We start from the raw sequence: 72,089 nt of genomic DNA, 5'->3' as shown, positions 1-72,089 counted from the left end.
CACACAGCTCAATATTCACACAGTACAATATTCACTCAGTACAATATCCACACAGCTCAATATTCACACAGTTCAATATTCACACAGTACAATATCCACACAGCTCAATATCCACACAGCTCAATATCCACACAGTACAATATCCACACAGCACAATATTCACACAGCACAATACCCACACAGCTCAATATTCACACAGCTCAATATTCACACAGCTCAATATCCACACAGTACAATATCCACACAGCTCAATATTCACACAGCACAATACCCACACAGCTCAATATTCACACAGCTCAATATTCACACAGTTCAATATCCACACAGCTCAATATCCACACAGCTCAATATCCACACAGCTCAATATTCACACAGTACAATATCCACCCAGCTCAATATCCACACAGCTCAATATTCACACAGTACTATATCCACACAGCCCAATATCCACACAGTTCAATATCCACACAGCTCAATATTCACACAGCACAATTTCCACACAGCTCAATATCCACACAGCTCAATATTCACACAGTACAATATCCACACAGCTCAATATCCACACAGCTCAATATCCACACAGCTCAATATTCATAAAGTAGAATATCCACACAGCTCAATATCCACACAGCTCAATATCCACACAGCTCAATATTCACAGAGTACAATATCCACACAGCTCAATATCCACACAGCTCAATATTCACACAGTACAATATCCACACAGCCCAATATCCACACAGCTCAATATCCACACAGCTCAATATTCACACAGCACAATATCCACACAGCTCAATATTCACACACCTCAATATCCACACAACTCAATATCCACACAGCTCAATATCCACGCAGCTCAATATTCACAGAGCTCAATATTCACACACCTCAATATCCACACAACTCAATATCCACACAGCTCAATATCCACACAGCTCAATATCTACACAGCTCAATATCCACGCAGCTCAATATTCACACAGTACAATATTCACACAGCTCAATATTCACACAGCACAATATCCACACAGCTCAATATCCACACAGCACAATATACATACAGCTCAATATTCACACAGCTCAATATTCACACATCTCAATATCCACACAACTCAATATCCACACAGCTCAATATCCGCACAGCACAATATCCGCACAGCTCAATATTCACACAGCACAATATCCGCACAGCTCAATATTCACACAGCTCAATATTCACACAGCTCAATATCCACACAGCTCAATATTCACACAGTACAATATCCACACAGCTCAATATTCACACAGCTCAATATCCACACAGCACAATATCCACATAGCTCAATATCCACACAGCTCAATATCCACATAGCTCAATATCCACACAGCTCAATATTCACACAGTACAATATCCACACAGCTCAATATTCACACAGCTCAATATGCACACAGTACAACATCCACACAGCTCAATATTCACACAGCTCAATATTCACACAGTACAATATCCACACAGCTCAATATCCACACAGCTCAATATCCACACAGCTCAATATCCACACAGCTCAATATTCACACAGTACAATATCCACACAGCTCAATATCCACACAGCTCAATATCCACACAGATCAATATTCACACAGTACAATATCCACACAGCTCAACATTCACACAGCTCAATATTCACACAGATCAATATTCACACAGTACAATATCCACACAGCTCAATATCCACACAGCTCAATATTCACACAGCTCAATATTCACACAGCACAATATTCACACAGCTCAATATTCACACAGCTCAATATCCACACAGCCCAATATCCACACAGCTCAATATTCACACAACACAATATCCACACAGCCAAATATGCACACAGTACAATATCCACACAGCTCAATATTCACACAGTACAATATTCACACAGCTCAATATTCACACAGCTCAATATCCACAGAGCACAATATTCACACAACACAATATCCACAGAGCCAAATATCCACACAGTGCAATATCCACACAGCACAATACCCACACAGCTCAATATTCACACAGTACAATATCCGCACAGCTCAATATTCAGACAGCACAATATCCACACACCTCAACATTCACACAGCACAATATTCACACAGCCCAATATTCACACAGCACAATATTCACACGGCTCAATATCCACACAGCTCAATATTCACACAGCTCAATATCCACACAGCACAATATCCACACAGCTCAATATTCACACAGTACAATATCCACACAGCTCAATATTCACACAGCTTGATATTCACACAGTACAATATCCACACAGCCCAATATCCACACAGTACAATATTCACACAGTTCAATATTCACACAGTACAATATTCACACAGCTCAATATCTACACAGCTCAATATCCTCACAGCTCAATATTCACACATTACAATATCCACACAGCACAATATTCACACAGCACAATACCCACACAGCTCTATATTCACACAGCTCAATATCCACACGGTACAATATCCACACAGCTCAATATTCACACATGCAATATCCACACAGCACAATATCCACACAGCTGAATATTCACGCAGTAAAATATCCGCACAGCTCAATATCCACACAGCTCAATATCCACACAGCTCAAAGTCCACACAGCTCAATATCCACACAGCTCAATATCCACACAGCTCAATATTCACACAGTACAATATCCACACAGCTCAATATCCACATATCTCAATATCCAGACAGCTCAATATTCACACAGTACAATATCCACACAGCTCAATATCCACACAGCTCAATATTCACACAGTACAATATCCACACAGCTCAATATCCACACAGCTCAATATTCACACAGTACAATATCCACACAGCTCAATATCCACACAGCTCAATATCCACACAGCTCAATATTCACACAGTACAATATCCACACAGCTCAATATTCACACAGTACAATATTCACTCAGTACAATATCCACACAGCACAATATTCACACAGCACAATACCCACACAGCTCAATATCCACACAGCTCAATATCCACACAGCTCAATATCCACACAGATCAATATCCACACAGTACAATATCCACACAGCTCAATATTCACACAGTTCAATATTCACACAGTACAATATCCACACAGCACAATATCCACACAGCTCAATATCCACACAGTACAATATCCACACAGCACAATATTCACACAGCACAATACCCACACAGCTCAATATTCACACAGCTCAATATTCACACAGCTCAATATCCACACAGTACAATATCCACACAGCTCAATATTCACACAGCACAATACCCACACAGCTCAATATTCACACAGCTCAATATTCACACAGTTCAATATCCACACAGCTCAATATCCACACAGCTCAATATCCACACAGCTCAATATTCACACAGTACAATATCCACCCAGCTCAATATCCACACAGCTCAATATTCACACAGTACTATATCCACACAGCCCAATATCCACACAGTTCAATATCCACACAGCTCAATATTCACACAGCACAATTTCCACACAGCTCAATATCCACACAGCTCAATATTCACACAGTACAATATCCACACAGCTCAATATCCACACAGCTCAATATCCACACAGCTCAATATTCATACAGTAGAATATCCACACAGCTCAATATCCACACAGCTCAATATCCACACAGTTCAATATTCACACAGTACAATATCCACACAGCTCAATATCCACACAGCTCAATATTCACACAGTACAATATCCACACAGCCCAATATCCACACAGCTCAATATCCACACAGCTCAATATTCACACAGCACAATATCCACACAGCTCAATATCCACACAGCTCAATATTCACACAGTACAATATCCACACAGCTCAATATCCACACAGCTCAATATCCACACAGCACAATATCCACACAGCTCAATATCCACACAGCTCAATATCCACACAGTACAATATCCGCACAGTACAATATCCGCACAGCTCAATATCCATACAGCTCAATATTCACACAGTACAATATCCACACAGTACAATATCCGCACAGCTCAATATTCACACAGTACAATATCCACACAGCTCAATATTCACACAGCTCAATATTCACACAGCACAATTCTCACACAGCACAATATTCACACAGCTCAATATTCACACAGCTCAATATTCACACAGCACAATATTCACACAGCTCAATATTCACACAGCTCAATATTCACACAGCTCAATATCCACACAGCTCAATATTCACACAGCACAATATTCACACAGCTCAGTATTCACACAGCTCAATATTCACACAGCACAATATCAACACAGCTCAATATTCACACAGCTCAATATCCACACAGCACAATATTCACACAGTGCAATATCCACACAGCTCAATATTCACACAGCTTAATATTCACACAGCTCAATATTCACACAGCTCAATATTCACACAGTACAATATCCACACAGCTCAATATTCACACAGTGCAATATCCACACAGCTCAATATCCACACAGCTCAATATCCACACAGCTCAATATTCACACAGCTCAATATTCACACAGCTCAATATCCACACAGCTCAATATCCACACAGCTCAATATTCACACAGTACAATATCCGCACAGCTCAATATTCACACAGCACAATATCCACACAGCTCAATATTCACACAGCACAATATTCACACAGCACAATATCTGCACAGTACAATATCCACACAGCTCAATATTCACACAGCACAATATCCACACAGCTCAATATCCATGCAGCTCAATACTAACACAGCTCAATATGCACACAGCACAATATCCACACAGCTCAATATTCACACAGTACAATATCCACACAGCTCAATATTCACAAAGCTCAATATGCACACAGCTCAATATTCACACAGTACAATATCCACACAGCTCAATATTCACACAGCTTGATATTCACACAGTACAATATCCACACAGCTCAATATCCACACAGTACAATATTCACACAGCTCAATATTCACACAGTACAATATTCACACAGCTCAATATCTACACAGCTCAATATCCACACAGCTCAATATTCACACATTACAATATCCACACAGCACAATATTCACACAGCACAATACCCACACAGCTCTATATTCACACAGATCAATATCCACACAGTACAATATCCACACAGCTCAATATTCACACATGCAATATCCACACAGCACAATATCCACACAGCTCAATAGTCACGCAGTAAAATATCCACACATCTCAATATCCACACAGCTCAATATCCACACAGCTCAATATTCACACAGTACAATATCCACACAGCTCAATATCCACATATCTCAATATCCACACAGCTCAATATTCACACAGTACAATATCCACACAGCTCAATATCCACACAGCTCAATATTCACACAGTACAATATCCACACAGCTCAATATCCACACAGCTCAATATTCACACAGTACAATATCCACACGGCTCAATATCCACACAGCTCAATATCCACACAGCTCAAAGTCCACACAGCTCAATATCCACACAGCTCAATATCCACACAGCTCAATATTCACACATTACAATATCCACACAGCTCAATATCCACATATCTCAATATCTACACAGCTCAATATTCACACAGTACAATATCCACACAGCTCAATATCCACACAGCTCAATATTCACACAGTACAATATCCACACAGCTCAATATCCTCACAGCTCAATATTCACACAGTACAATATCCACACAGCTCAATATCTACACAGCTCAATATCCACACAGCTCAATATTCACACAGTACAATATCCACACAGCTCAATATCCACACAGCTCAATATCCACACAGTACAATATCCACACAGCACAATATTCACACAGCACAATACCCACACAGCTCAATATTCACACAGCTCAATATTCACACAGCTCAATATTCACACAGCTCAATGTCCACACAGTACAATATCCACACAGCTCAATATCCACACAGCTCAATATCCACACAGTACAATATCCACACAGCTCAATATTCACACAGCACAATACCCACACAGCTCAATATTCACACAGCTCAATATTCACACAGTTCAATATCCACACAGCTCAATATCCACACAGCTCAATATTCACACAGTACAATATCCACACAGCTCAATATCCACATATCTCAATATCCACACAGCTCAATATTCACACAGTACAATATCCACACAGCTCAATATCCACACAGCTCAATATTCACACAGTACACTATCCACACAGCTCAATATCCACACAGCTCAATATTCACACAGTACAATATCCACACAGCTCAATATTCACACAGCTCAATATCCACACAGCTCAATATTCACACAGTACAATATCCACACAGCTCAATATTCACACAGTACAATATTCACTCAGTACAATATCCACACAGCTCAATATTCACACAGTTCAATATTCACACAGTACAATATCCACACAGCTCAATATCCACACAGCTCAATATCCACACAGTACAATATCCACACAGCACAATATTCACACAGCACAATACCCACACAGCTCAATATTCACACAGCTCAATATTCACACAGCTCAATATCCACACAGTACAATATCCACACAGCTCAATATTCACACAGCACAATACCCACACAGCTCAATATTCACACAGCTCAACATTCACACAGTTCAATATCCACACAGCTCAATATCCACACAGCTCAATATCCACACAGCTCAATATTCACACAGTACAATATCCACCCAGCTCAATATCCACACAGCTCAATATTCACACAGTACGATATCCACACAGCCCAATATCCACACAGTTCAATATCCACACAGCTCAATATTCACACAGCACAATTTCCACACAGCTCAATATCCACACAGCTCAATATTCACACAGTACAATATCCACACAGCTCAATATCCACACAGCTCAATATCCACACAGCTCAATATTCATAAAGTAGAATATCCACACAGCTCAATATCCACACAGCTCAATATCCACACAGCTCAATATTCACAGAGTACAATATCCACACAGCTCAATATCCACACAGCTCAATATTCACACAGTACAATATCCACACAGCCCAATATCCACACAGCTCAATATCCACACAGCTCAATATTCACACAGCACAATATCCACACAGCTCAATATCCACACAGCTCAATATTCACACAGTACAATATCCACACAGCTCAATATCCACACAGCTCAATATCCACACAGCACAATATCCACACAGCTCAATATCCACACAGCTCAATATCCACACAGTACAATATCCGCACAGTACAATATCCGCACAGCTCAATATCCATACAGCTCAATATTCACACAGTACAATATCCACACAGTACAATATCCGCACAGCTCAATATTCACACAGTACAATATCCACACAGCTCAATATTCACACAGCTCAATATTCACACAGCACAATTCTCACACAGCACAATATTCACACAGCTCAATATTCACACAGCTCAATATTCACACAGCACAATATTCACACAGCTCAATATTCACACAGCTCAATATTCACACAGCTCAATATCCACACAGCTCAATATTCACACAGCACAATATTCACACAGCTCAGTATTCACACAGCTCAATATTCACACAGCACAATATCCACACAGCTCAATATTCACACAGCTCAATATCCACACAGCACAATATTCACACAGTGCAATATCCACACAGCTCAATATTCACACAGCTTAATATTCACACAGCTCAATATTCACACAGCTCAATATTCACACAGTACAATATCCACACAGCTCAATATTCACACAGTGCAATATCCACACAGCTCAATATCCACACAGCTCAATATCCACACAGCTCAATATTCACACAGCTCAATATTCACACAGCTCAATATCCACACAGCTCAATATCCACACAGCTCAATATTCACACAGTACAATATCCGCACAGCTCAATATTCACACAGCACAATATCCACACAGCTCAATATTCACACAGCACAATATTCACACAGCACAATATCTGCACAGTACAATATCCACACAGCTCAATATTCACACAGCACAATATCCACACAGCTCAATATCCATGCAGCTCAATACTCACACAGCTCAATATGCACACAGCACAATATCCACACAGCTCAATATTCACACAGTACAATATCCACACAGCTCAATATTCACATAGCTCAATATGCACACAGCTCAATATTCACACAGTACAATATCCACACAGCTCAATATTCACACAGCTTGATATTCACACAGTACAATATCCACACAGCTCAATATCCACACAGTACAATATTCACACAGCTCAATATTCACACAGTACAATATTCACACAGCTCAATATCTACACAGCTCAATATCCACACAGCTCAATATTCACACATTACAATATCCACACAGCACAATATTCACACAGCACAATACCCACACAGCTCTATATTCACACAGATCAATATCCACACAGTACAATATCCACACAGCTCAATATTCACACATGCAATATCCACACAGCACAATATCCACACAGCTCAATAGTCACGCAGTAAAATATCCACACATCTCAATATCCACACAGCTCAATATCCACACAGCTCAATATTCACACAGTACAATATCCACACAGCTCAATATCCACATATCTCAATATCCACACAGCTCAATATTCACACAGTACAATATCCACACAGCTCAATATCCACACAGCTCAATATTCACACAGTACAATATCCACACAGCTCAATATCCACACAGCTCAATATTCACACAGTACAATATCCACACAGCTCAATATCCACACAGCTCAATATCCACACAGCTCAAAGTCCACACAGCTCAATATCCACACAGCTCAATATCCACACAGCTCAATATTCACACAGTACAATATCCACACAGCTCAATATCCACATATCTCAATATCTACACAGCTCAATATTCACACAGTACAATATCCACACAGCTCAATATCCACACAGCTCAATATTCACACAGTACAATATCCACACAGCTCAATATCCTCACAGCTCAATATTCACACAGTACAATATCCACACAGCTCAATATCTACACAGCTCAATATCCACACAGCTCAATATTCACACAGTACAATATCCACACAGCTCAATATCCACACAGCTCAATATCCACACAGTACAATATCCACACAGCACAATATTCACACAGCACAATACCCACACAGCTCAATATTCACACAGCTCAATATTCACACAGCTCAATATTCACACAGCTCAATGTCCACACAGTACAATATCCACACAGCTCAATATCCACACAGCTCAATATCCACACAGTACAATATCCACACAGCTCAATATTCACACAGCACAATACCCACACAGCTCAATATTCACACAGCTCAATATTCACACAGTTCAATATCCACACAGCTCAATATCCACACAGCTCAATATCCACACAGCTCAATATTCACACAGTACAATATCCACCCAGCTCAATATCCACACAGCTCAATATTCACACAGTACTATATCCACACAGCCCAATATCCACACAGCTCAATATCCACACAGGCTCAATATTCACACAGCACAATATCCACACAGCTCAATATCCACACAGCTCAATATTCACACAGCTCAATATCCACACAGCTCAATATCCACACAGCTCAATATTCATACAGTAGAATATCCACACAGCTCAATATCCACACAGCTCAATATCCACACAGCTCAATATTCACACAGTACAATATCCCCACAATATCCACACAGCTCAATATTCACACAGTACAATATCCCCACAATATCCACACAGCACAATATCCACACAGCTCAATATTCACACAGCTCAATATCCACACAACTCAATATTCACACAGCACAATATCCACACAGCTCAATATTCACACAGTACAATATCCCCACAATATCCACACAGCTCAATATTCACACAGTACAATATCCCCACAATATCCACACAGCACAATATCCACACAGCTCAATATCCACACAGTTCAATATTCACACAGCTCAATATTCACACAGCACAATATCCACACAGCACAATATCCACACAGTACAATATTCACACAGCACAATATCCACACAGCACAATATTCACACAGCACAATATCAACACAGCTCGATATTCACACAGCTCAATATTCACACAGCACAATATCCACACAGCTCAATATTCACACAGTACAATATCCCCACAATATCCACACAGCACAATATCCACACAGCACAATACCCACACAGCACAATATTCACACAGCACAATACCCACACAGCTCTATATTCACACAGCTCAATATCCACACAGTACAATATCCACACAGCTCAATATTCACACATGCAATATCCACACAGCACAATATCCACACAGCTCAATATTCACGCAGTAAAATATCCACACAGCTCAATATCCACACAGCTCAATATCCACACAGCTCAAAGTCCACACAGCTCAATATCCACACAGCTCAATATCCACACAGCTCAATATCCACACAGCTCAATATTCACACAGTACAATATCCACACAGCTCAATATCCACATATCTCAATATCCACACAGCTCAATATTCACACAGTACAATATCCACACAGCTCAATATCCACACAGCTCAATATTCACACAGTACAATATCCACACAGCTCAATATCCACACAGCTCAATATTCACACAGTACAATATCCACACAGCTCAATATCCACACAGCTCAATATCCACACAGCTCAATATTCACACAGTACAATATCCACACAGCTCAATATTCACACATGCAATATCCACACAGCACAATATCCACACAGCTCAATATTCACGCAGTAAAATATCCACACAGCTCAATATCCACACAGCTCAATATCCACACAGCTCAAAGTCCACACAGCTCAATATCCACACAGTACAATATCCACCCAGCTCAATATCCACACAGCTCAATATTCACACAGTACTATATCCACACAGCCCAATATCCACACAGCTCAATATCCACACAGGCTCAATATTCACACAGCACAATATCCACACAGCTCAATATCCACACAGCTCAATATTCACACAGCTCAATATCCACACAGCTCAATATCCACACAGCTCAATATTCATACAGTAGAATATCCACACAGCTCAATATCCACACAGCTCAATATCCACACAGCTCAATATTCACACAGTACAATATCCCCACAATATCCACACAGCTCAATATTCACACAGTACAATATCCCCACAATATCCACACAGCACAATATCCACACAGCTCAATATTCACACAGCTCAATATCCACACAACTCAATATTCACACAGCACAATATCCACACAGCTCAATATTCACACAGTACAATATCCCCACAATATCCACACAGCTCAATATTCACACAGTACAATATCCCCACAATATCCACACAGCACAATATCCACACAGCTCAATATCCACACAGTTCAATATTCACACAGCTCAATATTCACACAGCACAATATCCACACAGCACAATATCCACACAGTACAATATTCACACAGCACAATATCCACACAGCACAATATTCACACAGCACAATATCAACACAGCTCGATATTCACACAGCTCAATATTCACACAGCACAATATCCACACAGCTCAATATTCACACAGTACAATATCCCCACAATATCCACACAGCACAATATCCACACAGCACAATACCCACACAGCACAATATTCACACAGCACAATACCCACACAGCTCTATATTCACACAGCTCAATATCCACACAGTACAATATCCACACAGCTCAATATTCACACATGCAATATCCACACAGCACAATATCCACACAGCTCAATATTCACGCAGTAAAATATCCACACAGCTCAATATCCACACAGCTCAATATCCACACAGCTCAAAGTCCACACAGCTCAATATCCACACAGCTCAATATCCACACAGCTCAATATCCACACAGCTCAATATTCACACAGTACAATATCCACACAGCTCAATATCCACATATCTCAATATCCACACAGCTCAATATTCACACAGTACAATATCCACACAGCTCAATATCCACACAGCTCAATATTCACACAGTACAATATCCACACAGCTCAATATCCACACAGCTCAATATTCACACAGTACAATATCCACACAGCTCAATATCCACACAGCTCAATATCCACACAGCTCAATATTCACACAGTACAATATCCACACAGCTCAATATTCACACATGCAATATCCACACAGCACAATATCCACACAGCTCAATATTCACGCAGTAAAATATCCACACAGCTCAATATCCACACAGCTCAATATCCACACAGCTCAAAGTCCACACAGCTCAATATCCACACAGCTCAATATCCACACAGCTCAATATTCACACAGTACAATATCCACACAGCTCAATATCCACATATCTCAATATCCACACAGCTCAATATTCACACAGTACAATATCCACACAGCTCAATATCCACACAGCTCAGTATTCACACAGTACAATATCCACACAGCTCAATATCCTCACAGCTCAATATTCACACAGTACAATATCCACACAGCTCAATATCTACACAGCTCAATATCCACACAGCTCAATATTCACACAGTACAATATCCACACAGCTCAATATCCACACAGCTCAATATCCACACAGTACAATATCCACACAGCACAATATTCACACAGCACAATACCCACACAGCTCAATATTCACACAGCTCAATATTCACACAGCCCAATATTCACACAGCTCAATATCCACACAGTACAATATCCACACAGCTCAATATCCACACAGCTCAATATCCACACAGTACAATATCCACACAGCTCAATATTCACACAGCACAATACCCACACAGCTCAATATTCACACAGCTCAATATTCACACAGTTCAGTATCCACACAGCTCAATATCCACACAGCTCAATATCCACACAGCTCAATATTCACACAGTACAATATCCACCCAGCTCAATATCCACACAGCTCAATATTCACACAGTACTATATCCACACAGCCCAATATCCACAAAGCTCAATATCCACACAGGCTCAATATTCACACAGCACAATATCCACACAGCTCAATATCCACACAGCTCAATGTTCACACAGCTCAATATCCACACAGCTCAATATTCATACAGTAGAATATCCACACAGCTCAATATCCACACAGCTCAATATCCACACAGCTCAATATTCACACAGTACAATATCCCCACAATATCCACACAGCTCAATATTCACACAGTACAATATCCCCACAATATCCACATAGCACAATATCCACACAGCTCAATATTCACACAGCTCAATATCCACACAGCTCAATATTCATACAGCACAATATCCACACAGCTCAATATTCACACAGTACAATATCCCCACAATATCCACACAGCTCAATATTCACACAGTACAATATCCCCACAATATCCACACAGCACAATATCCACACAGCTCAATATCCACACAGTTCAATATTCACACAGCTCAATATTCACACAGCACAATATCCACACAGCACAATATCCACACAGTACAATATTCACACAGCACAATATCCACACAGCACAATATTCACACAGCACAATATCCACACAGCTCGATATTCACACAGCTCAATATTCACCGCACAATATTCACACAGTTCAATATTCACACAGTACAATATCCACACAGCTCAATATCCGCACAGCTCAATATCCACACAGTACAATATCCACACAGCACAATATTCACACAGCACAATACCCACACAGCTCAATATTCACACAGCTCAATATTCACACAGCCCAATATTCACACAGCTCAATATCCACACAGTACAATATCCACACAGCTCAATATCCACACAGCTCAATATCCACACAGTACAATATCCACACAGCTCAATATTCACACAGCACAATACCCACACAGCTCAATATTCACACAGCTCAATATTCACACAGTTCAGTATCCACACAGCTCAATATCCACACAGCTCAATATCCACACAGCTCAATATTCACACAGTACAATATCCACCCAGCTCAATATCCACACAGCTCAATATTCACACAGTAATATATCCACACAGCCCAATATCCACAAAGCTCAATATCCACACAGGCTCAATATTCACACAGCACAATATCCACACAGCTCAATATCCACACAGCTCAATATTCACACAGCTCAATATCCACACAGCTCAATATCCACACAGCTCAATATTCACACAGCTCAATATCCACACAGCTCAATATTCATACAGTAGAATATCCACACAGCTCAATATCCACACAGCTCAATATCCACACAGCTCAATATTCACACAGTACAATATCCCCACAATATCCACACAGCTCAATATTCACACAGTACAATATCCCCACAATATCCACATAGCACAATATCCACACAGCTCAATATTCACACAGCTCAATATCCACACAGCTCAATATTCATACAGCACAATATCCACACAGCTCAATATTCACACAGTACAATATCCCCACAATATCCACACAGCTCAATATTCACACAGTACAATATCCCCACAATATCCACACAGCACAATATCCACACAGCTCAATATCCACACAGTTCAATATTCACACAGCTCAATATTCACACAGCACAATATCCACACAGCACAATATCCACACAGTACAATATTCACACAGCACAATATCCACACAGCACAATATTCACACAGCACAATATCCACACAGCTCGATATTCACACAGCTCAATATTCACCGCACAATATCCACACAGCTCAATATTCACACAGTACAATATCCCCACAATATCCACACAGCACAATATCCACACAGTACAATATTCACACAGCACAATATCCACACAGCTCAATATCCACACAGCTCAATATTCACACAGCTCAATATTCACACAGCACAATATCTACACAGCTCAATATCCACACAGTACAATATTCACACAGTACAATATCCACACAGCTCAATATTCACACAGCACAATATCCACACAGCACAATATCCACACAGCACAATATCCACACAGCTCAATATTCACACAGCACAATTTCCGCACAGCACAATATCCACACAGCACAATATCCACACAGTTCAATATTCACACAGCACAATATCCACACAGCTCGATATTCACACAGCTCAACATTCACACAGCACAATATCCACACAGCACAATATCCACACAGTTCAATATTCACATAGCACAATATCCACACAGCTCAATATTCACACAGTACAATATCCCCACAATATCCACACCGCTCAATATTCACACAGTACAATATCCCCACAATATCCACACCGCTCAATATTCACACAGTATAATATCCCCACAATATCCACACAGCACAATATCCACACAGCTCAATATTCACACAGTACAATATCCACACAGCTCAATATTCACACAGTACAATATTCACACAGCTCAATATTCACACAGCACAATATCCACACAGCACAATATTCATACAATCAACATTCACACAGCACAATATTCACTCAGTACAATATCCACATTGCACAATATTCACACAGCACAATGCCCACACAGCCCAACATTCACACAGCATAATATTCACACAGATCAATATTCATACAGCACAATATTCACACAGCACAATATTCACACAGCTCAATACCCACACAGCACAATATCCACACAGCATAATATCCACACAGCTCAATATGCGCACAGCACAATATTCATACAGTTCAATACTCGCACAGAATAATATTCACATAACTCAATATCCATAAAGCATCTAATTCCACAGAGCTCAATACCTGCACAGTTCAACATCCACACAGCACAACGTAGTGATTTTAATGTGGTTAGTCTTGTGGACCTCATAGAATATAAATTCCCTGATTGGGACTGTTAACCTGGTCCAAACAGGGAGCCCTGGCTGACAGATATAAACAGGAGTGTCTGAGATACTGCTCACTCTGAGAGTTGGCTCTGAGAAAACCAAACTAGTGTTAATTACTATGAACACGTAAATAAAGGATGACTTGGTGACAGGAGACCAGCCTCTGTGGAGTTATTTTAATAGAAACAAGAGAAAAAAATACACTCCTGAATAAATTTGCTTCAATGGTTGTCTTCAAGTTGGGGTAAGCATTTCTGGCGACATGCCATTATTTAGAAAACTTGACTCATTCAATCCTGCTGACAAAGACTGCACCCAGTATGTGGAAATAACATGTTATTGTTTCAAGGCAAATGTCATTGGGATTCGATGAAAAGCAACAAGTAATTCTCCTGACTGTTTGTGAAGCTGCAGCTTTTGCAGTTATTAGAAGCCTAATGTTTCCTCAGGACCAGGTACTAAAACCTTTCAAAGCTTGACAGATTAGGTTAAGGAATATTATGACCCCAAGCATCCTCTAACTCTGAGACACTATCGGATTTACTCAGCAGATCAAGAGCCAGGGGAATCTATGTCCGGATTTTTGATCAATTTAAGGTGATTGTCAGAGGGAAATTACTTTTCTTTAACCCTTAATGAGATGCTGCTAGACCATTTGGTGCGTGGGATTAATTATGTGACTTACTACCTGAAGCCCAAATGGACTCCAAGCAGGCAGTACTACTGGCTCTGTCATAAGAGAATGCAGCAAGGAGATCATATGAGTTATAGAATATCCTTTACCAGGCTGACTAAGTTGGGGGGACACTGCTTGAGTGAAGGAAATTGTGTAGAGTCAGTCAGGACATAACTTGAACAGAGGGACCCGAGGTCAGCCCACAGCAAAAGCCAGCCTCTGCCAAACTGTTGATGTTTTCTTCAGGATCTGAGCTAACAAAATACCAGGAAGCAATTCCATGATTGCTGTTATTATGTGGACTTGAGACAGCAAAAGATTCCTACGAGGTCTGAATTGAGTAAATAACTCGTAGAGTGCACACCCTGGAAAGTCCACCTACATCTGGTTTGGAATGTTAAATTGCTTAGCAACATCCAAATCAGAACCAATCAAAATAAACGTCTGGTTAAATGGTCACCCGATTATAACAGGGGTTAATATTGGCACAGCGGTATCAGTGATTGTAGAACCAGCCTTTAACAAAATTCACTCTGAACTCCAACACTTACGTTTGCACAAGCCCTGATTAGACTGAAACCTATACCGGAGAACTTTCACAGATTAAGGATACAGCTTTGGTTCTGGTTTCATATGAGATGTTGCTGGTTCAGTTCCCACTGATGGTAGTAAATGGCTTGGGCCCAAGCCTGATTGGGGTGAAGTTGGTTTCGAAAGGTTCACCTTGATTGGCTCAACATTTTTTTGATGCCTGAGTGGAGTCTTAATTAAATGCTGAGGTGTTTTTCAGGAAGGCCTAGGGACCATCAAACGAGACAAGGCCACCTTTTGCAATGTTGACCGGGAAAGCATTCCACGATTCTGCAAAGCCTGCCCAATGCCATTTGCCTTGTGGGCAAAATTAGAGGCAGAAATCAGGAGGCTGGAAAACGAAGGAATCATCAAACCCTGTCCAGTTTGCGAAGTGACCAGTACCGGTCATACCAATTGTGATTCGACGTTTCGGGCCAGAGCCCTTCATCCTGATGGTTTGGTTCACCCTTGTGGGGATTTTAAACAAGTGGTAATCAACTTCTTGAGGCTGGGTAAATACACAATCCCTCACATAGAAAGTCTATACACAAAGGTGGTGGAGGTATTGTCCTTGATAGAGCTGGACATGAGCCATGTGCACCTAAAATTGCAGTTCAGGTGAGGATCCCCAGAGGTATACCATAATTAATACTCATAAGGGTTTGTTCCAACGTCCAAGACTGCCATTTGGAGTATCATCAGCCTGCGCCATTTTTCAAAGTCTACCACAGGTGGCCATTTATGATGATGTGCTCATAACATGGGAACACCAACAATGAGCCCTTAGAGAAATTGGACATAGCCCTTAGATATTTCTCCAAAGTGAACCTGAGAAGGGAAAGAAGCTCCAGCCACCCTACATGACCTAGTTGGGCGACAGAGTCGACCAGGACAGGTTACACCCGTTAGAAGATAAAGTGAGGGCGAGCAAAGGTGATCCAGCTCCGACGTCTGCACCAAAGTTTAGGATTTTCCTTGGATTAATGAGTTATAAATGGAAAGTTCATAAGTAACCTGGCCTCCATCCTAGTTCCCTCACACCTACTATTAAAAATGGGTCAGCCTTGGAAATGGTTCATAGCCAAGACAGAGCCTTTAGGGGTGTGAGGAAGCACCTCTCATCAACGAAGGTGTTGGCACATTGTAATCCCAACCGAGATCTTGCGCTGACATGCAATGTCTCCCTGAACAGTATCAGGGATAGTGCTGGCTGACAGATGGCTTGATGGGGAGGAATGCCTGATAGCCGTATGCTTCCTGGGATTCTGCTGATACAGCATGTATAAGCACTGAGATAGAGAAGGAAGGTTTGGCGGTCATCTTTGATGCGAGAAAGTTCCCCCAATACCTTGTATAGATGTAGATTTGTCATAGTAACAGACCACAAACCCTGCAAGGGCTAATCGAAGAGGACCACACTGTGCTACCCATACCTACAGGTCATGCCTCATTTAGCAACAGAGAATTCATGTATTTCTGATGGTCAAATGGCATTCAGCATATCAGAACAGCTCTATTCCATCCATTGGAGGAAAGACCAGTCCTAAGTTTGAAGGTTAGGTTAAAGAAATAACATACAGCCTCACTCGATACCAAACTGTCCCGGTTGCTGTTTGATTATAGGACCACCTCTTGTGCAACTGCAGGGATAGCTCCAGCAGAGTTGCTAATGGGGAGAAGACTCCACACCCCCCAGGTCAAATCTGATCTTCCTGGACCTGTGGGTCAGGGTCAAACAGCAGCAGGAACACCAATGTCCAACACAGGACTCCTTTAAGTGAGAGACACAGTTTACGTCAAGGGACAACATTTGGTGCCAAACCCATGGGAATGGCCCTGTGTGGACTGTGCAAGGACATGGCCTGTGGTCTGTGTCAGTGAAGGGATCCTGAACAAGCATGTGGACCACGTAAAAGCTGCAAACTTGCAAATATAGCAAGAGCAAACACACCCAGACCCTCATAACACCTGGAAAGTTGTCGGAACACATAGGCTCTCCCAATCCGTCTCGCATTGAAGACACCTTGGAGCCAGAGATGGATAATGTAGCTGAGTGGCACAGTGGCTCAGTGGTTAGCACTGCTGCCTCACAGCGCCAGGAACACAGGTTCGATTCCAGCCTCAAGTGACTGTCTGTGCAGAATTTGCACATTCTCCCCGTGTCTGCGTGGGTGTCCTCAGGGTGCTCCAGTTTCCTCTCACAATCCAAAGATTTGCGGGTCAGGTGGATTGGCCATGCAAATATTGCCCATAGTGTTTAGGAATATGCAGACTAGGTGGATTAGCCACAGGAAATGCAGGGTCGACATGGGATGTTGTTCAGAGTGTTGGTACAAACTCGATGGACTGAATGACCTGCTTCCCCTGTGTGGAGGATTCTACAATCCTGTGTCTCAGCCTTGACACCTTTACCATCTGAAGAAAATGATGAGCTTCCTCTGAGACGTTCCAAGTGCAAGAGATGGACACACTGCGAGTGTCTGAGGTTGAGTCAGAGGAACTGGACATGTGTGAAAATTCCACAGGAGAAGCTACAAGAAAAAGAACAAGCCTATGTCCCTGGACTTGAGCAATGAAGGTAAGCGTGCCAAATGACTTCTTCACCACCCTGTCTACCTGTGACAGCACTTTCAAGGAACTAGGCACCTGAACGCCTCAGTGTCTCCGTTCAACAACTGCGACAGACTCTCACAGAGTGCAGTGAATCTGTCGATCTCTTTACAGCAGAGGGCTATGGAGGGCAGGCTCATTCAGTAAATTTAAAGTCAAGCCAGACAGATTTTTTAATCAGTAGGAGAATTGGGATGTGGGGTAAAAAAGTGTAGTTGAGGATTATTAGATCAGCCAGGATGTCATTGTGTTGCAATGACTTACTTCTGTTCTTATATCTTATAGTACAGCACTGTCAGCCTAGATTATCTGTGCAAGTCTCTCAGTCCCTGAGTCTCAGTCTGCAGACTTCTGTTTCCTGCCTTGCCCTCTGAGTCAGGGCCACACAGAGTCAAAGTTATATTTTTGCTGTGATGGATCGTTTCTATTTGAATGACTGTGGGTGTCCGTATCTTGTGTTTAAATTCCAAAAGCATTATCGCTGTTCCCCCAAACACTGTCAACTTGAGTGAGTGCCTTCAGCAGGAGTTTGTACTCAGTCTACTGAGGACAGTGGACCCTTCTGTTCCCTTTGTGACATTGTTGCGGCCCATACTGTTAGCTGGAGCCTCAGACACTTAGACAGAACTGATTTGGGGCATTGGTTTTGAAAAGTAATGACCTCACGTTAGCAACAGAAAGACAACTGTACTTCAGCGTGCCATCCTGCTAGATTAAACCATCAGGTTGGCTGGCAATGATTCACTGCTAAATACCTGGGCTGGAAGTTGCTTGTCTTCATTGCTGAAACCATTGAGTACAGGAGTTGGGATGTCATGTTGCGGCTGCAGAAGACATTGGTGAGGCCACCTTATGAGTACCGTGTACCGCTCCGGCCACCCTGCTAGAGAGAGGACGTTGTTAAATTAGAAAGAATGCAAAAAAGATTGACAAGGATATCAACGAGACCGAAGGGTTTGATTTATGAGGAGAAGCTGGATAGGCTGGGACTTGTTTCGCTCTGGAGTGTAGGAGGCTGAGGGGCGACCTAAGAGAGGTTTCAAAATCACGAGGGGCATAGATAGGGTGAATAGCAAAGCTCTTTTCTCTAGGGTGTGGCAGTTCAAAAGTACGGGGCATAGGTTTAAGGTGAGAGGAGAAAGATTTAAAAGGGAACTGAGGGATGGTTCATGTATGGAACAAGCTGCCAGAGGAAGTGGTAGATGTGGGTACATTTACAACAGTTAAAAAGACAGGTACAGGGATAGGAAAGGTTTAGAGAGATATGGGCCAATTGTGACGAGTTTAGTTTCGGAAACTTGGTCAACATGGAAAGTTGGTGCAAAAGCTCTGCTTCTGTGCTATATGACTCTTTGAATCTATGACTCTTTGAATCTATGACTCTATGGCTCTAGATGTTTGCAAGGGCTGGACCTCCACTGAAGGACCGGGTTCTGTCCCCAGACACTACCTGAAGAGACTACCATAGAGATTGACCAGAATGAGGAAGCTTTACTCTGCTGAGAGACTGCCGTTTTTCCTCTTGGGCCAGCTGGGAAGGCAGAGGGGAGGTTTGACAAAGGTGCTCTCTATTCTTGGGGAAGATGTTAATCAGAAAGAATCAGAGGGGGGGGGGGATGTGAACGTTATTTTTAAAACTTTGCTCTGATGTTTCCGCCAGTAGGACCCGGGAGAACAGCCTCAGAGTGAAGGGCCAACTGAGATGAGCAGGCATTGCTTTAGCCAGAGGATGGTGAATCTGTAGAACTCATTGCTGTGGTGGGCTAAGGAGGCCAAGTCATTGTGTGTATTTAAGACTGAAATAGATGGGTTCTTGATTGGTAAGGTGGGGGGGGGGGGGTCAAGTGTTAGGGGGAGAAGGCAGGAGAATGAGATTGAGAAACCCATCAGCCACCATTGAACGGTGGAGGAGACTCGATGTGCCGAATGGCCTGATTCTGATCCTTATGGCCTCGAATTGCTGTTTTAGATTCCAGGGGGAATCTGGTGGAAGATCCAGCGTGATGCTGGATGAGGTGCACAGACGGACAAGTATGGTAGGATGGGTTCGCACCTCACGCTGCTTCACAGAAGCCGCATCTCGATACTGGGCCCCTCATTCAGGCATCATGTGAATTTGAAACCGCACCCAGGACCAAGCCCCCACTTCCTGCAACCCCTCCATCCCATTTGGGGCTGGGATCTGAGACCTTCATAGGCGCCTAGCATTTGGTCACTTCACTCCTTTAGTTGGCAATAGGGTTGGCACCCTCCCACCCACTCAACAAATGGCCCACCCTACCCCTGTCACCAACCCTGTCGTGAGAAGTGAGTTCAATTCCACCCCCTGAAGGATTAGGGAAAGCAGCTTCAACAGTAACTTCATAGATTGCAGGAAAGGAGCAAGATAGTGGGACTAAGGAGACTACTCTTCCAGAGGATATGACGGACCAGATAGCCATATTCCATCTCAAATGTGAATTCAGGCAGCATGGTCATGCCATCAGAGGCAAAACTAATTGATACGGTTCACTAATGAACAGTCAGAGTTCCCATACTCTGCCCCTTACCCAGCTGATCGGCTGCTGAAGCCCTCACTTGAACCTTTGCTCATTTTATCCCAGTGCACCAATGGCGTGGTCTTGCATACCATACCCTCTGTCAACCCAAGGCCATCCAAAACACAGCTGACCATGTCTTAGCCTCCACGCTCCAGAACCACCCTCCTGCCCCGGCTTCTGTATGTTCACATTGGATCCTGTTCAGACAAGTGCCTCCACTTTAAAACTCTCCACTCTGTTTCTCTTCCTTTAAGATGCTCCTTTAAACTGACCTCTTTGGCCAAGCTCTCTGGAGCCCCAGCTAATGTCTCCTACTTTGGCACCTTGTCACACTTTGATGGATAATTCTCCATGGGGTGCCTTGGGACTTGTTCCTATGTAAAGGCGTTAGCTGAATGAAGTTACTATGAGGTTGTTGTTGTTTTGGTTTTGCCCAAGATTGACCAATGCTCCACTGAGATGTAACAACAGCACCCCCTTGTGGTCTGGATCAGATATCCTCCACTTTTGATTTCATCGATTCCCTGGGCAGTGGGGCTGGTGAGGTTTCTTGTGTGAAATTGTTAAGCTCTTTTATTTCCCAGTTGTGAATGGATTCACTCGACGCAATCCATATGCTGTTGGTTTCTGTAATGGTATCAAATTCAGATCACAAATTCATCCCACATCAATCACCAAGAGCACTTCTCCCCCACCCACTGTTTGTAGGTAGCAATGGCCACCTCCAGACCTCCACCCCACCTTCCACTCTGTCTCATCTCAGAGCCACCCCATTGAAGGAGGTAATAAGTCCCTGCAAAACTGTGGGACGGAGTCCAGTGTAGGAGGATGAAGAAAGAAGGAAGAATTTATACTGACCCAACTCCTGTCAAGGTCAAAAGCACCCTCAACGTTGGAAAACTTTGGAAGGGTAACTCTTGTTTGGGAAATTCAACAGCCAAGTCGTGCACAGCAAGATCCCACAATCGGTGATCCAGTCCTCGAGGTGTCTTTGCTGGCCAAGTGCTTGGGGTCATCCATCCATCCATCCATCCATCCATCCATCCATCCATCCATCCATCCACATTCTAAGGTATAGGAACAGAAGTAGCTCATTCAGCCCATCACATCTGCTCTGCCATTGAATGATATCATGGCTGACCTGATCATTCACAACTCCGTGGGGTGGCACTGTAGCTTCTACTGGTGCCCCTTAGCACCAAGGACCCAGGTTCGATTCCAGCCTCGGGTAACTGACTGTGTAGAGTTTGCACATTCTCCCCGTGTCTGCGTGGGTTTCCTCCGGGTGCTCCGGTTTCCTCTCACAATCCAAAAATGTGCAGCTCAGGTGAATTGGCCATGCTAAATTACCCATAATGATCAGAGATGTCTAGGTTGGGTGTGTTAGCAAAGGGTAAATATAGGGTAGGGGAATGGGTCTGGGTGGGTTACTCTTTGGAGGGTCAGTGTGGACTTGTTGGACCGAAGGGCCTGTTTCCACACTGTAGGGATTTTATTCTATTCCACTTTCCTGCGGTTTCTCCCATAACCCGTGATTCTCTTAACTGATTGAGAATCAGTCTCGTGCTTGAATGTACTTGACAACCCAGCCTCGGGGGAAGGAATTCAACAGATTCACTACCCTTGGGAGAAGAAATCCCTCCTTGTCTCTGCCTTACTCTGGAATGATGCTGTCTGCTACTAGATTCTCCCAAAATGGGGAGCAAATTTTCCACTTCAACCCTGCCAAGCCCCTCAAGAATCTTGTATATTTTAATAAAGTCAACTCTCATTCTTCTCAACTCTATCGAGTACAGGCCCAATCTCTCACACAAAAATCGCTCCATAGCCAGGATCAGCCCAGTGTACCTCCAATGCTAATTTCTCTTTCCTTAAATATAGGAACAGAAACCGCTCACTGTATTCCAGCTGCATGTCTGACTAGTGCCCTGTATAGTTTTAGTAAGGACCTCCCTGCTTTTATATTCCATTCCTTTTGAAATAAAGGTCAGTTTTCCATTTGGCATCCCTACAATTCCCAACTGAATTGAATGTGAGCTTTTTGGGATTCCTGGATGAGCAGTCCTGAAATCCTCTGCCTGATGCCAAAGAGTCCAGAGGGTAAATACTGTGTGGGGGCAGGGGGGGGTGGGCAACTTTGGGACTTGGCTCCCACACATCAAAGGAAGACACACATCAAAGATCAAACACATTTCACAACACAATCTATTTATTCGACTGAAGGACCACTTTTAAGTTTTCTTTTCCTTATTGCATTCAAATTTTCCCATCTCCTGTAGTGGGAATGCAAACCCATAGCCTTCCAGAACATTCTCTTTACCAGCGCAGTGACATTAATACTACGCCACCACCTCTCCTGAATTGTGCCTCATATTGTGGGGCGTTTTAAACTTTGAAGGTGTTACATAAATACAAAGTTGTTGCTGTTATCATTCTAATCGCAATCGCTCACAGGAGAGAACATAAGAGCTAAGGGCAGGAAAAGGCCACTCAGCCCCTCGGCCATTCAACATAGGTCATGGCTGATCCCATCTTGGCCTCAACTCTGCCTGCCTGCTCCCCAAAACCCTTCAATCTTCCAGTAATTAAAAAGATGTTTATTTCCTCCTCAAGTTTATTTAGTCTGCCATCGTCTGCTGTACTCTGGGGTAGTGAGGTTCATGACCCTTTGAGAGAGGGAGTTCCTCCTCTTCCCTGTTTTCGATCTACCACCTTTATTCATAAAACTAAGATCTCTTGTTCCAGATTGCCTCACAACAAGAAGCATCCTCTCTACGACTGCTTTGTCAATCCCCTTTAACATCTTATAACACTTCAATTAGATCTTCTTTTTGAGCTATTATAAGATGCTAAAGGGGATTGACATAGTAGACATCAATCGTCTGGATCTCACAGAAGCATGGTGAGTGAATGAAGAGAGAGAGAGAGAGAGAGGTAGAATAGAGATAGAGAGAGAGAAAGAGAGAGAGAGAAAAGAGAGAGAAAGAAAAGAGAGGGGGGAGAAGACAAGTGAAACACAGAGGTCAAGAGGTCACTTAGGGTGGCACGGTGGCTCAGTGGTTAGCACTGCTGCCTCAGGGACCCAAGTTCAATTCCACCCTCAGGTGACTGTGTGGCGTTTGTGCGTTCTCCCCCTGTCTGGTCCAGTTTCCTCCCTCAGTCCAAAGATCTGCAGGTTAAGGTGGACTGGCTATGCTAAATTGCTCATAGTGTTCAGGGATATGCAGGCTAGGCGATTAGCCTCGGGTTTACGGGGATTGGGGGATGGGTTTTGGTGCGCTGTCCACGTCAAGTGTGTGGTGCTGGGAAGTCGCTGTTTCGGGCAAAGGCCCTTCATCCGGATGCTGCCTGGACCTGCTGTGTTTTTCCAGCACCACACTCTCGACTTTCGTCTTGGTGAGGTGTGTTAACAGCATTACTATGCTCTGAATGACCTTCTTCCACGCTGCAGGGATTCTGAGATTCTAAGGATGAGTCTTATGAGGCCTGGAGTCAGTTAGATTGGCAGTCGGCACCCAGTGAAGCAATTTTATACATAACCAGTTTGAAAAGATTCCTCTGAGTTATGAGATTGGCTGCCAGTTAGTAATCTCAGTCTGTGCTGTGGCTGATGGAAATGTAGCATTGTTAATGTAACAATATTTGTACAGAGAATTAATTAAACTCAGCCTTTGTCCAAAAACCCGCCATATTGAAGATCTTGTTCAAAAGCTCGGGATAAATTCTGTGCGAAAAGTGGTTCATTATCTCCCAACCTTGGTGCAGAGGAGTCGAGTGAACCTGTTAACTGCTGATCTTATCTCATGCAAATGGGTCACGTTTCTCATTTAATTTTCATACATCTCAGTATTCGCAATGAATGAGCTCCTGTTCACGGTGAGCAGACTGTTCCTTTCCAGCCTCTTTCAATTGTCCTCTTAGAATTACGCTACCCCCCTCCCTCTGTCACAGGCACCACACCCTAGTGACTGCAGTAGAATCCTGCACACATATCACACAGAACAAGCAATGGAAATACTTCACAATTTTACCCATTATGTTAGACACCCAGGTGCCTCCCAAGCCCCTCCCAGCCAATTAAATACCTCCAAACCTCGATTCTTTTGATGCTATAAGTAAGCCATTGACCCAATTTGCACAGAGGAAGCTCCCCCATAGACGACCACATAATTGGTTTTAGTGGTATTGTGTGAGATTGAAGATGTTGTCTGGGGAGAATTCCCCAATTGTTCCTCAAGAGTTTTTCACATCCACCTGAGAGGTCAGATAGGGTCTTGGTTATGTACTTACAGGCATATACCTATATCATGTACATATCCAAATGTTTTCTTAAATGTTGCAACTGTACCTGCATCCACCACTTCCTCTGGTAGCTCATTCCATACATGAAACACTCTGTGCCAAAAGGTCATGTCCTTTCTTAAACAAGCCAGAAGCTCCCGCAACCCCTGAGTGTGGGGACACTGGACCGATGGCTTTGATTCTCTTCTTTATCTCCAGTCACAGGAATTGCCGGGCAGTGTGAGACAGCAGAACGTGTCAGGAAAAATTGGAACACACGTTAGTCCTGCACAAGGTACTTTCCATCAATGCACCTTTTACATTAATGTGTGAAGGATAATTTGCAATATGATAAAGTGGTTTGGATTTTCAGTCGAGGTGGAGATACAATTAGGTGTTCTAACAATGTTTTATGTCGATGGTCAGACCCAGGCTTATAGAGTCATAGAGACATACAGCATGGAAATAGACCGTTCAATCCAACATGTTCCCAAACTAAACTAGTCTCACTTGCCTGCATTTGGTCCATATCCTTCCAAACCTTTCCTGTACGTGATCTTATCCCAAAATCTTCTAAATGTTATAACTATATCTGCATCCACCCTCTGAACGTTCATTCCACACATGAACCACCCTCTCTGTGAAAAAGTTGCCCCTCAGGTCCCTTGTAGATCTTTCTCCTCTCCCCTTAAAAATATGTCCCCCCCCCCTCTTAATTTTGAACTCCCCCACCCTTGGGAAAGGACCCTTGCAATGCACCCTATCTATGTCCCTCATGATTTTATAAATCTCTTATAAGGTCACCTTTCAACCTCCTACACTCCAGGGAAAAATGTCCCGGCCTATTCCAGCCTCTCCTCATAACTCAAGCCCTCCATTCCCGGCAATGTCCTTGTAAATCTTTCCTGAACCCTCACCAACTTAATAACATCCTTCCTGTAACAGGGCAACACAGTACTCCAAAGATGCCCCTCTACAACCTCAACATTTCTTGCTGGTTGGTCAGTGGGGAGTTACAAGTGTCTGTTGTTTAGTTACCTAGAGGTGAAATGGAGGTCAAGCTAACCATCCAGTTCCGCCTGAACCTGATCATCTACCTAAGCACTAAACTGGTTCAACTATGACTTTCAATACTGCTCCAGGATGTATTCCTTCATGCAAACAGTCCTGAAACAGTCAGTATAGACACCAACGCTCCAAACATGTTTTAAACACACTAGCTGCCGAGGTAAGTGATAGAGTTATAAGACCACAGAAATAGGCCCCCCTGCCCACCTTATCTGTACTGGTCACCAAACATCTATATCTCCTAATCCCATTCTCCTGCCTTTGGCCCATAGCCTTGTGGGCGCTGGTGTATATGTGCAAAGATACTGTATGGTGTTAGGGAACAGAGAAGTGAGAAATGGCAGAGTCAGCTAACAAGGCCTCACATGGGCTAATGGCAGGATAATGGGTGAGATGGGGCAGGAAGAGTGGGTGTGGGGGTATTCAGGTCCACCTGCGAGCTTTCTGGTGAGGTCAGGTCAGAGGTCTACTCATATTGGTTGAGAGGGTAGTCAGGTTCAGGGACTATGGGAGAGAGCATTCGAGTGGGAGAGAGCATTCAGGTGGGAGGGGGATTCAGGTGAGGGGCTGATAAGAGAGAATCAATGGTCAGATGTGGAGTTACTGAAATTTGAAAATGTCTATCTTTTCCTGAGTAATGATCTTGGGACTGTCCAAACTGTCCAACTTTAACTCAGATTTAGAGACATTCACTCAGAACCTCGGAAACAGGGAATTACCATCAGAAGTTGCAATTTTCCTGGCATTGATTTAATTGTTAAGACTAACAATACAAATCAGTCATACATCCAGTTTCTGAAGATCTTGAGATGGAAACATCGCTCACGTGCTATGTGTGTGTGTCTGTGACTGTGTGTATTTGTGTGTGTGTGTGTGTGTATTTGTGTGTGTGTGTGACTGTGTGTGACTGTGTGTGTGTATTTGTGTGTGTGTGCGTGTATTTATGTTTGTATGCATGTGTGTGTATTTTTGTATGTGTGTATTTGTGTTTGTATGTGTGTATGAGTGTGAATGGGTATGCATTTGTGTTTGTATGTGTGTGTATGTGTGTGTGTGAGTGTGTGTGTGTATTTGTGTATATTTGTGTTTGTGTGTGTGTGTATGTGTGTGTGTGAGTGTGTGTGTGTATTTGTGTATGTGTGTGTATTTGTGTTTGTGTGTGCATTTGTTGATACTTGTGTATGCAAGTGTACATCTATGTGCCAGTGCATTTTTGAATAAAAGTGTACACATATTTGAGTGTGCATGTGTGCCTTTGTGTTTCTGCATGTGTATTTGCATTTGCATACATTTATATCTGGTGATGGAGTTGTTTAATTATGTATATGTGTGTATGTTGGTAGTATTTGAGTGTTTATATGTATGCATATGTATATTTGCAAATGCATATATTATATATGTATGTATGTATACATTTATGTACATATTTGTGTGGATATATATTTGAGTATGTATATGTGCATATACATTTGATGCCAGTCCACCCTATCTAACCCTCTGATCGTCTTATATGTCTCAATTAAATCACCTCTCCGCCTTCTTCTCTCTAACGAAAACAGCCTCAAGTCCCTCAACCTGTCCTCATAAGACCTTCATTCCATACCAGGCAACATCCTGGTAAATCGCTTCTGAACCCTTTCCAAAGCTTCCACATCCTTCCTATAATGCGGTGACCAGAACTGTACACAATACTCCAAGTGTGGCCACACCAGAGTTTCGTCCAGCTGCAACATGACCTCGTGGCTCCGAAACTCAATCCCTCTACCAATAAAGGCTAACACACCGTATGCCTTCTTAACAACCCTATCAACCTGGGTGGCAGCTTTCAGGGATCTGTTTGTGTGTATATTTGTGTGCATATATATTTGTGTATATTTTTGTGCATGTACATTTGTTTATTTATATATGTATATGCGCATACACCTATGTGTATGTGTGTTGTGCATTCATGTACATTTTTGTGTGAATGCATTTGTGTATGTACATTCGTGTGCATATAGATCTGTGTATGTATATGTACATATACGTGTGTGCGTGTATTTGTGTGCGTATGTGTATGCACATTTGTGTTATGTGTGTGTGTACATTTGTGTGCATATATATTTGTGTACGTATATGTTTGTGTACATTTGTGTGTATATATGTGCATACATTGTGTGTGTACTCGTTTGTGTGTATTTGAATGTACATAATTATCTGTGCATATATTTGTTTGCGTGTGTGTTCGTGGACTGAGTCAGTGAGGAAACGAGGTGTGTCTTTTTTTTATGTCTTTATCTATCTTTGTAAGAAAATTAAAATCTTCCCAAGAAGTTTTACTGAGAGAAGCTCAGATTGCTGGCTGTGAAAAACAGCAACGCAACACATTACAATGGATAGTCACTGACAAACAAGCCTGCAGCCAGCTGAAATGCCCGTATTTTTGCTGTTGTCTCTCAGATGCACTCAAACACATTTAGGAAGAGTCAGCCAGCCTTAACAGCTCTCTGTCACCAATTGACTGCTGATTATATCCATGGAGCCAGGGGCTCAGAGACAGTTGTATCAATTCCATCCATCAGTTCACTAATATGCCTCCTGCACACATCCCTACCTGTCTCCCCCTTATTCAGTATAATCTCCGTGTGCGCCCTTATCACACGTGTGTGCTTCCTTGTACTGTCATATAAACAGGATGGCTGCTGTGTAGAAAACATTCCCTCAGTAATCTGACTGAAACAGCTTGGTGCAATCTCTCTCTCTCTCTCTCTCTCTACCAACCCCCCACCTCTCTCTCTCTAACTCTCTACCAACCCCCACCTCTCTCTCTCTCTCTCTCTCCCCACCAACACCCACATCTCTCTCTCTCTCCCCCCACCAACACCCACCTCTCTCTCTCTCTCTTTCTCTCTCCACCAACCCCCATCTCTCTCTCTCCCCACCAACCCCCATCTCTCTCTCTCTCTCTCCCCACCAACCCCCACCTCTCTCTCTCTCTCTCTCTTCCCATACCCACCAAGAAACACTCACAAGGAGAGGGAAACAGGCAGACAGAAGCTGGAGTAAGGTGAGAATGACAGAAACTAGGGAGAGGGAGCAAGAAAAATAGGGAATGGAGATCTCGAAAACACAGGGAATGGAGATCTCGAAATGCAAACAGGGAAGAGGGAGAGAGAGAGAGATATTGCAGCAGAGAGGGACAGCAGGGGAGGACAAACCTGTTTGAATCCAGTATGGACCCAGTTTGAGATTTACTGGCTGATACAAACAAATGGTGGTTTTGACCAAGTTAGATCTGGGTTTGTACTGGAGTTGACCTCGGTACACACCACTCGATTGGTCAGAGAGCTGGCCAGAGCAGATTCTTGATTGTTCAGAACAAACTCAGAGTGTCTCCACAGACACACTGTGGTGTGAGCTTGGATATAAAATCCACAGAAGCATTCAGGTTTACAATCTCATTTGTCTTTTTTTTATTTTTAGATGGATCCTGCACAATAATCAAACTCCCCACCCTCACAACTAGCCCCCGACTCTGCACCCTCAGCCCCCTCACCCTCACTAACCCTGACTGCAAACCATCACCATGCTCATATTGAATGGTGGTGCAGGCTCGAAGGGCAGAATGGCCTACTCCTGCACCTATTGTCTATTGTCTTATCACAATTCCCCCTCAATCCCCACCTTCTCCCTTTAACTCCCAACCCTCACCCCTCACTCCCCACCCTCACAACTATCCCCCACCCTCACAATTCCCCCTCACTCCCCACCCTCACAACTATCCCCCAACCCTCACAATTCCCCACCCTCACAACTATCCCCCACCCTCACAACTCCCCCTTACTCCCCACCCTCACAACTCCCCCTCACTCCCCATCCTCACAACTATCCCCCACCCTCACAACACCCCCTCACTCCCCACCGTCGCAACTATCCCCCACCCCCACAACTCCCCCTCACACCCCACCCTCACAACACGCTCACAACTCCCCCTTCCTCCCCACTGTCACAATTATCCCCCACCCTCACAACTACCCACCTCCCACCCTCAAGCCCCCCCATTCCCACTCTCACAACTCCCCAGTCTCAATCCCCTCATTCCACAGCCTTTTACCCCTTTCATTCTCCACCCTCACAACTACCCTACAACTTCATAAATCCCCCACTTCTCACCCTCATAACTCTCACCTGACTGCCCACTTTCACAACTCCCCCTCATTTTGCACCCTCAACCCCCCCCACTCCCACTCTCACAACCCCTCCAACTCCCCACTCTCAATCCCCTCACTCCCCAGCCTTACCCCCTTCATTCTCCACCCTCACAACTTCATCCCAGTCCCTACCCTCACCCCTCCACTCCCCATCCTCACAACTTTGTGCCATCCCCCACTCCCCACCTTAATAGCTCCTACCCAAACACCCCTGAGGATCCACCGTCCACCAGCTCCCCACCCTCAGGGAAGTGAGAGACAAAAACTGGGGAGAATTTCTTGTGGAAAATTGGAGTTACTAAGAGCATGGAAGTCTCTGCTGACCCATTGAAAAGTGCCTGCTTTCTCAACCCAGTCCACCGTGAGGAAACATCACAATAGCAATGAGTTCTTCTCCCTTAAATCCTTCTCTTCTTCTGGATGTTTTGAGGTCACCTCACAACAAAACATGAAGACAAACATTCAGTAACAGTTCAGGCAAATGCAACATTATCAAACAGTGCTTAAGTGATCGAATCTCCAAGAGATTTGCCCAACTGGAAAAACTGGTAACTTTTAAAAGGAAATTCAAATTCCCAGTCATTTATTGAAACCATTGTGCTACAGGTTTCCACATTTCCCAGAGAAAGTCAGACTGTGAGAAATGTCACCAAACAAAACAAGCACTCACAATTTAATTCTGCCAGGCACTTATATTTTAAACCATCCTCCTGCACAGAACTCTCCACGTACAACATTTCATTTCAACCATAAATGATTTGTATACCATGGCTTTGTGATTCATTTCTCAGGGAACTAAATAAGTGCATGCCACAGCTCCCAGGAATTCACTCCGATTCATTTTCACTTTCCAGGCTGGCACTTAGACTACCAAATGTTTGTCTGTGTCAATCACTTCCACTAGGCCAATCTGCCCATTTTCCATTCCTTATGACTGAGATTTTTTGTTTATTCCAGGCTTATTCCATTTGTACTGCCGCCATAGTGACTCCAAATTAGAACCATCCTCAGTTCCTGCTGGGTTCTCAGGTCCCAATTCTAGCTTTGTACAGAAACTGCTTTCTTTGTTTGTGAGTGGGTGGGAAGTGTGAGTGTCTGTGTGGGTGTGTTTTTGGTGTATATCTGTGTCTGTGTGCAGTGGGTGACTGTGTGCATGTGGATATATGGTTAGAGGATTATGGATGTGTGTCTATGTGAGGGTGATGTGGGTATGTAGGTGTGTGTGTGTATAAGAATACCTGAATGCATGTGTCTGTGAGTGTATGTGCATGTGTATGGGAGAGTTTGGGTGTGTGAGAGTGTATGTGTGGGAGTATCTGTGAGAATGCATGTGTCTGTGAATGTGTGTGAGACAGTATGAATGAGTGTGTGCATGTGCATGCGAGTGAGAATGTGTGCAAGTGTGTCTGCGACTGTGTACATGTGTGTGTGCGTGTGTGTATGTCACACTCACATCACACTGCCCCCACACTCACATCCTAATCCCCTCAAACCCACATCTACGTTGCCATTCACTTACATCCTCATCTCCACATTTCAACCTGCTCCAATTCACATCAAGTGGGGAGTGTTCCATTACTCTTCTGACTTGTACCTTGTAGATGTTGGACAGGCTGTGGGGAGCTGAATTACTCACCGCTGGATTCCCAGCCTGTGATCTGCCTTTGTAGCTGTGTGTTTATGGTGAGTCCAGTTCAGTTTCTGATCAATCGTAATCCGAAGCATGTTGATAGCGAGAGATTCTGTGCTGGCAACGCTATTGAATGTGCAGTAATTAGATTGTGCCTTGTCGGTCATTACTTGGCATTTGTGTGGCATGAGTGTTACTTGCCACTTGTTAGCCCAAACTTAAGTATTGTCCAGATCTTGTTGCATTTGGTCATGAACCACTTCAGCATCTGAGGAGTCACGGATAATGCTGAATATTGTGCAAATGTTAAGAGAACATCCCCCACTTCTGACCTTCTGATGGAGGGATGATGGGGTAGAATACCACCAATCCAAGTTTCCCACAATGTAAAGACAGGCAGCATTGGGAGCAGTCCAGGTGAAAGCTTAGCTTTGCAAAATGATATTGAGAGCTATAGTTTCAGTTGCTAACACCCTTGTAGTTTTAGGATATAATTTAAACAATATGCTCCTGATATCATCACCACATGTGACCTGAAGATAGCAAGGTCTCAGACTCTATTTTCCTGAGACCACTTGCAGTGTGACATAGCTACAACTTAGCAGTGATAGAGGGGTCAATATATGGCAGTGCCTTTGACTCCTAACACATGGAGAGAGCAGGAGTTGTCATAAACCTATCCTGAAACTTTCAGGACTGCATTACCCACAAATATCAAAGAACTGCAGATGCTGGAGATCTAAAACAAAATTGGAAATTGCAGGAAAAACTCAGTAGGTCTGGCAACATCTGTGGAGAGAAATTGCAGAGTAAATATTTCAGGTCCGACGACCTTTCTTCAGATCTGAGAGAGTGAGAGAGAGGAGTGAGATGGAGAGGGAGTGAGAGGGTGTGGAGTGAGAGGGAGGGAAGCGAGAGAGGGGGAGAACAAATCAGAATTCTCTACTGAAAAAAGAATTGTTGATAATTTTGCAATTCAAATCTCAGATGCATAAATTGTGTATGAGCTGAAATGATGCGAATACAGGTCACAAACATCAATGATTTCATTTAATCATGCAACAGACTCAGGGGAAAAATGGTTTCTACGTACCCTCACATGTACGAGACCAGAGATGTACACACTGAGAGAGATACACACACAAAGTGAGCTACAGAAAGACAGAGAGCAATGTGCGCCCGCAGAAAAAAATATGAACAGCTATTGAAAGACTCTGAACAACATGGTCAGGGCCAATGTAAGAGAATCAGAATGTACAAATATATTCTCAGAAGGAAAAGCTAGAGCAATATTTTCATTAAACGACAGTAGATTTATGATAAAACAGTGCCATCTAGTGGGTGTTATAATAATGGACAGAGTGACTGCTCTCTGGAAACAGGAGACAGCCTGACATTGGCACTCTCCACCCCCTGACGACATTAGTTTGTGGACTTGGCTACCAGGAAAACCTAGCTACCAGGAAAACCTAGCTCATATTTTCAATGTTTTCAAAAATATCTTGTAGTATTCAGAGATATGGGAAAACCTTATTTTTAAGTGGTAGGCAAGTGATGTGGATCTGATGTAAATAAGCCCAAGTTAGTTCCAATTCCAGTAAAGGGACTCCCTCAAGACATTCTGTCCTCAAATGCAAGACTCGCAGATGCAATCCTCACGCCTGGGCTGTAGTGACACAACTCCACCTCCACTTACAATGCGCTCATTTGGGGGTTTATTACTAACAGAGCTTTTGAGAAAGTGTGCAAGCATATATTCACCCACGTGTGCAATGTAAACTTTTCCAGGGTGTCAGGAGACCCAGCTTTTAGACAATGGGACATATTTATTGAAAGGCTGGCCCATGTTAGGTCAACGTAGAAGGAACATGGGAACAGGAATAGGCCATTCGGTCCATCAAGGCTACCCCACCATTCAATAGTCCCAGCTACTGATCCATTTCAATGCTTGTTCTCCCCCACTCTATCTGCATATCCAACTACATTACTGGCAGTCAGAAATATGTTAATCTCCAGTTTAAGCATGATCAGTAACTGAGTTCCCCTACCTTCTGACATAGGGTTTCTGAAATAAAGAGTCATAACCTTCGGAGTAAAACACTTGATAGACCCTAAAGGGATGTCAAGTGTCCTTCTTCAGATTAAAGGAGGAGTTTTAAACGAGGGCTACTTCAACTAAAGTTGTGAAGTAATCCCAGGGACTGACACTTTGCCATCGAGATGAGTATAGCTTAGGTCGATTCAATAGCTTCAATTTATCTGGGTGTTTCCTGAGAACCTTTTCAACTTGCAACTTTGATTTTGTGTTTGCAATGGCTCACTGAGTCATGATAGTTAAAGTAAGTTACAGGAAGGCCTGCAGTTTAGCAAAGAAAATGCTAACTTCGTCCACACCTACCGGAATGCAGGTGAAGCTTAATATCAGGGCAACAAGGTGCCACAGTGGTTAACACTGCTGCCTCAGGGACCTGGATTGGATTCCTGTGGAGTTAGCACATTCTTCCCGTGTCTACTTGGGTTTCCTCCCACAAACCAAAGATGTGCAGGTTAGGTGAATTAGGTATGCTAAATTGCCCATAGTGTTAGGTGCATTAGTTAGGTGTAAATATAGGGTAGGGGAATGGGTCTGGGTGGGTTACTCTTCGGAAGGTCAATATGAGCTGAAAATGTGTTTCTGGAAAAGCGCAGCATCCAAGGAGCAGGAGAATCGACGTTTCGGGCATAAGCCCTTCTTCAGGGAAGGTCAATGTGGACTTGTTGGGCCGAAGGGCCTGTTGTCATACTGTAGGGAATGTAATCTAATCATTCTGGATTTTGTGAAGGGAACAGAAATTGGTAACATTTTGTTCCAGCTTACTGCTCGTGGAGAAAGATCTGCAAAGGTCCTCACAGAACCTTGTCGCAAAACAAAACAGCAAACAGATTGGCTTGAAACAATTGTGAAAGTAACAAGAACAAAGAATGGAGGTGTGCACAACCAACAGATGGTAAATCAACATTTTGCCATTAGGAATGCCTGGAATTGAGGAAATTTAGATTCCACAGGAGTGTGGAGGGGGAACCAGTTGAAAGTAAATACCTATTAATATTGCAATTTCTAAGAAACAAAATCTCGGGGAGTGACAAGTAACAGGTAAAAATGAGTGCATTCATTTCGAAGCGATGACCTATGTTAAGACTGTCCATCTTGCTTATCTCTTTAAATTTAAGGAAGTTCATGTTTTGCTGGAAAATACAGAGGCTGGAGACTCTGGTTACTGTATTATTGACTGCTTGGAATTTATTGGCTAAATATAATTGGTCACAAATCATAACACTCTACAAATCATCTCACAGTCAGAATTTACTCCTAGACAATATAATGACAGGAATCTATTCCTAGACTGTTAACAGCAGGAATCTACTCCAAGAGCATTAATAGTAGGAATCTTCTCCCAGCCTGTTAGCAGTAGGAATCTACTCCAGATATAATGGCAGGGATCTACTCATGGCTATTAACTGTAGCAATCTACTCCCAGATGTTAATGGTAGGAATCCACTCCTGTTAACACAAGGAATCTACCCTTGGACATTTAACTACAGGAATCTACTCCCAGACCGTTAACAATAGGGTTAAAAACAAGGACTGCAAATGCTGGAAACCAGATTCTAGATTAGAGTGGTGCTGGAATAGGGGTCTACTCAGATTTCTGTATCTGCTCATGGATTTTATTGACGTGCAACTGAACCACATTTATCCCTCCACTGTCTCTAACTTCTCACCAATCTCCGGTTCTGTCCGTTTTAATCTCAACGTGGACGAGCCTGCACGTGGCTCCACCAAAATCCCGTTCCACCCATTCACACAATCGCCTCAAGTCATGTCGTTCCGAGTTTTTTTTCTGCCATCCTCATGACTAAGGCCTGCCCCCATTGTTGTGTCACAGTAGACAGGTCACTTTCTCTCCCATCACCAGGGTTGTTCATGAATATGGTGAAAACCTGATGCTTCGTCGTCCAGAGAGTAACAGAACCCCCTCCTATCGAGGTGGGAACCTACTTATTACCCTTCCTCTGTACTTCCTCAAATTCAGCCACTTACCTGTCAGGGTCAACAGTGTAACATCACTTTCAACTTCACCTGTAAATAACATCCATAGACATTCCCCGAACCTCAACTTCAGTTCAGCTTTTAACAAAATCAGAGTCATGCCTATTACTGACGGGGTGAAATGAAAAGGGGGGGGGGGGGGGGGGGCAGGAGGATCATGTGGAGCACTGTGACTAGTATGGACCAGTTGGACCGAATGGCCTATTTCTGCAAGCGTAGTAATAAACAGAAAGCAACAAAGAAAGCAGCATACCAGGAAAACGTATCATTGTTTTCGATCAAGCTTTATTTTGCAAGAACAAAATCATATTTAAATCAGATTAAATTCCTAACACTCCCGGGAACAGCATTCCCCTCCCTTACATATTCCCCAACATCATGCTGTTGTCTCGACAATCAGTGCCCTGCTATCTTGGCAGTTATCCTTGAGAAGGAGATGGTGAGCTACCTTCTTGAACCGCTGCAATCCATGTCCACAGTATCCTTAAGGAGGGAATTCCAGGATTTTGACCTAGCGACACTGAAGGAGCAGTGATATATTTTCATGTCCAGATGGTTGGAGGGGAACTTGCAGAGGGTGGAGCTCCCTGGATCTGCTCCCATTGTCCTTCTAGATGGAAGCAGTCATGGGTTTGGCTGTCTCAGGATCTTTGGTGAATTTCTGCAGTGTACCTCGTAGATAGCACACACTGCTGCTACTGAGCGTCGGCGGTGGAGGGAGCGGATGTTTGTGAATGCAGTGTCAATCAAGCAGGCCACTTTGTCCTGAGCGGTAACAAGCTTCAGTGGTGTTGGAGCTGCCCCCATCCAGGCAAGTGGGGAGTGTTCCATCACACTCCTGACTTGTACCTTGTAGATGGTGAACAAGCTTTGAGGAGTCAGGAGGGGAGTTACCCACTGTAGGATCCCTGGTCTCTTGCTGCTCATTAGAAACAGCATTTATATCAGCTTGCCCACTCTTTGGGATGCAACTCTCTCCTGAACGAGAGCAGGGGAGAGGAACATTTGTACCTGCCAGGAACACAGCTACACTTAATCAGACCATACCATGAGACCTGCACAGTTGAACAGTCTACCTATGCTCAGTGTCTGACACAGGAAGACTTGTGCTGAGGTACTAAACTGTGTCACAGAAATGGAAGGACATAAAGACGACAGGGCGAGTGAGTCAGGTGGAACGGCAATTGTCTTTATGAAGCTCCAATGGGAAGAGTCAAATATAATTTAAAAAAGCTAGAAATCTTTTCCAAGTAAAGGCCAGTCCATTGAAAAGTGTAAGAAGATTAAGACAATCAACATATTATGCGGCGCCATCGCCTTGGAAACGCTGACGGCGATCTATTGAGAGCCTGAGTGATCATCCAAACATTCAGTAAAGTGAGGTAAACCAGTGTGGATTCCAAAGCTGCTGTTCAGAGGAGCTAGAATTCAGGATGGGAATGGGGGCAACAGTTGGTGGGGGAGGGCAGGGGGAATTGGGACAGTGGGTTTCGGGGTGGCGGGGGGGGGGGGCGCGCTTCCTTCCCCAGTCCCTCAGGCATCAGCCTGCATCGGGGGCAGGCTGGCGAGGGCACTCAGCAGCCCAGTGTAAATGGTGATGCCAGCCAGGAAGACGTTCTCGTTGAGGAACTCGTTGTGGTCGTGCAGCAGGATCGGGGTCCGGTTCATCGGCGAGAATCCAATCGCCGGGAATCCCATCTGTGGAGGGTGGGATGGTGGGGGGCAATCAGGACAGACTGGGAACAGCACCCATAAACACCAATTCACCGTAAACCCCAGCAAACAGCTCCCCCCACCGCCGACATCACAGCCCCTCCCTCTCCACATCACAGCCTCTCCCCCAATCACAACCTCTTCCCCCAACATCCCCACTCCCTCCCCAGTATACATACCCCACACCCTCAACAAGACAAATAACAAAGAAAATTTAAAGCCCAGGACCAGGCCTTTTGGCCCTCCAAGCCTGTGCCTATCCAAATCCACTGTCTAAAGCTATTGCCCAACTCCTAAGCATCTGTACTCATGCATCTGTCCAGACGCACCTTAAATGAATCTACTGTGCCTGCCTCTACTACCTGTGCTGGCAACGTGTTCCAGGTACCCACCACCCTCTGTGTGAAGTACTTCCCACGTGTATCCCCCTTAAACCTTCACCTCTCATCTTGTGCTACCCCCCAAATCCTGAGCGGCATCCCGAGATATCACCCCGCCCTCACTGACAGGCCTCCGCCTTGCAACATTCCCAAACACCCACAGCGCTCCCACCGTCTGGATCAGCTCCCGGGAACTTGGATGGGATTGTCTGAAATACTCACAGCACGAATGTATCGGCTGTCCGTGGCAGCTGGGAAGATCTCACATTGCAGGGTCATGTCCCTGAAACAGTAAGACAGGGTTGGAAGGACTGCAGCAAAAATCGCAGAGAGACAGCATGCATTGTCCCACAGTAACACATACAGCAGTCAGTGTACAGTGAAGTCCCACCGCAGGTCTCCAGTTTGACGAACCGAGTTAGTTGTACTTACAGCTTCTGGCATGTGCTACTGAAAGCGTTCCACCAGGGGTCAGACTTGTCAATAGATGTCACTGACTGGTCCATGCCTTTCTGCGAGTCAAAACATACCAACATAAAAATATAGCAAATAGCAACAGGGGTAGGCCATTCCAGCTCTTCAAGCTTGCTCTGCCATTCAATGGCTAATCATCCAACTCAGTCCCCATTCCCAGTTTATTCCTGTATCCTTTGATCCCACTACCCTAAGAACAATGAATGTATTGGTCTTGGCCTCAGCCACCAAGAATTCCATAGGCCTGGGTTACATTTCCCCACCTCAGCCTGAAACCCTGTTCCCTTTGACTGTGAGCCCTGCTTCTGCACCCCCTGAACTTGAAGGACAGCATTCTTGTGTTTAGCCTGTGTAGCCATGTCTGAATTTTGTCAGTTTCTGATATTCCCCCTCCACCCCCCCGCACCCCCTCATTCTTCTCAAGTTCGGTGAATATAGTCCCAGCTGAACCATATGCCAGCCCTACGTTCCCAGGAATCAGACCGGTAAAGCTTTGTTGCCTCCCTCCATCGCCAGAACATCCTTCCTCAGATGAGGACACAAAAACTGCGCACAGTACTCCAGCACTGGTCTCACCAAGCTCCTGTACGAGGCACCCCTCCTTCTGCACTCCAATCCTCTCACTATGAAAGCACATATATCATTGCTGCCTTCACCCATCCAGGGCACCCTGGCAAACACAGGAATTCTGTCCCCAGCTTCATGATTCCAGGGGCAGCTCCACCGGTTACCTCCCAACGGCCTGATACCAGCAAGATCTGCCCCTGACAGAACCAGATCCCACACAGGGAGAGTCCAGTCCACTAGGGGAGAGTCCACATGGGGAGAATCCAGCCGATAATAAATTCAGACTATCTGCACACACCACCTCGGTCCTGCTGGTTTGCTGGGAGCGGAGACTCTTGGGACCATGAGAAACAGGAACCGGGGTAGGCCATACAGCCTCTACTCCATTCAATAGTGTCAAGGGCGATCCTGCCGCCCACCGTCCTGCCCTTCCCCACAAAGCCTGGATTCCCCAACTGATACAGAACCCGAGTCAACCTTAAATATACACAAGGACTCTGCCCCCACCAGCTCTCTGTGGCAAGGAGTTCCAAAGATGCATAAGCCTCTGAGAGAAGAAATTCCTCCTCATCTCAGTCTGAAATTGGTGCCTCGTTTTTCAAAGACTATGCCCTCTGGTCTAGACTCTCTCATCAGGGGAACCATCCTCTCAGCATTTAGCCTGTCACACCCTTCCAGAAGCTGAGACAGTTGTTAAGTACAATAAAAGGCACTGGAGAGAAATGTGTGGAGCAGATTAAACCACTGTTATTGTCATCACCTGGTGAAATTCGTACACAACTCCATCGCCAGCATCCTGACACCACGTCTTAATTTGCTCTTCAAAGGCCTGTAACAAGACAGAAAGACACCACGGCCTCTCAGTACTGCCATTCGGGTCACACGCCCTTCACCTACACAGGCAACAGGAATTACACCCGTTGATTATCACACATTTAACAGAACGAATCGGCCTAACCCTCTTCACAGCCGCAGTTCAAAACAAAGTATGACGCAGAGCCACACAGGGTCAGATGACCAAACCCGTGGTCGGTTTTCTGGAGCGAGGCGAAGGATGAGCTTGAGGCAGCGTGGCTATGGGAAGGAATTCCAGAATTTGGAACGGAGTATCAATGGCATGCTACCCGCTGGTTAGCACGGCCACAACTGGGAAACACAAGAAGCCGGAATTCAGGCTGAGTATCAATGATAGGGGGATACTGGGCTGTTGGAGACTGGTTCAGATATTCACTCCAGGGATGTGGGCATCACTGGCTAGCAGCACTTACTCGTAGTCCCGCGATGTCCTTGAGAAGGTGGTGAGCTGCCTTCTTGAACACCTACTGTGGGTAGACCTACAATGCCATTAGGGAGGGAATCCCAAGATTCTTACCCAGCAATACTGAATATTTCTGATATCTAGATGGTGAGTGGTTTGGAGGGGGGGGGGGGGGTGGGATGGTGTGCCCATGTACCTGCTGCCTCTATCCTTCTAGATGGAAGTGTTCATAGGTTTGGAAGGTACTGTCTAAGGATCTTTGGTGAATTTCTGCAGTGCATCTTGTAGATGGCACACACTGCTGCTACTAAGCATTGGTGGTGGAGGGAGTGGATGTGGTGCCAATCAGGTGGGCTGCTTTGTCCTGGGTGGTGTCAAACCTCTTGCGTGTTGTTGGAGCTGCACTCATCCAGGCAGGTGGCGAGTATTCTTGGTCAAGCATTGGACAGTCAGGAGGTGAGTTATTCTCTGTAGTATTCCTAGCCTCCAAGCTGTTCTTGTGGCCATTGTGTTTTACTTGGTGAGATCTGTTGAGCTTCTGGTAAGCCAATCCCCAAGTGGAGCATTCAGTGATGGTAACATCACTGGTAATGGTAGCTAGATGACCTCTTATTGGTGATGGCCGTAGCCTGGCATTTGTGTGTTGCGAATGTTACTTGCCACTGGTCAGCCCAGTCTTGGTTAGGTCTTATTGTATTTGGACACGGACTGTGAATGGTGCTGAACATTGTGCAATCATCAGCGAACATGCTCATTATGTTGGAGGGAAGGACATTGATAGAGCAGCTGGAAATGGTTGGGCCTAGGACACCACCCTGAGGAACTCCTGCCCTGGAGCTGAGATGACTGACCACAGCTTCCAATGTGCCAGGTATGACTCCAATCAGAGAGTTCTCTCATATCCCGTTGATTCCAGTTTTGCTCGGGCACTTTGATACCACGCCCAGTCAAGTGAGGCCTTAATGTCAAGGGCTGTCACTCTCACTTCACCTCTGAAATTCAGCTCTTTGTCCATGTTTGAACTAAGGCTGTAATAAGGTCAGGAGCTGAGTGGTCCTGGCAAAACCTAAACAGGTTATTACTGAGCAAATGCTGCTCGATAGCTCTGTTGATGACACCTTTCATCAGTTCATTGATAATTCAGAGTAGACTGATTGGGTTGGATTGGTCCTGGTTTTTATCAGTAGGACATACTTGGGCAATTTTCCACATTGTCAGGTAGATGCCGGTGTTGTAGCTGTACTGGAACAGCTTGGCTAGGGGAGCAACAAATTCTGGAGCACAAGTCTTCAGTACTGTTGCCAGAATCTTGTCAGCGCCCATAGCCTTTGCAGTAGCCAGTGACTCCACCAGTTCCTTGGTATCACGTGGAGAGACCTGAATTGGCTGAAGGCCAGTATCTGTGATTCTGGGGACTGCTGGAGGAGGCCAAGATGGGTATCCACACAGCACTTCTGGCTGAAGGTTGCTGGGAATGTTTCAGCCTTGTCTTTTGCACTGATGTGCTGGGCTCCTCCGTCATTGAGGATGGCGATATTAGTGGAGCCTCCTCCTCCAGCATGTTGCTTAATTGTTCACCACCATTCATGACTGGACGGGGCAGGACTGCAGAGCTCATTGTGTGTTCGCTTAGCTCTGTCTATCACTTGCTGCTTACGTTATTTATCATGCAAGTAGTCCTGTTTGGTAGCTTCACCAGGTTGACACCTCATCTGCAGGGATGCCTGGTGCTGTTCCTGACATGCCCTCCTGCACTCCCCATTGAACCAGAGTTGATTCCCTGGTTTGATGGTAATGGTTTGAGCGGGGGATATGCCAGGCCGTGAGGTTACGGACTGTGCTGGAGTACAATTTTGCTGCTGTTGATGGCCTTCAGCGCCTCTTGGTTGTCCAGTCTTGAGTTGCTAGATCTTTTCAAAGTCTGTTTTATGCAATACAGTGATAGTGCCACACAACATGACAGAGCGTATTCTCAATGTGAAGGCAGGACTTGGTCTCCACAAGGATTGTGTGGCGGTGTCACTTACAGGTACTGTCATGGACAGATCCATCTGCAGCCAGCAGATTGGTAAGGATGAAGTCAAGTAGGTTTTTCCCTCTTGTTGACTCCCTCACCGCGTGATGCAGGCCAGTCCAGCCTTTCAGACCCAACCAGCTTGATCAGGAGTGCTGCTGCCGAGCCACTCAGAGTACATTATATGCCCTTGGCATCCTCAGTGCTCCCTCCAACTGGTGTTCAACATGAGGGGGGACAGTACATGGTAATCAGCAGGAGGTTTCCTTGCCCATATTTAACCCAAAGCCATGAGACTTCACAGGGTCAGGAGTCCATGCTGAGGACTGCATACCACTGTGCTGCCACCTCTGCTAGGTCTGTCTTGCCAGGGGGGCAGGACATATCCAGGGATGGTGATGGTGTTGTCTGGGACATTGTCTCGAAGGTATGATTGCATGCGCGGATGACTATGTCAGACTGTTGCTTGACGACTCGGTGAGACAGATCTCCCAATGTTGGTACTAACCCCCAGATGTTAGACAGGAGAACTTTGCAGGGGCGGGAAGACTGTTTCTGCAGTTGTCATTTCCAGTGCCTAGGTCAATACCTGGTGATCAGTCTGATTTCGTATCTCTGAGATTTCATAGCGATTGACACAACTGAATGGCTTGCTAGGCTTTCAGAGGGCTGTTGACACTCAACCCCACGGTTATGGGTCTGGAATCACATGTAGTCCAGACCAGGTGAGGTTGACAAATTTCCTTCCCGAGGGACATGAGTGAACCAGGTGGGTTTTTCCAACAATCAACAATGGACTCGTGGCCATCAGTAGATTCTTAATTCCAGATTTATTTTTTAATTAAATTTAAATTCTACCACCTGCCAAGGCAGGATTTGAATTCGGGTACACCAGAACATTAGCTGATGATAAAACTGCTGGGCTGTCAGCTCCCCAGGAAGGGGGGAAAAGGCAAGGATGAGAACTTTGGAACCGAGATGTTGCTTGACTGGGAGTCAATGGAGATCAGTGAACTCAGGTGTGAGGAGGTTAAATCCTGACAGAACACAGTGCTTCTGCTGATGGGGTCCACAGAAGTTACAGGCCAGAGAGTGTTGCAATAGCCAGCAGTGCATGAACAAAGACAGGACAGTATTGTCGAGGAGTAGTAAAACTCACAAAAATGGAAAAGGGTGGTTTGGATACGGGGGGGTTAGAAGCTGATCTCAGGGTCAAAAATGTCACTGCGTTTGCAGAGGAAAAGGAGCAGACCATGGAAGGTAATACATGGACCCCCCCCTTTCAATATAAAACACATCTCATTTTCACAAATAACAGCCCCACTTCCCCATGTACCAGGCACCTGTCCCCATGGAGCTGGCCACTCTCCCTGTAGACCAGACCCCTCTTCAGACCTCTCTCTTACTCCCCGTGCACTAGGCACCTCTCCTGATGGACCAGGCCCTTCTCCTACTCCCCATGGACCAGGCCCCTCGCCCTCTCCCCTTGGACCAGGCCCCTCGCCCTCTCCCCGTGGACCAGGCCCCTCGCCCTCTCCCCGTGGACCAGGCCCCTCGCCTCATCTCTGCTTAAATACGGCAGCAATGAAACAGACTAAGACTGGCCGAGTTGATACCTTCAGATCCACAGTTGGGGGAATGCGAATATCGAAGCTCGCCATCATCTCTTCGGGGACAACATTATAGGCGACGCCTCCTTGCAATAAGGTCAGGTTGATGGTGGTAACATCTCCGAGGGTCAAGCACTGACTCAGATCTAACCTAAAACAAGAATCAGGAGCAAGGTTAAAGGTGGGACTGAGTCTTGGTGCTGGCCCTGAACGTTGTAATCCTCAAACCTTTTAATGGATTGCTCTTTGAGGGAGAAGTCTGCTCTATCTTTGTAAGCCAGGGCTGAGTCTATCTCCGTATAAAGCTCGTCTTTCCTATCCCTAATCTTTTTCTACTCATGATTTTACACATTAAAATCTTTTGTCCAACAAAAGTGGTGGTCCAGTCAGTCTAAATACAATTAATTTTCTTTCAGTTTGTTAACAGCACAGGAACCGTCCTTTAATTATCAAATCCATTACCACTGAGGCCCTCTGCCATATCATTTGCACAACAGGAACTCCCCCAAAGTGAACGTACCCAGAGCAGAAGAATGTCCATTCAGCACCAGCCTCTTGCTCAAGCTGTAAAACCTAGTTGGCAATTCACCTCAACTTTGTGTCTCTCTGACTCCGTTCAGTCTTACTCAGATTAACCATCACCTTTATCAATTCTCATACCCAAGTGGACTCTAACCGCAGACCCAGAACAGACACTGGGAACACTAAAGGAAGCACTGACATTTAGATGGGCTTTGCACTGTGCCACAGCAAGTTCAATGCACGCCTGTAAAATGTCACTGGGTGCATTGTGGCTAATACAGGTCAGGCCGGTCTCTCATGAGCGGGATAGAAGTATTCAACTTCTCATCATCCTGACTAAACAGCTGGAGGGGAAAAGCAGGTTAGAAACTCCACAATGACACTTACGAGCCCATCTATGCTAACACTGTGGTCAAGAAAGTACACCAACGCCTCTACTTCCTCAGGAGGCGAAGGAAGTGCGGCATGTCCACAAGGACTCTTACCAATTTTTGTAGATGCACCATAGAAAGCAACCAATGTGGATGCATCACAGATGGTATGGTAGCTGCTCCTGCCCGAGCCTGCAAGAAATTATTGTGAACGCAGACCAGTCCATCTCGAGACCAGCCCTCTACTCACTGACTCTTTCTACAAAAGTTTGAAAACACGTACGAACAGATTCAAGAACAGCTTCTTCCCTGCTGTTATCAGACTTATGAACGGACCTCTCAGGTATTTGAATTGATCTGTCTCTGCACCTTGTCTATAGCTGTAACATTACATCCTGCATGCTGTTCCATTACCCTGATGTACTGATGTAAGGCATGATTTGCCTGGATAGCATGTAAAACAATACTTTTCACTGTATTTCAGTACATGTGACAATAATAAATTAAATCAAATCAAAAACTGTACAAGTGCTTTAGTTCAGACAGTACAGCAGTTCCAATCAGATTCAAAATGTTTTGTCTTTATAGTACAGAAATAACAAACATGGTATGTTTCTCCACATCAGTAAATCACCGTAATTAACTGAAGCAAAGTGATTCCTAACTTCACTCCCACTGCCTGGTTTAGACTTTTCTAGATTAGATTAGATTCCCTACAGTGTGGAAACAGGCCCTTCGGCCGAACAAGTCCACACCGACACTCTGAAGAGTAACCCACCCAGACCCAGGCTAATGCACCTAACACTACAGGCAATTTAGCACAGCCAATTCACCTGACCTGCACATCTTTGGACTGTGGAAGGGAACTGGAGCACCTGGAGGAAACTCACGCAGACACGGGGAGAATGTGCAAACTCCACACAGACAGTCACCCAAGGCTGGAATCGAACCTGGGACCCTGGTGCTATGAGGCAGCAGTGCTAACCACTGAGCCACCGTGCCGCCCTTGCTTTGCATCTTTGCTGTTTGAAAAATCTTACTCCACGCTTCACTTCTCGCTCCCCACAGCAAGAGCTGGAAGCTTGAGCAGGGCCCCTTACCAAGCTCCCCGGGATGAGCCACTCGGCAACTGGATGAATCTGAGGCGATGGTCGAGGATCCAAGCTGCGGGAGGACTGATCTTTATTTACAACCGTTGAAGAAAGATCAACACGTGATTTAGTATCTACCAGAGGCACTGCTCAGCCAAATAATTCCTCACCACTTTGGAGCCAAATCCATAAGCCTAGCTCTGTGGTCAGGTGGCCAGCAACAGAAATGGCTACCAAACTGGTTAAGAGCTACAATCAAAGCATGCTGGGAATTTTGGTCAAGCGAGTTTAAACTCTGACCTCCGTTACAGCTACAGCCAGGACACGTTGCGACCTGCAGCTTCCTGTATTGACCCCCAAATAAGGCAAGAGTCATGGTGACGGTCTGCTAGACTCAGGGTAATATTTGTTTCAAATCAAACTTATAGAGTTCGAATTAAATGTGAATTAAGCTAAAGTCAGATGAAGCGGTTTAAAGTTGAAGTAAAGTATGTTTTATATTAATACCGAGTGAGAAGGTGACCCATGGTATCCTTTTGGGTAACAAATTTCACACAGCAATATCCCACAGAGACATAAGAGAGGTGAGAGATTACACCATCTCGATGGCATTGACTGACAGGTGATGATTGATCAGATCCTCCACTCCTTCTCACTAATACTGTCTGAATCCCCCAGTCGACATGGCCTCAGGTTAACGACTCATCTGAAAGGCTGGCATCTACAACAGTGCATACTCCCTTCAGCATGAGAGAGCTGCAGTCAATGGTCAGGACGGGAAGCAGTCAGGAAAATGGGGCCTACAAGGTGATCAATTACTGGGGAACAAGACGCAGGATAGAATAGAAATCTCACCTCTTCTTCTCCTTCTCTCGAAAGCCCAAGAACGAATTCAGAACTTTACGCTGAAATTTTAAGAAAGGAATCAAAGAATTAATGATGCTGTCAGCCATTTCTGCTAGTCAGATCAGTCCATCATTTTCTGAAGGGCAAGAGATGATCAGAATGTCTCTTACCAGAGATGGGTCAATACCTGGGCATTTGTGTGGCTCAAATGTTACTTGCCAGTTTTCAGCCCATGCCTGTTCAGGTCTTGTTGCATTTTGACACAGGCTGCTTCAGTGTCTGAGGAGTCGCGAATGGTGCTGAACATTGTGCAATCATTTGCGAACATCTTCTGACCTTATGATGGGGGAAGGTCATTGATGAAGCAGCTGAAGATGATTGGGCCGAGGACACCACGCTGAGGAGCTCCTGCGGAGATGTCCTGGCACTGAGGTGACTGACCTCCCAACAACCACAACCATCCTCTTGTGTGTCAAGTGCAACTCCAACCATCAGAGAGTTTGCCCCCTGATACCCATTGATTCCAGTTTTTGCTAGGGCTCTTTGATGACACACTCAGTCAAATACAAAGGGGAGACACTGCACAGAAGGATTGTGCGCCTATTTCAGTGTTTTGGACTCAAACTGAAACAGAGCTGGGGATTGGAGTGGGATAGAATTGGAGATGGGCCAGCAGCAGAAATGGCTACCAGACTGATTAAGAGCTACAGGCAAAGCATGCTGGGAACTTTGGTCAAGTTTAACCTCTGACCTCAGTTAAAGCTGCGGCCAGGACATATTGTGTCCTGCAGTTTCCAGTATTGACCCTTAAATAAGGCAAGTGTCATGGCGGGGGACTGCTAGAATTGGGGATAGGTAGTATTCACTTCAAGCCACACTTAGGGAGTTAAAATTTGAGTTAAATGTCAAAGTTAAAGCGAAGTCAAATGAAGAGAGTTAAGGGATTTGGAGGGGGACAGAGTGGAGACGGGGGGGGGGGGGGGGGAGCGGGGGTGTGGAAATGTCGGGGTTGGATTGGGAGAGAGGTTTGAGATTGGGTGAGAGCTGAGGTTTGGAGGGAGGGGCTGGGGGAAGAGCAGCCTGGGGAGAGGGGCAGGGTTGGGTCACTGAATGTGAACACATACCAGCTTCTCTGCAGCGGTGTTCTCTATGAAGCGGGAGCCATGTCCTGGACAGCCCGGGCAGTGCACGGTGACCCCTACAGAGACACAGACACATGGCTTAGCACAGCTTCAGGGACAGCCTTCCCCTGTCCTCCACTATAGGAAGCTACACTAACATGTCAGTCCACAGCTCTGCAATCTCAACTTTGCCCAGATTCCAGTGCTATCACCAAACACATCAGGACATGGTTAGCACAGAGGTAGATACAGAGTGAAGCTTCCTCTACACTGTCCCCATCAAACACTCCCAGCACAGGGATAGCACGGGTTAGATATAGAGTAAGGCTCCCTCTACACTGTCCCCCATCAAATACTCCCAGGACAGGGACAGCACAGGGTTAGATAAAGAGTGAAGCAACTTTTTACTCCATCCCCATATTGTCACATCACCCACGATTGCGAACTTGGCATCAGGAACCAAAGCTCTGTGTCAGGCCCCATCCCTGGCACTGCCACCCTCTAGGAGTGAAAAGGTACTTACACCACACGCTCCTCTCACCATAGAAGACTGTGAAGGCATCAGTGGGGTTAGCCAAACCTGCGGGCACAACAGCGACCATCAGTAATTGTTATCCAGAGGCGAACATGGTACAATTCATACTTGACCTAAATCTTGCCAGCAGGGCACTCTTGTTTCGGAGTGCCCCCCCCCCGCCACACCCCCGGGTGAGGCCAGATTTCAACTGGAGGGGAGAGAGAGGTCTCTGCTTCTCATTACTCCCCAGAGGGAGCCCAGACTGAATGTCCTGACACACCCGAACCTGGAAGATATTGGCTCAAATCTGGTTCCAGTGGAATTGGAGGGTAAGTGAGCCGTGTGTCTGTAAAGGAACACTGGTAGGCGCAGTGACTATCAGAGCATGAGGGAGAGAAGGAGGAGACACAGGGGGAATAAAGGAGGGGGGGGAGAAGGGGGGGGGGAGAAGAAGGGAGAATGGGGGAGAAGCGGCAGCACGGCGGGGGGGGAAAAGAGGGCAGAGACGAGAGGGAGGGAAGCTCAACCTCAATGGCCCATGAGCTGATGTTTGTGACTGAGCTGTCTGTGCAGGACAGGGAGTGGTGTGTGTCATCTGCTCAATGTGAAAGCTCACCTCTCCATGGCCCAGCGAGGACCTGGTGCTGCTCCATGAGGAGCTATTTCATGCTGCAGTCACCCACGGTCACCCTGACACTGGTGCATTGGACGGCCTCATTGATCAGCCAGGCCCCACAGTGAGAAACTCAACAGGGACAAATGAAAAGACAAGGCAGAGGTGAGGGGGAGGGCAAGAACGAGAGAGAGAGAGAGCGAGCGAGCGAGAAAGAGAAATTGTCCCTACCTTCATCGAGCCCAAAACCGACACGCATCGCCTGGAACTCTTCACAATGGACAAACTTGGCCATCCCATTCACACCTCCGATTTCTTCATCTACATCAGACACAACATCCTTAGGTACAGCATTAGGAGCTATCGTGCTCATCCTGACCCAGATCCACTCACACCCTGTCCCCCATCCCAGACTCACTCTCCCCACCATCCCATATGATTAACCACGCTGGTTCAGTGGTTAGCGCTGCTGTCTCACAGTGCCAGGGATCCGGGTTCGATTCCAGCCTCGTGTGACTGACTGTGTGGAGTTTGCACATTCTCCCAGTGTCTGCGTGGGTTGCCTCCCACAGTCCAAAGATGTACAGGTTAGGGTGAATTGGCCTTGCTAAACTGCCCATAGTGTTCAGGGATGTGTAGGTTAGGTGCATTAGTCAGGGGTAAATGTAGAATAATAGGGGGGGGGGGGGGTTTACTCTTCAGAGGGTCAGTGTGGACTTGGGCCAAATGGCCTATTTCCACACTGTAGGGATTTTATGATCCCTCCCCTTTCCCTTCCCCAACACACTGCCCTCCCTCCCCCACTCACGCCTACCCTCCCCTTTCCCCAACATGCTCCTGCCGCTCCCCCTCCCCTGCCCCCACCCTGCCATTCCCTCCTCTCCCCTCCATCACTGTCCTGATCCAATATCAGGAACAGTATAGGATACACTGCCATCAGTAACTAGGCCTTTATAACACTAACTGCCAGTCAGTGTCTACATACAGTGTCTGCACAACGTACATAATCTACACTGAGAGGCTGTGAGCTGGACTGCCCCGTGGAAAGTGAGTCGCAGACAGATTCAACCTGGGAGCTTCAAATGGGAACTTGACAATTAATTGAACAGAAAACAAAGTATTGTGGGCCTCGGGCGGGGGGGGGGGGGGGGGGGGGGGGGGGGGAGGCAAGGTTTCCGGAGTAACCGTGTATCCCAAACAAAGACATGATGTGCCGAATGGCCTCTGTGCTGGCCCATTCTGTGGTTCCATTATCTCCTCCTGTGTCTAATGACAGGTGCTGGCCTCCAGTGAAGTGGCAGGGAGTTTTACTGCATGAGAAACATGATGCAAAACGCAAGCAGTTATTGAATGGAGAGAACTTGGGAGTTCCTTCAGCAAACTTCCATCGACATACCCCATCTTAAACAACACTTGATGCACTGAGACCCAAGCATAGCATTCTGACAGCTGAACCAGAGGAACCAGTTGTAATTACAGGTTGTTTGAGAGATTATAGTGTGTACAGCTTGTCCGGCCATGTTTCCAATATTCCCAACTGTCACTTCAGTGACTTCAAACGCTGCGGGACCCCTTGTGGTCATAAAGGTGCTATATAAATGCACAGCCACTTGTTTCTGAAGTCCTGCCACGAGATCAAACAGTCACTTCAGAACAACACCAGTAAGGAAATTGCAGAGCGCCTGGGCATTGCACACCTTTGTTAAAAACAAAGGACCGCAGATGCTGGGAAACCAGATTCTGGATTAGTGGTGCTGGAAGAGCACAGCAGTTCAGGCAGCATCCGAGGAGCAGTAAAAGCGACATTTCAGGCAAAAGCTCTTCCAGCTCCACTAATCCATTGCACACCTTTCCCAGGGATACTCTGACCCTTTTATACTCACCAGGAACAAACAACAAATGAATTGTCCGTGGAAATCGCTTCCCTTCTGATTTCAATCTCCGAATTGCTTCAATATACCTGAAAGAAGCAAGAGAGAATTGGTATTAGATTTAGAGATAACTCAGGACACGCAGTTGCCAACAGTAAACAGTGCAGGATAACACTCTCCCTCTTATCACGCTCCACTGAAGAACGATATGGGATGATAAGTTGAATATTAAAAATTAAAATTAAAATCCTGCCAAGATGAACTCATTACTTTTTTTGTGCACAATATACTCTTGCATAATTCTTATTTACTTCATTTTTGTTTTTCAGTCTTGCACCAGCTCCTGAAGGGCAGCAGGCTCAGCCTTGAAGGAACGTTTACAACTTGTAAATGGAAGGTACAGTGTTAGAAAACATGAGACCCATTGCACGATCAGGACTGCATAGAGTTAGACAGAGTAAAGCTCCCTCTAGTGTCCCACAAAACACTCTCAGGGTAGATTAAGCATGGGGTTAGATACACAGTAAAGCTCCCTCTACACTGTGTGTATCAGAACAGCAAGTCGTTGACACTCTGTTGAGAAACACTGAATTTGGACTGAGCATCTTGCCCAGGACACCACTCACTCCTCTGAGCTGTTGGTTATGTGGCATCTGTGTGTGTGTGTCTGTCTGTCTGTCTGTCTGTGGGGAGGGCGGTTACTTGACAGCGAGAAGGAGCTGGAGGTCAGGCTGATTTTCCACTCTGAAGGAAAAAGTGAGGACTGCAGATGCTGCAGTGTGGGGTGCTGGAAAAGCACAGCCAGTCAGGCAACATCCGAAGGGCAGGTGAATTAACGCTTTGGGGCATAAGCTCTTCATCAGGAATGAGCTGATGAAGACCTTATGCTCAAAATGTCTATTCACCTGCCCCTTGGGCTCTGATTTTACACTCTCCCATCCCCGATGTTATTCATCCCAGCATTAGTCCCCGGATCTCAGCCCTGGATGAAATAAGCTGATGTCACATGGCCAGGCAGATGCATCCTGCGATCCTGCTGGTTTCTTTGGCTCAGCATTCTAGTTGGATGTCAGAGTCCAGATGGACATGGGGAACTGGAGATTGCTACTGCATTTTGGGAAAGCAAATTTAGCAGGACTTATACACTTAATGGTAAGGTCCTAAGGAGCGTTGCTGAACACCGAGACCTTAGAGTGCAGGCTCATAGTTCCTTGAAAGTGGAGATGCAGGTATATAGGACAGTGAAGGAGGGGTTTGGTATGCTTGCCTTTATTGGTCAGAGTATTGAGTACAGGAGTTGGGAGGTCATGTCTTAGCTGGACAGGACATTGGTTAGGCCACTGTTCGAATATTGCATGCAATTCTGGTCTCCTTTCTATCGGAAAGATGTTGTGAAACTTGAAAGGGTTCAGAAAAGATTTACAAGGATGTTGCCAGGGTTGGAGGATTTGAGCTATAGGGAGAGGCTGAACAGGCTGGGGCTGTTTTCCCTGCAGCGTCGGACGCTGAGGTGTCCTTATAGAGGTTTATAAAATCATGAGGGACATGGACAGGGTAAATAGATAAAGTCTTTTCCCTGGGGTTGGGGAGTCCAGAACTAGAGGGCATAGGTTTAGGGTGAGAGGGGAAAGATATAAAAGAGACCTATGGGGCAACTTTTTCACGCAGAGGGTGGTACATGTATGGAATGAGCTGCCAGAGGATGTGGTGGAGGCTGGTACAATGACAACATTTAAGAGGCATTTAGATGGATATATGAATAGGAAGGGTTTGGAGGGATATGGGCTGGGTGCTAGCAGGTGGGACTAGATTGGGTTGGGATATCTGGTCAGCATGGACGGGTTGGACCGAAGGGTCTGTTTCTGTGCTGTACATCTCCACGACTCTACTGTGACAATTCTATAACTTTAGGTGGTGTATTTTGTCCTTTTTGTTTTGGGAGGTTTTAAGACAGAAGCAATGAGGTATCTATTGAAGGCCCCTAAGGTATACAGCTTGGGAGACCTTAGGCATTTTTTTCTAAGTAGAAACAAGAGAGGCAACCTAAATGGGTGAGGTAATGCCAGGATTTTTAGTTTTATTTTCTCAGTTACGGCTGTTGTTGGGGTCTTGAAGTGGGGTCTTGAAGTGGGTTCAGAAGCTGCAGTACAACTCTCCCTGCTACTCTGAGGTTTCTCTTTAGATTAAATTCCCTACAGTACGGAAACAGGCCCTTCGGCCCAACAAGTCCACATAGACCCTCCGAAGAGTAACCCACCCAGACCCACTCCCCAACCCTACATTTACCCCTGACACATGCACCTAACCTACACACCCCTGAACACTAGCATGGCAAATCCACCTGACCTGCACATTTTTGGACTGTGGGAGGAAACCGGAGCACCCGGAGGAAACCCACACAGACACGGGGAGAATGTGCAAATGCCACACAGTCAGTCGCCCGAGGCGGGAATTGAACCCGGGTCCCTGGTGCTGTGAGGCAGCAGTGCTCACCACTGAGCCACTGTGCTGATGCTTGGAGAATTGCCTGTGAGACAATCTATTTTTCTGAACTTGCCTTTTGCCAAGGAGTGTTTCTGGGATGTTACTGTATTGGAACAGTTACAATTTACAAGGAAAATAATCTATTATTCTGTTAAGTTTTCCAATAGAGTTCAGTTATTCCAAAGTCCACTTTCTTTTGTCTCATTTAAACTATAGTGCATGAATAAAGTGTGTTGCTTCAAATCTAATAGTCTGACCAAACGAATTATATCCAGAAAGCAAGGCCTGGCACTTGCCCTTAAAATAATAAAACTCTAAATGTCTAGGCTATCCTCTTTAATATATTTTAAAGGGATTTGGTCTGGTCCATAACAGCTATATCTTAACTGAGTGATCATTAGATGAGATGATATTATGATCCCCAGATCAATGGGCACCACAGGGGCTGGGGGAGTGAATTAATAAGCCCGCAAAACAACATTTCCAATTGAACATTGCTAATTTAAATTTGAGCATTTGCTAGTGGTTCCCATTTGCCCTTATGAACTTGGTACACTATCACATGTTTTAACTGTTGCCTTAAATAAGTGCATCGGGAATGAGTCATCAGTGCTTTGTGATGAAGGAGCTGAATAGAACTTGGACTGGATAAGAACTGGGGCTGTTTCAAACCAACCTTTATCACGTATCGATATGGGGGAGGGTAGGGGGTAGACTTATACCCCATCAACGGCTTGTTGAACTCACTGAATGGTGACACACTTCATGTCCTGTGTCCCCCGGCCATAAATATTGCCCTGCTCATCTTTCACAGCTGCAAATGGGTCGTGTTTCCAATGCTCCTGCACACAGAAAAACGGAGTCAGCCCGGTTCCACCATCGACACCTCTTCCCGCTACCTCCACGGCCATCCCACCGGGCCCTGCTGAGCAGCCTACCTCAAAGACAGGCACCACATCCGTGTGGGAATTCAGGAGAATGGATTTGAGCTTGGGGTCCGTCCCCTCCCAGCTGATGATGACAACAGTCCGACCTGGGTGAACCTGAACAATGAGACAGCATCACACTGAGAAACCTGGTACGCTTTGATTTATTACATCACGTGTACCGAGATACAGTGAAAAATATTGGATTGCATGCCAACCAGACAAATCATATCTTACATCAGGGTGTCAGAACAGAATGCATAATATAGCAACAGACAAGGTACAGAGAAAGATCCATGTTAATATATATGGGGTCCATATATTAAGAAGAAGAAGAAGGTGTTCTTGAATCTGTTCGTGTCTTCAAACTTTTGTATCTCCTGCCCATGGAAGAGAGTATAATTGGGTCTTTGATTATGTTCATCGAGAGTGTGGTGCTGGAAAAGCACAGCAGGTCAGACATCATCCGAGGAGCAGGATTATTGACCTTGGTTTTTTGCCGAAACTTTGATTCTCCTGCTCCTTGGATGCTGCCTGACCTGCTGTGCTTTTCCTGTACCACACTTTCGACTCTGATCTCCAGCATCTGCAGTCCTCACTTTCATCTGTTTGATTATGTTGGCTGATTTCCCGAAGTGTTAGGACGTTGAAGGTATGTACTGTGCCTTTAAGAGAGAGTGAATGCTGCTCTGAACTGAGAGCTGACAGGCACCTGTCATGACTAGACAGGAGTCTTAAAATGTACTGGAAAATTGAAAATATGTAACATTTGGCTGTGAAATGGATGCCTGAGTTGGGTTGCTGTTTTGACAACAATTCGAATTTAACCAGTTTAAATCATACCCCAGGATACAAGAACCCAATTGAGGTTAAATTTATTGTTTTGCTAACATCGACCCAATGAGACAATCTGATGTTGGGGATAATACAGGCAGGCATTTTCGCAATAACAAGAAAGGCAATGGACAGGGGAGAGAGCGACGGTGGGCTAGAGCGACGGGGGTGATAGGAGGGACGGTGGAGGAATACGTGTGAGGGGGACTGGGGAGGGGGATGCGGGGGACAGAAGGGGGAACAGGAGTGGACAGGGGGTGGGATGGTGTGATCGGTGGTGTCTGGGGGAGTGAGGGGGGGGTGAGAGGGAGCATGTGAGGAGGGGGAGTGGGTGTTGAGAGGGTGAGAAAGGAGAGTTGAGGGGAAGTGGGGGAAAAGAGGGGAAGGGGAGAATTTTCGACATAAGGGTTAAAAGTCTAAATTGTCAGGAGTCAATGGCATTCAGTCTAGCCCATGGTGATGGAACTGAAGGATCAGCACGGCACAGCATCCAGCTGATACAGCAGGGAGGTGAGGCCTTGTAGTATTATTGCTCATGTATTCATCCAGAAACACATCAAACACTCTGGTGACCCTGGTTTAAATTCTGCCATGGACGACAGTGGAATTTGAATTCAATAAAGAATCTGGAATTAACAATCAGGACAGCCATCGGTCCGTGGTCGATTGTCGGAAAGATCCATCCGCTTCACTCATGTCCTTCAGGGAAGTAAATCTGCCAACTTCACCCCGGTCTGGCCTACAAACCCGCAGCAATGGGGTCGGCTTTATGAAATGACCTAGCAGGCTGTACAGTTGTATTAATCATAGGTGGACTGCAGCCACTCAGGGCAGTTGCTCATCACCACCTTCTCAGGGGGACAATTGGAGACGGGCAATAAATACTGACCCACCAGTGACACTGGCATCCAACGAACAAACAAATAAAAAAAAACAGGCAGCAAGGATGAAGATGAATTGAAGTCTGCGGGGGAAGCAGAATGTTGTGGTGAGAGCCACCAAATGTCTGAGGTCATTCTACCTGACAAGGAATTGTGTACGCAAGGTAGCACAGAGGCAAAGACACTGCAAAGCGAGAGGTCAAATGATTTGTGTCCATGTTCGTCTCCAGGGTACCAGTGGGGGGGGCGGGGAGCAAGAACTGGGAGAGAGTGAGAAATGCTGGAGATCTGAGTCGAGTGTGTGGTGCTGGAAAAGCTCAGCAGGCCAGGCAGCATCCCTGATGAAGGGCTTATGCCCGAAACGCCGATTCTCCTGCTCCTCGGATGCTGCCTGACCTGCTGTGCTTTTCCAGCACCACACTCGCGACTCTTCCAATAACTGGAATTGCAAAGGAATGGAGACATTAACTGTTTCTTAAATGTGAATCGAACAGTCACTTGCCGATAAAGGAGCAGAAAGTGAACCTTACTCAAGTAGCAGTGACAGCACCGGGAGGATCAGATTCACACGGACTCAGGTTGGCTTGGGGTGGGGGGAGAAGTCCATTAGAAATGGCAAGTGAGATCCAATTCAGAGATTCCCAATTTCCTTTTCCTCACACCGTTAGACCAGGACTTTAAATACGATTGTGGGTCACAGCGTCTCACTTGCCGTGAATAACAGCATGAATGAAGGAATCTTTCCAAAGGTAAGTTCAAAAGGCCCTTTTTCAACCTGCAAACCCCCATCATGTCAAGATCGGGCCCTTTCCCCCACTGGACACTGTACAGATACGGCCCTTTCCCCCACTGGACACTGTACAGATACGGCCCTTTCCCCCACTGGACACTGTACAGATACGGCCCTTTCCCCCACTGGACACTGTACAGATACGGCCCTTTCCCCCACTGGACACTGTACAGATACGGCCCTTTCCCCCACTGGACACTGTACAGATACGGCCCTTTCCCCCACTGGACACTGTACTGATACGGCCCTTTCCCCCACTGGACACTGTACTGATACGGCCCTTTCCCCCACTGGACACTGTACTGATACGGCCCTTTCCCCCACTGGACACTGTACTGATACGGCCCTTTCCCCCACTGGACACTGTACTGATACGGCCCTTTCCCCCACTGGACACTGTACTGATACGGCCCTTTCCCCCACTGGACACTGTACTGATACGGCCCTTTCCCCCACTGGACACTGTACTGATACGGCCCTTTCCCCCACTGGACACTGTACTGATACGGCCCTTTCCCCCACTGGACACTGTACTGATACGGCCCTTTCCCCCACTGGACACTGTACTGATACGGCCCTTTCCCCCACTGGACACTGTACTGATACGGCCCTTTCCCCCACTGGACACTGTACTGATACGGCCCTTTCCCCCACTGGACACTGAACAGAAAAAAACCCACTGGACACTGTACTGATACGGCCCTTTCCCCCACTGGACACTGTACAGACACAGCCCTTTCCCCCACTGGACACTGTACTGATACGGCCCTTTCCCCCACTGGACACTGTACTGATACGGCCCTTTCCCCCACTGGATAATGTACAAAACAACAGATCCATTAGCGATAGTTGGGGATGTACGAAAAGACTTGGAAAAAAAACTCACTCCTAACTTTCTGTTATGTTAATAACACCAAGTTTTTTAAAAATCTATTCACAAGAGGCCAATAAAAGTTTCAATTGTCTTCGAGCCTTTAAATTCCAATACACAGAGAAACCTGAACTTAACACATATCCGAGGAATATTGCAGTACACTCTGGCTCAGACAACTATGTGCCACCTTCTTTTTGAGTCAAACTCTTTCAACTGTCGGGGCAACACAGTGAACCTACCCTGTTAACCTGAAGCCCCTATCTACTCGCCCGCTCTGCATGCTGTCTTACTAAGACATTGCACAGATGGACTGAGCTCAATCCAGCAGTAGTGCCCAATCTCTCTCACCGTGCAGCGACGCCCCCAGTCTTTCGAGCTAGTTCTGGACCTTTCAATGGCACCACCTTCTAGATTCGATTCCCTACAGTGTGGAAACAGGCCCTTTAGCCCAACCAGTCCACACCGACCCTCCGAAGAGTAACCCACCCGGACCCATTTCCATCTGACTAATGCACCTAACACTATGGGCAATTTAGCATGGCCAATTCACCCGACCTGCACATCTTTGGATTGTGGGAGGAAGCCGGAGCACCCGGAGGAAACCCACGCAGACTCGGGGAGAATGTGCAAACTCCACACAGACAGTCGCCAGAGGCTGGAATCTAACCTGGGACCCTAGTGCTGAGAGGCAGCAGTGCTAACCACTGAGCCAACTGCCGCCCACCCCCTCCTTCTTCCAGATATATGCGCCAAACCCATCTTGCCATCGACACCAGACTGGACAAAGAAACCCTGCTGGGAACATCCCAAAAATATCTCCAAACCAAGGGGCAGTCATACCTCTGTTTATTCTTACACCTCCCATTTCCTCCCCACCCTGCGCGGGATGAACGAATGGAGTTTTATTTTAACAGTGGCTCTGCACAGAGACCAATCTATAAACGCAATCTCTCACCTCAATCTTCTTCAAGGGTAGGTCCAGCTCCACACTCATCCTCTCTAGAAACTTAATCGCACCATCTGGAAATAAAACGCACTCTCAGTGAACCCTACAATGCCCACAAACAGACTACGTTTTGAAAACAGCACATTTTCCTGCAAAATGGAGTCATAGAGATGTACAGCATAGAAACAGGCCCTTCGGGTCAACTGGTCCATGCCGACCAGATATCCCAACCCAATCTAGTCCCATCTGCCAGGAATGGTTTAAAATCAGGAGGGTAGAATTACAGACAGAGTAGAAAGATTGGGGGGGGGTGGGTATGGGTGTTTTAGATCATGTACCTGCACTGACCTATGACCTATACAGTGACACAATGTGAGCAGGATTCCTGTATGCTTCCACAGAGACCATTTCCAACAATACAAAACTTAGTACATTGCTATTGTGCATGACCTTGTTTCAGCCTCAGAAAACCGTGTTCAGTTTTGGCTCCTTCACATGGTAGGGGAGACTGAGACTTTGGAAAGATTGCAGAGAAGTCATAGTACAGCAGGGAAACAAGCCTTTCACTCCAACTCATCCATGCTGACCAGGTTTCCTGAACCGAACTAATCTCACTTCGCTGCATTTGGCTCATATCCCTCTAAATCTTTCATATCTATATACCCCATTCAGATGCCTTTTCAATGTATTTTTTTATATATAATATATTTTTATTAAGAAAAAAATAGATTTTTAAATATTACAACAAATACAAAACAATGCAATTCAAAACAGTACAAAAAAAAGTACAATAAAAAAAAACATTCTCCAGCCCACCCTCCTATACGAATGTATAAACATATATAGAGAAGTATAAAATTTTTTAAAAACCTAAACTAGCTATTTAACTAAACACTAAATAAATACCTAACAACAAACAAATAAATAGTAATAACTCAGCCCAGCCAAACACTCACAGTTCCTCCTCCCTGGATATTGGACTAATGAAACATAATCGTTACAGCTATATAAAAGCCCTTGTTAGTGTGGCAGATAAATCTGTGTCCAGGTATTTCAAAAACGGTTGCCATGTCTTGTAAAAATTCTCAGTTTTGTGGTGTACCATATTTGTGAGAAAATCCAGGGGAATATGCTCCATAACAATCTTCCGCCAACCCGACAGGCCTGGGGGGTTTTCTGATATCCAACCTAGCAAGATATTCTTCCTTGCACAGAATGTAAGAATATTGAAAAGTTTTGCCTTATGCGAGTCTGCAGGAAATACAATGGGTAGGCCCAAAAGGAGTGATATAGGGTCCTTCTCCACCCCTACACCTAAAATCCTCTCTATTGCACCCACCACAGCGCTCCAATATGTTTGAAGCCTGTCACAAGACCAAAGACAATGGGTAAGAGTGCCCGTGCAGACCTTGCACTTGGGACATGCTGAAGATACCCCTGGTTTAAATTTTGACAAACGGTCTTGGGCTAAGTGGACCCTGTGGAGAATCTTCAACTATAAAGCATGGGTCCTATTGCAAATTGATATCTTCCTTGCATTCTCCCAAATATCCTCCCATGCCTCTGAAGAAACTTCAACGCCCAGCTCTCTTTCTCACATCTTGCAGAGTCGATCAGACTCATCTGAGGTGGCACCCCCCAATTGGTGATATACAGTACTGACTGAGAGTGTACTCTTAGCCCTTAGTACTCCTCTTTCTATGTCAGATTTGAAGGGATCAGTCAAAAGTGTCTTTTTTTGAGTAAAATCCCTAATTTGAAAAAAACAAAAGAGGTCTCTATTAGGTAACTCGTACTTCCATACTAACTGATCAAAGGACATCATTACATCTCCCTCAAATAAATCACTCATGCAAGATATACCCCTAGCTGCCCAATATTTAAATCCTGAATCTATCATACCCAGTTGAAAACCCGGCATACCCACTAAAGATGTAAACAAAGATGTTTTGCCAATATTACCTTCCCTCTGCCGAATTGCCCTCCATGCTTTAACAGTATTGATGATTATTAGATTATGGCAATATTCTCTAACTGTCCTCACCTTGTCCAAAAACAGCAAACTGGTAAGGGGGCACCTTGCCTGGGAGACTTCGATATCTATCCATATTGAAAGAGGGTCCCCACAAACTCAATCACTTATGTAGGTCAAAAGCGAGCTTAATTGGTAATTTTTAATGTCTCGAAGGTCTACTCCCCCCAATCTGTGAGGCAACTGCAGTTTGGCTAATTTAATGAGGGGCTGTTTACGGTGCCAGATAAAGGAGTGTTTGTTTATTGAAAATCAGGGGGAGCATCCGTATAGGGTATAGCAAGCGAGGGAGAGTATTCATCTTAATAAGCGCTAACCGACCCAACCTTGAGACTGGAAGTGCCTCCCATCTTTGGAGATCTTGCTTAATTTTTTCAAATAATTGAGTAAAATTGGCTTTGAACAGCCAATCCAGAACTGGAGTAATGAATATGCCCAAATACACAAAACTCCCCTGTGACCACTTAAAAGGGAATCTATAGTCACTCTCAAGAGCCAACTCTTTCGTAAGACCACCCATAGGCATAGCCTCTGATTTAGCAAAATTAATCTTATACCCTGAAAAAGCGCCAAACGCGTGAATGCATTGTATCAGGCAAAGCACTGAAACTGCTGGATTTGTCAAGAAAATTAGAACATCATCTGCATACAGCAAGATCTTATGTAATTTTGACCCCACTTCTGGAGCTGATATATTGAGATTCCCACGAATGGCCTCTGCCAACGGTTCAATCAGCAACGTAAAAAGTAATGGTGAAACGGGACAGCACTGCCGGCTGCCCCTCGAAATATTAAAATTGCTTGACCATACCCAGTTGGTAATGACCGCAGCGAGAGGTACACTGTAGAGAACCTTTACCCATCTTATGAAAACTTTGCCCAGACCAAACCCGTCTAGAGTATAGAAAACTCGGTCAAATGCCTTCTCTGCATCTAAAGAAATCACCAATCCCTGTATTGACTGCTTTGGCATGGTTGAATTACGTGAAGCAGCCTCCTAACGTTATTGGAGGATCTGCGACCCTTTATGAAGCCCGTCTGATCTTCTTTAATAATAGAGGGTAACACAGTCTCCAGCCTTAACGCAAGAGCCTTAGAGAGTATCTTAAAGTCCACATTTAAGAGCGAGATGGGCCTGTATGAAGCACAGTCTTCTGGATCCTTGCCTTTTTAAGGATAAGTGAAATATTGGCCTATCTCAGAGATGGTGGGAGACAAACATGACTGTATGAATCATTAAACATATTCAGCATTGGGCCTGACAGTATACTTATAAATTCCTTATAGAATTCACTGGGAAGTCCATCAGGACCGGGCACCTTTCCACTCTGAAGCTGCCTCACAGCTTCCTGCACTTCTTGCTCTGATAATGGGGCATTGAGAAAGGACTATTGTTCGGGAGTCACACCCAGGAGCTTCAGACCTCTAAAAAAGGATTCCATTTTGGCCTGCCCCTCCTCACAATTCTCAGACGATATAACTTAGAGTAGAATCTCTGGAACGCCACATCAATCTTTTTAGAATCACATGTTAGGTTCCCAGACCCTTCCCTAATCGCTGTAATGGTTTGTGGGGCACTTCTCTTTCTGGCAAGGTACGCTAAGTATTTGCCTGGCTTGTCACCATGCTCGTATAACCTTTGTTTTGCAAAAGCTAGCTCCTTCTTTGCCGTCTGCGTGAGCATGGAATTTAGTGCAGATCGCAGATCCTCTGTAGTTTGACCAACGAGGTTCTGTCAAAATAGGCCTTCGCGGCTGCCTTCAACCGTGCTTCAAGGAGACGTTGCTGCTCACCCTTCTGCCGCTTCCTACTTGTGGAATATGAAATAACTAACCCTCTAGCATAAACTTTGGTAACTTCCCAGAGAACAGATGAGCTATCAACCGAGCCTATGTTGATGTCTAGGAATGCCTGAAATTCCCTAGAGAAATACTCCACAAACTTGCTGTCCATGAGAATGAAGGGGTCCATTCGCCAGTACCTTGAATCCACTGTAGCATCCTTAATTTTAACCATGAGGTACACTGGAGCATGATCAGAGATGGCAATATTACCAATCGTAAAGGATGCCACCAGATCCAGGGTTACCGCAGGGGTCAGAAAAAAAATCAATCCTTGTGTGACATCTATGCGGATTGGAGAAAAACGTGAAATCCCTACCTGTAGGGTGGAGACACCTCCAGACGTCCACCAATCCTAATTCCTCACACAAACCCAATAACTGTTTAGTTTGTGCAGAGGGTATCGAGGGAACTTTAGGCAACCTGTCTACTGTGGGGTCCATGAGGCAGTTAAAATCTCCCCCTATAATGATGTGCCGAGACTTGAGACTTATCAATTTAGAAAAAGCATCTACCAAGAATTTAAGAGGATGAGCTGGGGTACAATATACATTTAAAATGCCATATTCTTCCCCATTTATCAAGGCTTTAAGAATTACAAACCTCCCGTATGTGTCTTTAACACATTCCAACAATTTAAATGAGAGATTTTTCCTTACCAATATAACCACTCCCCTACTTCTGGTATTAAGTGATGAAAAATAAACTCGGTCAAAGCAATTCTGCTGTAATTTCAGATGCTCCTTGTCATCCAAATGTGTCTCCTGTAACAAAGCAATATCCACCTTCTCCTTTCTAAGACTCAAGAGTACCTTCTTCCTCTTAATTGGTGAGTGACTTCCCTTGATATTCCAGGTACACCATTTAATCAAATCATTTTCCACATTTAAATTCCAGAGAGGAGGAACCCGAACCACAAATTGCTGAGCCTTAGTGTTGCATGGTCCACCAAATATAAAAACTACATAAACTAAAACCACTACAGTTAACAAACATACAAAATTATTAAAAATAAAAACAACAAAAACCAGAAAACAAACCAACATATAAAGCACCAATAGCGCTGAGTAGGGGAACTACCCCCTGCCCGGAGAAGGCAACTAACCGTCCCAACCTGCCCATAAATAGGCATCTAACCATCTCAACCACCTTCACTTCTCCCAGCTAGAGCTGCATTGCAAGCTCAAGCTAAAAAGAATAAACATCCCATAGAATATCAATATGAATAAAAAAAAACATTATTTTATAAAAAAAAAGGAATAAATACCCCACCCATCCTTTGGTATGTCCTAACTTAGAAATTTAAAATGTACATCTTAACCACCGCCAGACATCGTTTGAACCAAAGTATTATCAATAGAGGAAAAAAAAGGGGAAGAACAAAGCTCCAACTGGATTTCCTCCATTTCTTTTACAGAATGATAAACGCATACTCAAGCAACAATATTTATACATACTACAATTGTTTAAATTAGGTTAGTTTGTCCACAAAGTCTCTTGCCTTCTCCGATGTGTCAAAGAGATGCACGGATCCATCTAAGATGATCTAAAGCACTGCATCCCATGCTCCTTCAGTCTTCTCTTGACAACATCATATGATTTTCGTTTCTGGATCACCGCTGCTGAAAAGTCCTGAAAAAAACATGATCTTAGACCCCTCGTAAATTAGGGCCTTTGGATCCTTGTCCTGGAGTCTGGAAGCCTTTATGACTCTCTCCTAATCCCGATAATGGTGGAACCGCACCAGGAAAGGACAAGGGCGTTGACCCAGACCCGACCTCCGTGCTGTGACCCGGTGGGCCCTCTCTATCTTCAATCCTCTCATGCCAGTCTCCAAGTCAAGGAATTTTGGAAGCCAATCTTCAAAAATTCCACTGGCCGCTCATCTTCCTTACCCTCAGGCAGACCGATGATCCGAATGTTTTTTCTCCTGCCCCTGTTTTCAAGATCATCCACTTGGTCACGCAAATTACGAACCTGCTAGTTTAGGGCTTGGATCTCTTCCTTGAATGAAGTGGCATCAGCTTCCACCACTGTGACCCTGTGCCCCACCTCATCCATCCTCTTCTCCAGGTCTCCCAGCTGCTGCTCATGCTTCTGCAGCATGAGAGAGACTGAAGCCAGCTTCTCTTCAATCTGTTTCCCCAACACCTCGTGAGATTTCGAGAGCTGGTTCACCAGGTCCTGGAGAGTAATCTGCTCCGAGGCTGCTGCAGGCTGAGCTGCAGGCCCGGCCTCAGATGCTCCTCCTCCCTTTTTAGGCATTTCTGGAGAGCTGAAAATACAGGCAAGTCAATTTTTAAATGTTTCTTGGGGCTCCACAATCTTCCCAACGCCCCTAGAAATCCTGATGACCTGGGTTGGGTGGGTTAAATGACCATCCTGCTCCTGCTACGATGCGAAGCTCTGCAGTGTGATCTTCTCAGATCGCCGCCATCTTAGATCCCCTTTTCAATGTATTCAATACTTATCTCTAACACTTCCTCTGGCAGTTCATTCATTCCACCCTCTGTGTGGAAATGTTGCCCCTCAGATCCCTTTTACGTCTTTCCTCTCCTACTTTAAATGTACACCCTCCAGTTTTGGACTCCCCTACCCTGGGGAAAAAGATCTTGGCTTATCTCAGTCCTTCGTGATTTTATAAACCTCTATAAGAGAACTGCTCAACCTCCAGGGAAAAAAGGCCCAGCCTTTCCTTATAATTCGAACGTTCCAGTCACGGTAATAATCTTGTAAATATTTCTTGCACGTTTTCCAGTTTAATAACATCCTTCCTGTAGCAGGGCGCCAAATTTGACCTTATCAATGTCTTGTTCAGTCATAACACAACGTCCCAACTCCAGCACTCAGTGCTCTGACCAATGAAGGCAAGCATGCCAAACGCTTTCTTCACCACCCAGTCTACCTGTGACACCACCTTCAAGGTCCCTTAGTACTCTTAGATAACCTTCTTTGCTGTCCACTATGCCACTAATTTTGGTGTCATCTGCAAAGTTATTAGCCATACCTCCTGTATTCACATCCAAATCGTTTACATAAATAACAAACAACAATAGACCCAGCACTGAACCACTGGTAACAGGCCTTCAGTCTGAACAACAACCCTCCACCACCATTTTCCATCTCTGACCTTCAAGCCAAATTTGTATCCAGTTGGCAGCTCTCCCTAGTTCCCAGGTGACCTGACCTTACCAACCAGTTCAACACGCAGAACCTTGTCAAACACTTTGCTAAAATTCCCATTGACAACATCTATTGGTCTGCCTTCAACTATTGTTTTGGCCACCTCTTCAAAAAAAAATACTCAGAAATTTGTGAGAAACTATTTCCCAGGCACAAAGCTATGCTGACTATGCCTAATCAGTCCTTGCCTTTCCAAATTCATGGAGACAACTCTTAAGTAGGGCGAAGAATTGTAAACAGCGCGGTATCAGGTAATGGGTAGCATCAGAGACTTGAGGGAGATGTAATGTAAAGGATTGATGTAGTTACGTGAATTAGATAGATTGAATCGTTAATGCGATGCTACCTAAGTTCACATGATTGCTCAGGGATGGTACCCCCCACCAGCCAAACTGACATCCTGACCTGTATGCTGTTAGTGTTTACCAAGTTTAAATAACGTTTGACCCGACAGCAATAGATTTCTGCAATAGTTACGAAACTCCCTCCACGGTGCAGACTAATTGGCAGCTTAAAACCAGGAGACACGGACCAGATGGTACACACTGTGGTGACTGTATGTCAGCAGTGGTTGGGGAGGCTGATGCAGCAGGCTGGTCTGTCTTGGACGGTGTTGAGCTTCTTGAATGTTGTTGGTGCTGCGTTCATCCAGGCACCTCACGACCCTTACCCAAACTGACATCAGCCTCCATTTACAGGTTTGCTGATGACGCCACCGTAGTGGGTTGGATCTTAAACAATGACGAGACGGAGTACAGGAAAGAGATAGAGCATTTAGTGGCATGGCGTAAAGACAACAGTCTCTCCCTCAAACAAAGGAGCTGGTCGTCAACATCAGGAAGCAGAGTGGAGACACGGCGCTGTCTGTATCAATGGTGCTGAGGTGGAAGCAGTTGAAAGCTTCATGTTTCTAGGAGTAAATATCACTAACAATCCCCCTATCCTAGTCTACCCATGTTGCACTGCGGCCAAGAAAGTACACCAACACCTCTATCTCCTCAAAAGACTAAGGCTAGGGAGATTTAAACAATCCTTGGATAAGCACATGGTTGATGATAGGATAGTGTAGGGGGACGAGCTGAGAACAGTGCACAAGTCAGTGCAACATTGACAGCCAAAGGGCCTGTACTGCGCTGTAATGTTCTGTGAAAGTCAGCATATCTACAAAGGCTCTTAGCAATTTTTACAGCTGCACATCGGATGCATTGCAGCACGGTATGCCAACCGCTCTGCCCAAGACTGCAAGAAATTAGAGAGAGATGTGAATGCAGTCCAGTCCATCTCACAAACCAGCCTGCCTCCAACTGACTCCATCACACTTCCTGCTGCCTTGGGAAAGCTGATAACAGAATCAAAACCCTTCCCTACATGGCTGCTGTCTCTTCCACCGGGAAGAAGATAAAGAAGTTTGAAAACAATATCAACAGATTCAGGAACAGCTTCTTCCCTGCTGTTATCAGACCTTTCATAGTCTAAAGATGATCTTTCTGTGCAGCTTATCTTTAGCTGTAACACTATATTCTGCACTGTAAGGTATGATTTGTCTGGTTTGCTTGCAATGCAATACTTTTCCCCGCATCTCAGTACATGTGGCAATAATAAATCAAATCAAAGGCCCCGCCCACTACCAACAGTTGCTGGCTGGGTGGGGGGGGGGCAACTGAATAATTAGGCAATTTCTGGCTTACAATCTTTGCTTGGTAAAGGAAAATTACTAGTTATACATGCAGGGAGGCAAGGTTCAAAGACAAATCAGACACGGTAGATCTAAACAGCTGCTCCCGCTGCCACACACCCCCACCCTCCTGGTGCTGGGTCTGAAGGTCAGCCTTACAGCGGTCTGACCTTGCAGAGATACTGTACCCAAAACGGCCCACAATCTTCCTCAGCATTATAAAGAGCTGAAAGGTCTAGACCACACGCTTGAAATGGTTTCGGTCTCTAAATTGAGTAAGTGGATTTATTTACAGTTACAGAAATCTGAAGTAAGAGTGCCCAGTTATTAAATTCCCAATCCTCCAAAAGATGACTGTGAAGATGTGTTACAATATCATTGAATGTAAATGCATATCCAACCAAAGGACAAGAATTTGAATCACAGAGGCCCACTCACAAATCCACGTTAAGCAGAGTTTTGAAACAGCTAAGGTAGCTGATGTGTAAGCCCCTTTTGCTGTCTAGCACACTATGTCAAACCAAAGTAAAAACAGTGATGCAGTAAATATGGGAAAACTGTGTTTACTTTTCAACTTGTTCACACCTTACAAACTTGCACCAGAGGCAGTGAAAAATGCTGGAAGCTAGCTCTGCGAAAACGTAACCACCTTCTTCTGTTTAGCGTGCTGACCAATCTGTTGATCTTGTTGACCACCCACCTAGTTCCAGTGTCATCCACAAACTCACGATCGTACCCCTGACACTTAAGCTGAAATTGTTACCGTACACCACAAACAACAAGGGAACCAGCACTGAACCTGTGAATTCTCAATCAAAACCGGCTTCTAGTCACAGAAACATCCCTCCATTTCAGCCAATCCAATGTACCACTCTGCCTTGATCCCATGAGCTCTCATCTTCTTGACCACTCTGTCATGAGGAACCTGAGCAAAATCTTTGCAAAAATCCACGTGGACCACATGAAATGTATTCCTCTCAGCAAAACTCCTGGTTATCCCTTCAAAACAAAACTGGATTAAATTTGTCAAACACAACTTTCCCTTGTTGTTCTAAGCTTCACAGGCATTAGGCATATACCCTTAAGAGACAGTCTACAACACAAGTGTGTCTCATGATGGCATGCGACCTGAGGATATTAAAATCTCAAACTCCATTGTCGCTGCGGCCTCCTGCAACATGAGACACTTGTGTTTATAATCAGCTCGCTTCGTATTAGCTCAGACAAAACATTGCTGCTGAACTAAAAACAAAAATGCGAATGCTAGAGATCTGAAACAAAAACAGAAATTGCTGGAGAAACTCAGCAGGTCTGATATAATCTATAAAGAGAAAACAGCGTTGACATTTCAAACCCAGCAGGACTCTTCATCAGGACCAGTTCTGATGAAAAGTCACAACAGGCTCTGCTTTCTCCCCACAGATGCTGCCAGTTCTACTGAATTTCTCCAGCACTTCCTGTTTCGCTTATGATAAATGTTGCCCCACCAGGTATAAACTACTGGAGGCAAAATGTGACAGCACAGCTCTATCCACCTTACCGTAGTCTGGCTGAGGATGGACAGTCTGGATCCTCAGGTACTCCCGAAACAAGCGCACAGACGGCTCCTCTTCCTGCTGTCCACCCATCCTGCACACACACCGCGTGGGGATCTTTCACTGTGAGAGAGAGAGAGAGACAGACACACAACAAATTCACACAAGAATCATCAGCATAGATAGGCAGGCACCCACACTCTCATCCACTTGCTCACACTCTCAGCACAGATGTTGCCAGAGCTGGAGGGGTTTTGAGCTACAGGGAGAAGTAGAATAGGCTGGGGCTGTTTTCCCTCGAGTATCGGAAACAGAGGGGTGACCTTATAAAGGTTTATAAGATCATGCAGGGGCATGGATACGGTGAATAGCCAAGGTCTTTTTCTCAGGGATGGGAGTCGAAAAATCAGGGAGCACAGGTTTAAGGTGAGAGGAGAAAGATTTAAATAGACCGAACAGGCAACCTTTTCACACAGAGGGAGGTACATGTAAGGAATGAGCTGCCAGAGAAGTGGTGGACGCTGGTACAATTACAACGTTTAAACGAGATCTCGATGGGTAAACAAATAGGGAAGGTCTAGAGGGATATGGGCCAAATGCTGTGAGCTGTTTCCGTGCTGTACATCTCTATGACTCGACGACACAGACACACAGAGGGCTGAAATAGAGAACCAGGAGAAAACAGTGACACACAGGAACACGTAGCCCCACACAGGACACCAGTCTCTCTCTCTCTCTCTCTCTCTCTCTCTCTCTCTCTCTCTCTCTCTCTCCCCCCCCCCCCCATTCCAGTCCCCTCTGTCTATTCCAGTCCTCTCTCTCTCTCTCTCACACACACACACCCTCATTCCAGTCTCTCTCTCTCTCTATTCCAATCTCAATCTCAGTCTCAATCTCTCTCTCTCTCTCTCTCTCACTCAATATTCCAATCCCCCTTCTTCTCCATTCCTGTATATATCTCTCTCTCTCTCTCTTTTCCAGTTCCTCTCTCTATTCAAGTCTCCCTCTTTCTATTCCACTGTCCCTCTCTTTCTACTCTTGTCTCTAATCTTGTCTCTCTCTTACTCTATTCCAGTCACGGTCTCTCTGTCTGTTTCCAGTCCAGTCTCTCTCACACTCACCCTCTCCTCCGGCCTCTCTTGGTTTTGTTTCCGGGATTGAGGCGGATCCGGGGCCCGGGGGCGGAGCTTCACAACCAGAGAGAGAGAGAGAGAGAGAATGTGAAAGATAGGTAGAGAGGGAGAGAGAGAGAATGTGAAAGATAGGTAGAGAGAGAGAGAGAGAATGTGAAAGATAGGTAGAGAGAGAGAGAGAGAGAGAATGTGAAAGATAGGGAGAGATAGAGAGAGAGAAAATGTGAAAGATAGGTAGAGAGAGAGAGAGAGAGAGAATGTGAAAGATAGGTAGAGAGAGAGAGAGAATGTGAAAGATAGGTAGAGAGAGAGAGAGAAAGAGAATGTGGAAGATAGGGCGAAAGAGAGAGAAAGAGAATGTGAAAGATAGGTAGAGAAAGAGAGAGAATGTGAAAGATAGGGAGAGATAGAGAGAGAGAGAATGTGAAAGATAGGTAGAGA

The 72,089-nt window shown here is 45.0% G+C and overlaps 1 protein-coding gene across 2 annotated transcripts; it reads right to left on the bottom strand.

The window, feature by feature from the left end:
• Positions 1-37,814: 37,814 nt before the first annotated feature.
• Positions 37,815-71,704, bottom strand: LOC140483929 (aminoacylase-1-like). Of its 2 annotated transcripts, none has more exons than XM_072582769.1 (15): positions 71,637-71,704; positions 70,521-70,638; positions 60,259-60,323; positions 55,937-56,041; positions 55,746-55,840; positions 52,527-52,603; positions 50,875-50,964; positions 50,037-50,093; positions 49,517-49,590; positions 48,402-48,451; positions 45,569-45,713; positions 41,441-41,509; positions 40,072-40,151; positions 39,862-39,922; positions 37,815-39,244 (listed from the first exon to the last, which is right to left on the bottom strand). In XM_072582769.1, the coding sequence occupies exons 2-15, from the start codon at positions 70,606-70,608 to the stop codon at positions 39,080-39,082; spliced, it is 1,221 nt and encodes a 406-aa protein (XP_072438870.1). In that variant the 5' UTR covers positions 70,609-70,638; positions 71,637-71,704; the 3' UTR covers positions 37,815-39,079. The 2 variants fall into 2 exon arrangements, with proteins under 2 accessions (XP_072438870.1, XP_072438869.1); XM_072582768.1 differs by having other exon boundaries at positions 71,581-71,646.
• Between the last annotated feature and the right edge of the window lie 385 nt (positions 71,705-72,089).

This window comes from Chiloscyllium punctatum, chromosome 12, assembly GCF_047496795.1.
Source record: "Chiloscyllium punctatum isolate Juve2018m chromosome 12, sChiPun1.3, whole genome shotgun sequence".
NCBI classification, from domain to species: Eukaryota; Metazoa; Chordata; class Chondrichthyes; order Orectolobiformes; family Hemiscylliidae; genus Chiloscyllium; species Chiloscyllium punctatum.
The sequence above is the reverse complement of the archived record's forward strand: the minus strand, read 5'-3'. Positions and strand labels throughout refer to the sequence as shown.

Excerpts from the sequence above, each read along its gene's own strand:
- LOC140483929 (XM_072582769.1), bottom strand. The coding sequence starts at position 70,608 with ATGGGTGGACAGCAGGAAGAGGAGCCGTCTGTGCGCTTGTTTCGGGAG. Across the intron at positions 45,714-48,401 it reads CGAGAGAAGGAGAAGAAGAG|GTTAGATCTGAGTCAGTGCT; the intron begins GTGAGATTTCTA and ends TTCTTGTTTTAG. Across the intron at positions 40,152-41,440 it reads TTGTGTACGAATTTCACCAG|AAAGGCATGGACCAGTCAGT; the intron begins GTGATGACAATA and ends TTTGACTCGCAG.